The sequence below is a fragment of the Streptopelia decaocto genome (assembly GCF_964273445.1).
Source record: "Streptopelia decaocto genome assembly, chromosome: 3".
NCBI lineage: Eukaryota > Metazoa > Chordata > Aves > Columbiformes > Columbidae > Streptopelia > Streptopelia decaocto.
This window is the reverse complement of record NC_138656.1, coordinates 19,433,693-19,505,781: the sequence shown is the minus strand read 5'-3', so window position 1 is coordinate 19,505,781 and position 72,089 is coordinate 19,433,693. Positions and strand designations below refer to the sequence as shown.

The 72,089-nt window shown below is 40.6% G+C and overlaps 2 protein-coding genes and 2 long non-coding RNA genes across 9 annotated transcripts in view; all 4 read right to left on the bottom strand.

The window, feature by feature from the left end:
• Window positions 1–15,546: 15,546 nt before the first annotated feature.
• Window positions 15,547–35,289, bottom strand: LBR (lamin B receptor). The gene is made up of 14 exons (XM_082047941.1): window positions 35,132–35,289; window positions 30,301–30,481; window positions 28,631–28,819; window positions 26,890–26,973; window positions 26,048–26,225; window positions 25,267–25,463; window positions 24,443–24,497; window positions 21,200–21,394; window positions 19,788–19,891; window positions 19,268–19,393; window positions 19,004–19,172; window positions 17,663–17,743; window positions 17,445–17,567; window positions 15,547–16,074 (listed from the first exon to the last, which is right to left on the bottom strand). The coding sequence occupies exons 2-14, from the start codon at window positions 30,463–30,465 to the stop codon at window positions 15,914–15,916; spliced, it is 1,827 nt and encodes a 608-aa protein (XP_081904067.1). The 5' UTR covers window positions 30,466–30,481; window positions 35,132–35,289; the 3' UTR covers window positions 15,547–15,913.
• A 2,250-nt stretch (window positions 35,290–37,539) lies between these two features.
• LOC309437489 lies at window positions 37,540–44,889 on the bottom strand. The gene is made up of 3 exons (XR_014183563.1): window positions 44,457–44,889; window positions 38,856–44,193; window positions 37,540–38,494 (listed from the first exon to the last, which is right to left on the bottom strand). It is a non-coding gene; the product is annotated as an uncharacterized lncRNA (long non-coding RNA).
• Window positions 44,890–56,814: 11,925 nt separating this feature from the next.
• On the bottom strand, window positions 56,815–58,192 carry LOC309437758. Its single transcript, XR_014183614.1, has 3 exons — window positions 58,097–58,192; window positions 57,738–57,906; window positions 56,815–57,157 (listed from the first exon to the last, which is right to left on the bottom strand). It is a non-coding gene; the product is annotated as an uncharacterized lncRNA (long non-coding RNA).
• Window positions 58,193–67,622: 9,430 nt separating this feature from the next.
• ENAH (ENAH actin regulator) overlaps window positions 67,623–72,089 on the bottom strand; it is a 102,149-nt gene continuing 97,682 nt past the window's right edge. For all 6 annotated transcript variants that reach the window (XM_082049394.1, XM_082049395.1, XM_082049396.1 and 3 more), the window contains 2 exons: window positions 71,769–71,826; window positions 67,623–70,629 (listed from right to left, as the gene is read on the bottom strand). In XM_082049394.1, the coding sequence (XP_081905520.1) occupies window positions 70,592–70,629; window positions 71,769–71,826 (96 nt within the window). In that variant the 3' untranslated portion in view covers window positions 67,623–70,591. The remainder of the gene's footprint in view (window positions 70,630–71,768; window positions 71,827–72,089) is intronic.

Here is a 72,089-nt window from a genome sequence, read left to right as displayed (position 1 = left end):
GCAAACAAACGGCTGATCCTGCTGGTCACAGCCTGGCCCAGGTTGTTTTCATTCCAAGACTCATAGGTCGGTGAATTCAAGCGCCTCAGATATTCATATTTAGATCAACTTGAAAATCAGAATCTGTTTTCTCCTGCTTCTGACCTGGCTGTTGAATGTCTCCAGGGTTTACCATGGAGCTGCTATAATCCATGCTAGTATTATTAAGAAAACGTTTTTGGTTAAGTTGGTGATGTTTTATGGTAGGGTTTAAACCAGACCATGCTCTTCTGTGTCACCATTCACATCTTTCACTCTGACCTCTCTTAGAAATGAAAATACCTCTTAGACCTGAAAATATCAGGTTTCTATTATAATAAATCACTCAGAGTTTATTTTGCAGGGGTTTTTTAAGCCTTGTATCTCCAGATCTGGGATTTGGGGTTGAGACTATTTGATCTTTAAAGGTGCCTTCCAATCCAAACAATTCTGTGATTCTATGATTAGATTGAAGACTGTTCTGTTTTTCTCATGGTACATTTCTGAGAAGTTTGATTAGAGTTTTTTCCTGATCCAGTCCACCAATGGGACTTTGCTCTTATGGGAAATGCTGTTTACTTCTCAATAGGAAAGTCTTATATACCCCCAGCAAAATTTTCCCATTTTCATTACTCTTTCTGATAGCAATTATATTTGCTAGAGAGGGAAAAAAATCAAACCCCTGATAGCTAATTTTCTTTATACTTTTTTCTTTGAGGATGAAGTAACTCTCAGGACACTTCAAGCACCTTGTGTGTGTCTGTATTCCAAGCACATAACAAAATTAATTTGCCTGTGACTTCTTCCAAACCCATATGAATCCACTGGAGGAGCTTGCTGTCATATACTGAGCACTAGTTGTGCTTTATCTTTTTATACCAACAGGATAAAATCCTTTAAAGGCATTCCTTATCTTTTAGTGTCAGATGCTGAGAAGTCCTAAGATTTACATATTTCATTAAAGAGAATTTCTTCCTGACATAACTGACTTGTGCAAATGTGTTACAAGATCATTAAAAGTGAATCCCCTGCACCAGTTAGGACTCAATCAGTTACAGCTCAGGCAAAAATGAGATATTTTTTCTTCTTTTCATGGAGTATGCCTGCAGATGGAAACCGCGAAGCAGCCATTTGAACCTCCACTTAATTCTTAATTTGCAATATGCTGCCACTGAGCTTTAACAAGCCAAACCTGAACTCACAGAAGTCAGGACTACAGTTTTACCTGTTGCTTTGGTGCCTGTCTGGATGTTGGCTTATTCTCAACCTTAAAACACTCTGTCTCTCTTTTGTGATTTAAAATACTACATACACTTGGAACGAATCTCAGAAGTATAATTAAATGACCACGCAGAGTTTTTGTGAGATGTTCAGGAAAGTTCTATCACTTCTTGAGAACTCTCCCAGCAGCTGCAGCAACTTAAAATCGAGGCAGCTGTTCACCAGTTGTGCAAAGGTGCATCTCACAGTCGTGTCTGCTCATCCCCTGCCTGAAGATGACAAGTGGTACTTTCTTACCTGATCTCAGTGAGATCTCTTGTAGGATTGCTCAGCCAGCTCAGACTAGTTAAGGATCTGTTCTAAGGAAATTTGAATTCACTTCTTTTAGCCCGCGGAGGGAAACCCTTCTTTCTTACTTCACTTCTTATCATCCTTGCTTGGTGCTGCCTCTTTCAAAGTGGTAAAAGGCTCCTGTTGCTGATCTGCTCTTTTGGGTTAAGGTTATTCCCAATTTGCAGCCTAAATTTCTGCCCATAGTAAACTCAAAATTTCACCTTAGTCAGGAATTAATTTGCTGGTGGCTTTTCCTGGTTCTTACATAATACCATGACAGTTCCAGCATCTTTTAAATCCCTCAGTGTCAGATAAGCCCAAACCTACTACTTACAAAGCAAAAAGACTTTCCTCCTTGCTGCGTTTTTTCCACAGAAGAGATATTTGGATATGTGTGTGTATGTGAACAACACTTCTTCATGGGCATCCGGATACTGACAGCAATTGTTCTCGTCTTTGTCTCCATTTCTTTAAAAATGGATAAAAAGTTTTGTCTTCTGTTGTTTATTTTAGATTATAAAATCTTCTAGGCTTTGATGTTTTCATTATATGCATATTCTCCCAGCATGCTGACACCCTTAACTATTACAGTAATACAAACCCAGTGACAAATCTATATCTAGTCAGACTGACGAAAGACCAACTTCAATTTATTTTTCATGAAGATAAATCATGTTTCTGACCTGTGGTGACACTTGCCTGAGGTGGGAGGAAGCTTGAGGACGCTTCCTCGCAAAGCAGCTGGGAATCAGCCAGTTGAGCAAATGAGGTGTGGAGCACAGCGGCACTTATGGAGACGGGCAGATTGGGAGAATCAAGCAGATATAATATTTTAGCATCTATTTCACATGTTCTCTGCCAGCTGCTATTTTAGTCCATTAGTATTTAAAAGCTGATATTGTTGATGGGATTTTTTAATCCTATTTTCTTGTTTTCTCACTTATCATTTCACTTAGAAGCAGCTGTGAAAATTATGTATTTCAGTAATAGCGTACATAAGCACAACATATGACTAATTTGACTGAAGACATTTTAGGCAAATGCATTTATGGAGAAGCTTATGTATCCCTAATCTAATATTCTTTAACTTCTCAGTATTGAAAACCACTATTGTAATTCGGTAAGTCACGTTATCTATCATACCATTACCTTTTCAATGTTAATGGTGGGTTTTCATAATGTCATGAAGACACTCTTTGTTTCATTTAGTCTCATTTTGTAAATGGCATAAAATAATAGGTGCAATTAATAAAATAATACTATAATGGAATAGATTGCCTGCAATATTACCTTTATTATTTTTATAATTACATCTCTGAATTTAGACACACATTATCAGAAATATTAATTAAAAAAAACCACCCACCTGTACTTCTGTCAAAGGACCTGGGTAGTAATAAAATAAATATATAGTATAAATAAATATATAGTATTATAATATATTATAATTATATTATAATTATATATTATAATTATAATATATAATATGTAATAATGGCAATACAATAAAAAAAAATAAAAGGTAATATTCCCAGGCATTTTTAACAAAAATGTTCATCTGTTAAATTGATTTCTAAATTTTTAAAAGTACGTTAAAGATTTTTTATATGTATTTTGAAAATCTTAAGAATAATTATATAATGCATACACGAAGGATTACAGTTTGCTCTTACAAGCTAAGAGCTACATCTGAGGAGAAGTTTTTCTTTCCACCTCCTTAACTTCAAGCAAACAAAGCAACCGCAGAAAGCCTTGCAGGTTCCAGAAGTGCGCTCAAGGGAGCCTTGTGGACCTGGGACCACAGATACTGAATAGTTCTTGTGCAAATCCTGTGCTTCAGAAAAGCGGCCCCCACTCCCACACATTTGAACCCACAGGCAGGAGCACCGATTGACTTCCAAAGTAAGTGCAGCTGAACCCAAGTGTGGGCCCCAGGCCTCTGCGGACATACCCTGGATTTAAAGGCCGCAGGCTGGTGTGATTTGTCACATTACACAAAAAAGCAGCCCCAAGAGACTCAAATAATGGCTTCTCCAGAAAGAAATCCCCACCCCCACACTAGTGCTGCCACAAGGGTTTCAGAGCTGCCCCAGGCTGGCGCTGAGGTTGAGGAGCACATCTCCGGGTTGATGGCGTTTTTCTGGTCACACGGAGGGGACGGGGACAGGGGCTGCAGTGCACACAATCATTTCTAGATTTGCTCTTCCCAGCTGCATTTGAACGAAATTTGATAGATCAGAGCCCTCTGCCGGGCTTGTGCAAGAAATGGGAAACACCACCAAAATGCCTTTGTTTGAGCAGGAGAGGGCAGGCCTTCTCTATATAGAAAATAAAGACACTGTATGATTTTTTTTTTTTTTTTTGTTGACACTTTAACAGCATAAAGTATCTTCTTTCATTATTTTAAATCTTGTCCCAATACTGACTTTGAAGACACTGGGGAGAGAGCAACCCAGGGGAAAACAACGCTCTCAGACTTCACTGATCTGCAATGACTGGGAGTTTATACAGATTCAAACAGTGACTGGGAAACTCATAAAAGAAAAATGTACCAAGTGCTATTAAATACAGAGATAACTTATTTCATATAGGAAACCTCATAACTCTGAAGTTTTGGAGATAAACAAATACCCCTGCAGATGTACCATTCCAGCTGTAGCATCTGCTCTCCCTCACTGGTTATGGGGCTAAATGAATCTTTGGCCTGATCCAGTGGAGTTTGTTCTTTTTAATGGAGATCAAGACAAGCAAATCTAAAGAAATGAGAATGTAGGCAATTTTGATTACAGTTTTAATAATAATTTTGTGCTTTAATAATAACAAGTCATCAGAATTGATCAGAAATAATTAGTAATAACTACATCTGTACATAACCTTACCCTTTCTGGCACTACTGAAGATCTTCTGTTCCTTCACTTTATGACTGAAAAGAACAGAAAGAACTTGCAGGTTTGGCACTTTTGATTTCCAGATTAGCACTTTTCAGTTACATCTGTTTAGTCTAAAGGATCAAAAGCATTACCTGTAAGAAAATTAATTGGTGCCTTATTTGTTTATCAAATAAACATTCATTGCCTGATTTTCATAAATTAAGTGTCCCATTTAATTAAAGGAGAGATGACCAGCACTGCAGCATGGACTGCGCTTTAGGAACTTGCGAAAGGCACCTCACATTGTTTTTCTTAGGGTCAGTGTGATTGTGACGAACCTCTGAAGCTCTTTTGTGGTTGCTTGTTGGTTTGGGCTGTGAAGGGGACTGTGGTTTCATCACTAGGCCCAACTAAAGCTCAAGTTTACTTCTTGATTTAGCAAAAGGCATTTAAATGGGGCTGATGGTGCTCTGAAGCCCATCAAGGACTGGCATCATTTCTTGGCAGGCTCCTCCTCTGAGATTTTCAGATCCAAAAGCCAGAAGTATTAAGATATTTCTGTTGCCACTCTGGCTGTCGAGCCTGCTATGGCTGCTTCAAGCAGATGCAACTGTTGTGTGATTTATGGTCAAATTGTCTATCCCGAAATCTGTGGTTGGACTTCTGAGAGTTGTGACCACAGATGTGCCAAGACCAGCACTGACTGTGTCACTTCTCAGAGTCTGGATAATTAAAAATTAGCACACTTTACAGAGAAATCCTACAAATCAGCTCACTATAACAGCGCGAAGCTTATTAAAGGGAGTAGGATTGTAAGTGTTATTTAAAAATATTCTAAATCTGCATTATTTTTAGCCCATCTGCCTCTGTTTCTGCACACCTGTAAATTTCCTGTAACTCATGTAGGGATTCTGCATAGCACAGGTGGCATCAGTGAGGCTGTGATGGCAAAAAGTGTGGGGAAACTCAGGCTTTTCAGTACCTGGAACGGACAAAACGTGCAGGATTGGAGCCAAAACTTGTTCTTTGCAAGTAACTAGTTTAAAAAGAATCCAAGAGCTTTAAGAGGAGAAAGAAGAAATACATATGTAGGTTTCTTCCCATTAACTTCTTAGTCGCCAGAATTGCCTACCCTTTCCAACTTTTCTCCACACATCCACCAATTTCAGCTCTTTTTTCCTAGTTATTATATTTACCACAGATGTCAGGTGATTGCTTTCTCATAGAGAGAATGAAGTTTTCTTACTCTACCCCCATTCCCACAGTGTCCATGGAAGCTGCTGAACATGTGAGAGGGGCAGCAAAGATTTTTATGACAGCCAAGTACCCACATAGTTTTGGTAAGAAAAACAACCTCTTCTGAATTAGCCTAAAAGTAAAAAATATGTGATCTCTGTGAAAATGGTTTTTCGTTCATAATCCTCACTTGTTCTGATGGTTGCTTTAAGCTGTCTGACTATTAAGCACATCTTAAAAAAAGAACTAAGTCATTAGCCTCTTCATCCTAATAAGCTGAAATTTGTGTTCTAAAGGAAAATATTTTAATGCTAAATAATGTTAGAAGTTGATTAGGACTTTTTCATTCTATAGGTGTTACATTTCAAGCGGGGTGCCTCCTGACAAGCTCTTGCTTTTCTAAGCACTAAATGTTTCATGAAAACTAAAGCTGGAGAATCCAACCTTGGCTTCTCTCCTTTTTGCACAGTAGCAGGACAAGACCTTCCCTCTTCAGAACAGCTTTCTCTTTAAATCTACCAAATTGTTTCAGAGGTTTCTCAGCCCTGATGGTCTCAGGAATGGGAAGATGATTAATTAATGTCCTTTACTAGGAATCTTTTGGGGAGATTCAAGCTGCAGTCTGAATTTTGGAGAAGTGCTTGATTTGTGTGAGAAGGAGGAGCTGGGTGACAGCGTGAAGCTTACTCAACAACCTAATTGCTCTAATAGCAGACAAACTATTCTTTCAATTTTTCTGTATGTTGCATGTTAAGCAATAATTATTTAAAATGCTGAAATTTCTATTTGGTCATTTAGTAATTTTTCGAAAGAAAATGAGTCTCTGAAGTCAGTTTTCTCTGTTTCGTTTATGATTTTCAAAGTGCAAGTTTAATTCTGTTGTATTCAAAAAAGTACCTCAGCTTGGGCCACTTGATATTTGATATTATAGATGTGTTGGGATTTTTTCTTCACGAGAAGAACAAAGTGGTGATCTGCTGATCAACTTCCTCTATAGCTGAGGTAAATTACTGATATTCTTACAAATATGGAAAAACAATTGGTTAAGAATGATGCCCACACAAGATCTGTAGGTTAAACGGAGCTATCAGAGGAAACCTTCTTTAGCGTTTCATTTGTCTAATTCTTCCTTTAGGTGAGGTAAATAACGTTTGAACCATGGGTTTGCACAGTCAGAGTGCAGGATTTAAAAATGATCACCTAATTTTGTAATTTGTTCATAAACACTAATAAAAAGTGGTAAATTTAGCATATTCTTCAAAGTAACTAAAGAGCTGGTTTGAACTCCATGCTATTGTGCATAGCTGCTGTGAGAACTGCCTTGAAAAAGCTCCTGCATGTTGCGAAACCTGCCTTAGCCACCACTGATTCTTAATTAAAAATGAGGTGGTATAAATAAAGTGTATCTTTTATCTTTCCTTCCTTCTTCACAGCTCTATTTTCTCATTTACGGTTAGGAGAGAACACAGACCTAAAAGCACATGAAAATCTACAACTTAATTAAGAAGAGGTTTAAATGTTAAATTTGATTCTTCTTGGCCTGATTACATGCACAGGAAGCAGAAATTATTCCATGGAAATTGAGGTGGCTGTAGTAATGTAATAACAGAACCAGGAAAATACATTAGCCCATGGGACAGGAGCTTGTAATAAAAAATGTTTGTCATTAAAAAAAAAAAAAAAGAGACTAGAGATATTCTTGCTTCTTATTGTAAAATAACTCTGACTTTAAAAATACTTATGTTGCACAAAGCTGCTCTTCATCAAGGAAAACTTCACCTGCCCACATTTGGCACAAAATGAAATTTTATGTTTTCCAAAACTCATGATGAGAAGACTTTTGTTTTCCAACATCAATGCATATTATACCCAAAGCTTTATTATTAAATTCAATAATTCAGATTATTTTTTTCCTTAAAGGACACTATGGTAATTTGGCTTCATTTTCAACACTTTGTACCTGGAGGCAGAATTCAGCCATTTACATTAACCTTCTTGTCAGTAATGCTACAGTATTCCTTTAGCATAAAAGTGGCTAATGTAAATACTAACATAGCATGTTTTAGTGCATGTAACAATCTCACTTCAATTTAAGTCTAAAGTAATTTAGTAAAACCTCAACTAGTGGGTTAATTTTTTTCTTTCTTAAATTGCACTCTATTCCAAAATTTAACCACATGTGGCGAAACTCCCAAAAGCATGGAGGACAACAAAGAACTGCTTGACCAACACAACAAGGTGGGACTAAGTCACTCCTGGTCACCACCTGAAGTTCCTTGGGACCTTCTCAAGATGACTACAGATATCAGAAATGAAATCTCTGCGTAACAGGTGAGAAAACGGCACCATTTACCTGTTACACACTTCCCATGGTGCCCCCATAGTACCGCAGTAGGCAGGTTTGGTTTTTATAGAGAGTCTCTGCCCATGAAAGCTGCCTGCACAACTACAGCACCAGTGTGCAGGAGCGAGCTTGCGGTGGTTGCAACCCCATCACCGCTGGGCCACTTGAGCACCTGGATACCCAAACAGGGCATGATGGGGAGAAACAATTCCCATTATGCAAGTGCAGTGAGGTGAAGCACTGAGTCCCCTCTCCATGCTCCCAAAACTCCTGCCAAATGGGAACAGACCCTCTTCTGCTTGGGAAAGACAGTGATGATCAGTCGCTCCTGACAGCCCAACACACCCATAGCTCACCCACAGCTGGGTCATAGCCCAGACAGGATGGCACAGAGCTATAAAGAGTTCTGGACGTAGGTGAACTACCTCATCCCAAGCGTAGCTACAGTGGAAGAATACTGACTAATATCAACGATCTTGTGACCCTACAAACAGCGATCCTAAAACGAGCTCTCCTGAGTAACAGTGGCCGTGACTCAGCATCCCCCTCCGAGGGGGACATCCCTCAGAGACATCTCATGATGAACTGACACCGCAAAGCCACAGGTGAATTTCAATGAATCGCTCATTGAGGAATGATGATGCATTAAAGTGAGCAGTGCGTGTAACTCAAGAGGGAAATTTTATAAGTATACCTCCACATATATTCCACACGCATATACACAAAGATATAGATTAGTGTGTATGAATATACTGAAATATCCATGGATTAATGTGCGTATATGTGTGCTGATAGATCTGTACATAGGCTTTTAATCATATGCCACTGTGTGTGTCTATATGTAAGTGATTTAACTTTCTGTTTTGGAAGTACAGTGTGACCCTTGGCATCATCGAATCTGCAACCAAGTCACATAACCATAACAAATCCCATCGAATTGCTTTAAATCATTTTGACAATCAGCTGTTGATTAAGACTTACTAGAAAGCATACATTAAATTTGTGATCTACCTTAATAAATCCTAAATCACTGCTAAACCAAACCTGCGAAAAAATCCTTTCTGGAACAAGTCTAAAGTTTACTGCAGGTGACTATGGAATATAAACACCTCTGTGGCGACAAGTTCAATGTTTATTTGTTTCTTGAAGCACCCAATAATCCATCTTTTATTCAATCATTGCTTCACCTCTACGTTCAGGGTTATCCCAAAATGATATTAAAAACAGCCTAAGTGCATTTGTTAGGTAGGAATAGCTAAACGTGTAAATTACATCTCTCTATCATTTAATGAGGGCAGGGACACACGCAATTATTTATTATTATGACTTCCTGCAGGAGTATATGAAGGTCCTTGGTTACCTCTCTGGGCTGACGGAGAAGTTTTGCCAGTTTTCCACTGTCATGGAATCTCAGCTTCCACCCCACCTACAGATACTATTCAGTATTAAAGCCAGTCGAAACAGTGAGTTTAATCCAGGCTATTATTTCTAATAGTAAACTTAAAAGAACACAACTGCAATTAATTTTATTTACAGGGATTGTTTTCATAATGGTCTAATCAAACGTAGAAACAACACTTTTGGTTGCAGAAATGGAGGGTGAGTTACCTGTTCTTGGTCTTCAAATGGAACAAGAATCAAGAGTAGTTCAAAATATATTGTTGCTTTTATTATCTTTCCATATCTCTAGTGAAGAAGATTTGAACACTTGATAAGATGAAGATATCGCCCCTAAAGAAACAAGGATTTTTGCAGAACGTACTCAGGTACAATGTCCTTCTCGATTGTTTTCAGATTTGTATTTCCACGAACACAGGCTTAGTAGCTGGCAAGACTTTAAACTCCCATTTATTTTGGTGGGAATTGTGGATTTTCAGTCTGGCAAAGTTCTGATGCCCGAAGGGTATGATAAGCAGATAGAAACACACACAGAAATTGCCATATAATTCCAACATCTATCTTTTGTCTACCATATTGGTTTGCCTTCAAAGGAGTCTTGACAAGACTATAAAAACATAGGTAGAAAGGAGCATGAAATAGACCTGCTTTGGTTCTTTAAATCATTATTCTATTTGAAGAACGTTGCACAAGCACCATTTGTCTTGCCAGTAGAAAGGCTTTTCTATTAATAGTTACAGTGTGTTTTTTTTAAAGCTGCATTGCCAAATTTTGAATTTTAATGTAGCTTTGAGTTCAACTTTTTTCCTTTTTTCCCCCCTTTTTCTGCTCATTGATTTTTCACTTATATTCCTAAGGATCTACCAAGCATTACAGTATTTTTCACAGGGATTCACTTCATCTGATTTTAAGCTTTATTTCTGGCCTGCTGATAACATTTAAAAGTGGGAATGGAAGCCCTGCAAAGGTCCTGGGAAGCTGGTCCTAAGAAGAGCAGACAAGCTTATGTGTGCACTGCTCAAATCTCAGGAATATTGACAGGCTGGTGACACTAATATTTGGTTGTGTAGAGTGACTAAGGCACTGTGTATGTATATATATCTCAGTTTAAATGTCAGAGTGTGTTTCCACTGATGAATTGCTGTCAGTTATGTTTCTCACCTTTGGGATCTCCATAAAATATTTCCCCTGGATATCTGTAAAGACATTTTTCACGGCTGTTGTGTGGACTGACTGAAATCCTCTCGGCATCCGCATCTTCCACAAGAGCCATTTTACAAGGTAAATATAACTGGCTCAAATTTCCCCATTTTCAATTGAAAGTCAACGCCATTTACATTTCACCCAGGTCCCCAGGAGAGGCTTATGATCCAACAGCTGATCTTTAGGGCACCACTGCTGCACGTTCAGCTTTCCTTTCTTTGGCTGAGGAGGGAACAGAAGAATATGAAGACTCATTGAACCATTATCCTCTTAGTCCTTCACACAGAGGTCAAGCAGAGAAGCAAATGATCGCACTGAAAAAAAGGTAATTTTCCAACAGTAAGGCATGCTATTCATAACGTGAACATGCGGAGCCAACACTGTGAAGTAACAAGCAAATAGTAAATAACCTGCTCCACTAAGGGTATGTAATTTGACATGTAATGCTGTAAAAGATATATTAATAAAAAGGTTTTGCTGTACTCTGCCTGCCTGGGATCACAAATGGATCCTGTCACGTCCTATCCCCATTCAGATGGCAAAGAACAAACCACCTCAAGGTACAAAACAAAAATCACTTGAAACATTTGGCTGGATAGGCTTCTGAGGAGAAAGATGGATGGTATGTTGGCATGATGCGAATACGACAACCTACCAAAAAGAAAAAAAAAACAACAAACTGGAGCACCAATCCAAGTTTGGCAACTTCAGTCTTCTCTTCAAAAGGTTTCCCCACTCAAAAAAACAAACAACCCCAAAAAACAAAAAACACACCAAAAAAACCCCACAAAAAATCCCAACGAACCCACCACCACCAAAAAACAAACCAAAACCCAATGCTTAGCTTTTCTGAAATATTAAAAACATAAAAGCACTATCAAAGTGCTTTTTTTCTTCCAGTTTTAGGGAGCTTCCCCACCAGAAAAGTGTTGGAGTTTTTGGTTATATACAGACACACTGGAGAGGTTGTACACCCGCTCCCTGAAACAGCTTTCACTCCACAAGAGGTAAGGACTGTGCTTCTGATGAGGTTTGAATGAGAGGTTGTAAATGTAATTTAAGCAAACATTTTTATTACTTGTGGCAAGTAACTTTCTGTAGGTAAAATTATCACTACTGTTCCTTCAGTCATGTATCATTTCCACTGGAGTCTTGTTCACATTAGGTCAAAATCTTTCCAGTTCTGGAAAGATATTGAAGTGCTGGAGCGGGTCCATAGAAGAGCAACAAGACTGGTGAAGGGACTTGAACACAAGACCTATGGGGAGAGGCTGAGGGAGCTGGGGTTGTTTAGTCTGGAGAAGAGGAGGCTTAGAGGTGACCTCATCACTCTCTATAACTACCTGAAGGGAAGTTATAGCCAGGTGGGGATTGGTCTCTTCTCCCAGGCAGTCAGCAATAGGACAAGGGGGCATGGGCTTAAACTCTGCCAGGGTAAATTTAGGCTGGATATTAGAAAGAAATCCTTTACAGAGAGAGTGGTCAGGCATTGGAATGGCTGCCCAGGGAGGTGGTGGACTTGCCGTCCCTGGAGGTTTTTAAACTGAGATTGGACATGGCACTTAGTGCCATGATCTAGTAAACAGACTGGAGTTGGACCAAGGGTTGGACGTGATGATCTCTGAGGTCTTTTCCAACTCAGTTGATTCTGTGATTCTGCGAAAATGGCACAAGGTTTTTAGGCTGCATCCCACAATTACACAAAGCTGTTGTTTGCTTTTTGACTTCTAATAGAAGTTGTGGGGAAAAATACAGTATAATACAGACAAAATAAGCATTAGTTCTGTCTTTTTGCAGTTAAAACTAACAGAGCAGAGGAACAAAAGGAGGTAACGCATCAGCCTTGCCACTTGGCTGGGCTCCCTGAAGGCACAGGATCCTTTCACCTCCAGGCTTACTGACTCACGCTGTGACAGCAGCCAACCCACCACGCCAGCACAGACAGTGTCACAGAGTCACAAAAGCAGGTGCCCTGCTGTGCCAGCTCTGTGACTGACAGTTCTCAGACATTTCTAACAATGACTATTTCATCTCTCTGAAGCCATCATGTTTTCCAGTAATCACCTTTTCTAGCCCAGTAACACCAAAGTTACTACCCACGGAGGTTTTCTAGCCTGCTTTTCCTTCCCCTGCCATGCCACCTACTACTTAGCGCTTTGATTTTCTTCAGTCCAGGCAGATGAACTAAGTAGCTGATGTAGATGGCGCTGATTCAAAGAACAAATGCACTCTTGGGTTGATGGTGGATCTGTAAATTTCTGCATAATGAGGCAAAGAAATCAGAAGGAAAGGGAGAAGCAGAGATATCCTTTTAAATGGACGGACCTCCTTTCCTTAAAATTCCCCACACAGGCTGCGAGAAGCACCTTGTATGATCATGTGACACTCAACCCACAACCACTGAGACAAAAGAAACTTCAAACTTGCATCTTAATAAATCAATGTGAATTTTTTTCAGACACCACCACGAATTGGTCAAGAAAAAAAAAAGCACTTCCTAATTTTAAGCAGAAGCTTTATTTTAGTTTATAGGCTTGTTTGTATTAAAAACAATTACTTCAAAAATCAAATTCACAGAAAACTCAGCATGTAAATAAACTGAAGTTATCACTGGTCAAGATCTGTTTCTGAAAGACAAGGGCTCTGAATTACATTTTAACAAGCTTGCGTGGCAACAGACAAAACTGGGACAGCTGGAGCATCTCCGAGTTGATAGGCTGGGGAGTTAAAACTGTTCCCCCACCTCAGCATATCTGAAAACACCAGCTATGAACTGGTGCACTTAAACAATTCACCTATTTCCCATTTATCCATGGATCAACCACTGAAAAAAGCATCCCAGTTTAATCTGCTACATCATACAAGTGTGTGCTCTTGCACGTTGTTACAGGCACTGTTGTTTTCTTCGAGGAACAAAAGTACTTGTCTTAAAACAATTTCCTTACAACACCAACATACAGATTTTCAGAGGAAACTATCACAATCAAGCTACATTATATACACAAATGTACAATTAATCTTTCAAAAAATGCCTGTGTACAAAATAGAGGGTTCTTTTATTAAAAAAAAAAAAAAATCACATGCTAGATTTCAATTACATCAACATTTTTAAAGAATTGAATATAACTGATGAATAATGGCAACATTCTGATTTATTAGGAGCCTTCCTGCAAGCCAGGTATAAAGGCACCTGCACTATTTAAGATACTAAGAAGCTTTTTTGGACAATTTGTGCTATAAACCTCACGTATGAAATAGGTGAAAAGCTAGCAGTTGTGACAACAGAAGTTAGTTAATTAATGCAAGATTTTTTCAGTAAAGTATAAAATTATTCTACTTATGAAGTACATACTGCAAAGGCATCTGATTTACAGCCAGTTAGACAAAGAACACAACTAGTGACTGGAACACATACATTAGTTAAAAAGTCAAATATATACAAAAATATATTAGAAAGTGGTCGAGCTTAACCACAGGCTCATGTAAAAAATGTTGTTTTAAATAGCAATAGCAAAAAAATAGCTATTTTCTCTATCTGCAACAGTACAAAAGGCAAAACCTACATATGAGGTAGCAATGCCAAATTAAAAAAAACCCATGACTTTGGATTGAGGAGCATTTCCTACATTTTCATAGCATATCTGTCAATACAAATATTTTAATGAACACTTCAATTGTTTCAAGAATTAATACATTAATTTACAAAAATCTTTATTCAATTAACATTTTTTTAAAAAATTACTGGAAATGCTTTTAGTTACTGTTTTCTCCTGTTTCTAAAAAAAAAAAAAAAAAAGCTATCGCATAAAGGACATGGACCTGTTGGAACGAGTCCAGAGAAGGCCACCAAGATGATCAGAGGGCTGGAGCACCTCCCCTATTAAGACGGGCTGAGAGGTTGGGGTTGTTCAGCCTGGAGAGGGCTCTGGGGAGACCTTCTAGCAGCCTTCCAGTACCTAAAGGGGACCTACAAGAAAGCTGGAGAGACTTTTTCCAAGGGCATGTAGTGACAGGACAAGGGGCAGTGGCTTTAAACTGAAAGAGGGGAGATTTAGATTAGATATAAAGAAGCAATTCTTCCCCATGAGGGTGGTGAGGCACTGGCACAGGCTGCCCAGAGAAGCTGTGGATGCCCCATCCCTGGAAGTGTTCAAGGCCAGGCTGGATGGGGCTTTGAGGCAGAAGGTGTCCCTGCCCATGGCAGGGGGGTTGGAACTAGATGGTCTTTAAGGTCCCTTCCAACCCAAACCATTCTCCAATTCTATGACTTTCAAATCCAAACACTGTACAGCAAAAACGTGGAAGCTTTATTATACACACTTGGTAAATGCTATGGTACATCAAGCCATAATTTACAAAGATCAGAATAAGCCAACTGTGGACGTTTTATTATTTTCTGCCAAATACGCATACGCTGCATCTTTTGCTACCTCATGTTCAATACTCGATGCAGGACTACGGTTCACTACCACAGCTTTGCCCACAGCTGAAACAAGTGTTTGTATCATCTACCTTCAGGAGCCTGAGCCAGAAGTGTGGCTTCTCTCTAGGGTCAGGGGCACTGCCAGGCAGCAGCTTGGAGTCTCCCCTTGGTCTGGGCTTAAACTCTCTCAAGTATGTGGGGATGGGATGGGAGGGGACAGTCGTTCCCCTTCGCTTGTCCTCCCGATCCCATCCCTTTATCCCTCCTGCACCTGCAGGGTGAGTGGCCACCCGAGTCTCCCTGACCAAAAAAACCCCATATCCCATGAATGAGAAGCCAGGAGAGGGACAACCACCCAGATGAGCTGTGCCCACTCTAGGCCCTCACGAGGGTCAAATCCTCTGCTTCCAGCTCCACTGACCAAAAAGACCCTGCTGCTCCTTCAATCTGGGCAAATAAGTCAGACATCTGAAGTTAGATGGTACAAGTAACACAAAAAATGAACTGCACAGAACTTCTGCATTTATTGTATTAAGAAAATAATATACTTTACATCACAGTGCTTAATTAAATGCAATAAAAAATGTAAACTCAGGATTCTAGATAAAATTTCACTTGAAAAATTAGGGCTCCAAGACTTCTTAAAATTCACAATTTTTTAAAAATTGAAGCAACAGACAGTCAGTTCACATAATTCACATACTTAAGATTACTTGTAAATACCTGTTGATGCACTCCACTGTTTCGTCACTTTTTTTAAAAAAAGCCTAAATAGCAGATAGATCAAGTGCAATGGTAAGAGGTATATTTTTATTCGCAAAGAAACTAACTTTAGAAGTAATTTGCAAGTCAGGCATCTGGAGTGCTCTAGTAGATGTAAGGAAATATGCGGTATGGTACACGCTGGCAATACCTTTCCCATGCCAAGCCATACTTTTGCTTACAATGATGTTCATCACGAGCTTCTCTATGAACAAGCAAGCAGATGAAATATATCACGTAGAAATACGGTAAAATGTGATTAAAACCTGTAGAATAAAGGGAGACAGTCACTTTGGATACAGAAAAGAAAAATCCAGAAGTGTTAGGTATTAACAACATGTACTAAACAAGTAACATACTTGTTATGGACTGAAACACCTTGTACTTGTATTCTAAAGCATCGTGTACTCACCAGGACAGTGCAAAAACTGTGTAACTGTCTCAAAAATCTACCAACTACATGCTTAATGAATGCAAAGCTGGCAAACATTTTACATTCTTTAGCTACCAAAACCAGAGAAACAGTTAAACCTCTGCAGCACTGAGCTGCTCCACAGAGTTTTCTCTGGTTTGGCTGCAAGTGGCGGCTCTTGCTTTTCTCAGAGCACAACACAATTGATCCCCTTCTACCCCCATGCAGTTACAGCAACGCTTCCACTTCTGTCATTATGATGCTGAAAGAGGATTCCAGTCTCTCATTTTCATGGAGAGAAGCCTCTTCCAGGATACAGACTACAAGTGCATAGGCTAATCTAGTACTGTATACTTTCAATTAAAATCCAAAAGAAAATTAACCCCTGGAGAAACACTTGAAATCCAGCATCCTCTCTCAGCTGATGCCCCAGGCTAGGGCCTTAACCACTTGACGACAAAGTCCCACTCTACCAAATCTCTGTATGTCCCACCGTTTGCAAAAGTTACACTGTGCCTCAGCTCTGCCTCAGCAGAGCAGCTGGTCTGCTCATTTCTGTGCTTTTATGGAAGAGAAACTCCTTCAGGCAAGGGAGGAGCCCAAAGCCATTTCTGAAACTTGAATGACATGGGGCAGGACTACCACGATCCCATCTATTTTTTAAAACTCTCACTGCTCTAAGTTCCTGCAAATAATCATGACTATAAAACCACGCTGGTTCCTTACTTTCCTCCAAGTGCAAAGTTAATGAAAACTAGGAAGTATTCACTAAAAAAACTTTGAAACAATTCCATTCCTTTCTGTTTCATGACTTAAAAAAAAAAAAGTATTTTGCTTAATGTACATCCCTATATGTGGTAGCCCTTGTCCCCAAACAAATTACCACTTTTTGAGAACTTCCTTTGAAAACACTATAGCACAGCCACTAACCTAAAACAAAAAGGTAAGAAACAACTTCTTAGCAAGCAAGCCCTGTTGTTACTGGATGATGAAGTGTTAGAAAGAAGAGTCAAATCTATGATATGTCAAATTCATACTAAGATATAAAGGATAAGATACAATAGAAAACAGGTGCCACATTAAGCTTGTAACACAGAAATCTGCCATTCAATTAATTACAGATTTTATTGTCTCAGATAATTATCACTTTGTATTTCAAACCCAGGCAGATGCCAAAATAGACAAGCATTTTTGATAAAATCCACTTCAGTTTCAGGAACTTACCACAGGGTAGGGACCATGCTAGAGCCATGATGATGTCGCCAAGATAATTAGGGTGACGAACAAAACCCCACCAACCGGTGACAAGAAGCCCTTTTCCAGTTGCAGTGGGTATAAATTTGAGGTCTGTGAAAAGAGTATCGTAGTCAATACAAGAATTGAAATGTGTATTTAACAAACAAGACACTGTATAGCAATTAAATAAGAAAAAATGCACTTACAGGCCAATTTGGGATCTCCTGGATTCCTTCGGAAATTATTTTTCTGAGAATTTGCACTACGGAATATGTAATACCCAATACCTGAAAATAAATATTATTTAGTTTGCACTTTCAGTATTTTCCACTTTTGTTTCCATCAACAAAAGCACTCTCATGCTCTCTGCCAGTCTTACTACAAAGTATTTTCCTATGAGACAATAACTGATATCCTTCAGTTCTCAGAGCTCTAACAAAATAGCAATGCTATTGGAAATCTGCATTCCATATGATCTTACACTTAACTGAATAATTTTTAAGATTTTGGAGAAGCTTTATTTTCACATCTACTTTTACATTTTTATCTGACTTAGTTTATTAACATAACATTGAATTTGAAATGAATATGAAGTGATGTGCTGCAGTTTATAAGACTACAGCTCTGTTAGCAGCCCAGTATTTTGGTACCATGCCTACTTCATAAACTGACCAGCTACTTAAAAGTTCACAATATTAAAAGTACCAAACAATGAAGTATTATCTGGTTTTGAAATCCATTTCCCCCATCATTTTCACAAGGCAGCTTAAATTTGCTTTTTTCTGAGGTTGTATTGAAAAAAACATGATCATGACATAATTCCAATAATGATTTTTAAAAAGAAATCAAGAAAAAAAAAATCCTGAAAATGAAAAAAATATGATGTTTTTCTCAGGATTGCACATACTAAGTTGTATACCTTCATATTCTTTCCAAGTGTTCAAATTCTTCGTCATGTCTACAAAAACTTTTTCTTTTAGGTTTACTAAGATAAAAGGGACAAACTACAAGGCCATATTGGTGCAAATTTAGAGTTCCCTAAGGATACAAGATCCTTTCTCAAATCAATGGTCTAGATCAAAGGAGATGTTTTCCATTGACAAGAGTCTGTAACTATAGGCATCATGGGTGGAAATGCAAATTATTAAACAAAATCTCTTTTTTCCCCTAGTTTCAGTAAAGTATGGCTAACAAGCTATTGACTTGTTTTTTATGAGTCACTCACAATCACTCGGGCTGACTTTAAAAGACATCTGCTGCACTTCATGCAAAATGTTTCAAGTTGCTTCTGCAACTCCAGACAGCACCCAGCAAAAGATGCCTCTCAGCAGAACAACTACACGTCCAGACTCTCATTTATCCTTCATTCAATAAAATGAGAATTATATTTTGTATTGAACAGTAGCCAGACACACGCTTCCGCCAGCTCTCATAATACAGATAATTTGATCACTGCATCTTACCTGAAGCTTCACGTCACAACTCAAAGAAACAAAATCAGTACTACATTGTTAATACCAGTAACAATAACATTTTTTATAACTTACAGTTCAGAATAGTAATTGCAGCAGCAACAGGCCAAGAAATTGCAGTAGGATGACCAACTAAATAGAAGGCCTGCAGACTGTAGACAAACGGAACCCACACCAAATCACCGAATGCTAGCATGAATCCAAAGCCATCATGGGTAATATCCATTGTAGTCAAAACAGCTTCCTAGAAACAAGGAGAAAATAATTTAGAATTCACAAAGCCTCACTCACTTACCACTGTAATTAGAAATCCTACAGTTTAATACAATTGCCATTTACCTCATTCCAAAGAGCATCCACCACGTACAGAAGCTGAAAGCTGTTGACGAGTATCATGGACAGAGACGGCGTACTTTGATTGTGTATTTTCATCTCAGCCAAGAGCATCGCCAAGTTTATAACAACCTAGTTTAGAAAATACTTTATTACAAATTTTCCTTATAAAAGTAAGCGGTCTTTTCTATTACACTATAGAATATTTTTTAATACAGACATTCTTGACCAATGTTTCACTTAAAAAAAACCCCACCTGTCTCACAAGCCACAGTTTGCAACTAGCTACAAGCTATATAAACTGAATATATGAGTACTTAAAGAAAGATTTTCATTTCCTGTAAAGCAAAGGAGACAATGTAGAAATTTTCCTAAAGTTAATAAAAACAGTCACTAAAAATCTGGTAACAGGAAACTGTTTTATAAATACACATTGTATACTTAATACCAATTATACGTGTATATATAAAAAGAATCAATTTGTGCAAGATTTAAGCAAATAAAGCAACTAAGATTACTGACTCACCCAGCCCATTAATCCTGGACGCAACTCACAGAAGTATTTGAGGTCAAAACTGCCAATACGTGGGTTTAATTCATGTCCAGTAAAAAAATCATAAATAAAATACCCTGCAGATAAGACACAGCCTTTGTTAGCAATACTCTTCCTTTTATCTGCCACTATACTCCTCCCCACAAAGAAGTTCCTGCTTTCTACTAAAATTGTCTCATTATAAATAATTTTTAAGAGCCTTTAGATTGGCAAGAAAAATGTGGGAATATAGGCAAAAAACAAAGAAAACCCCATACGCTTTATATTTTAATAGGCCCAAATACTGTATTTATTAGGAGGACTAAACACTTTAGAAGTTACTGTAGCCTTATTTCTCCTTGATACTTGTTTCTTCTTTATTTTCAGCCTTATCCTGAAACCCAAATCACAGTTTCCATGAACATGATCTTATGGTATTAATTAATACTACTTTTCCTCCTACTCCATTGCTCATCTCTGAGAGCAAGAATTTCTTTAGCTGTGACAATTACCTGTCCATCATAAGAAATGGACAAGAAGGAAAACAGAGTACCTTGACTTCAAAATATCCTGCACTGAGTCAGCAAATAACAAGCACTTTGCATAACAGCTACAGAATGCTACCATACCACTTACAGAGACTATAACTACACTTTTCAAAGAAAAAGCTACTTCTGATCATTTATTATTTCCCTTCACATACATACTGCGCTGACAAAGGAACTGAGGATATTAGAATACTTCATTTTAATACACTAAATGTTCTGTCCATTAACTCCCTTTCTTAGTCGCCTTATGATCATTTTAAAAGCAGTTTGTTTAATGTTTAATGCTAACCAACTTTTCAATCTATCATTTATTCTACAAAAGCATATGCATATAGTCGATACTTTCTAGGTAGGTAGTCTAATGACTGCATTGAAATTTCTTCTGAAAACTCAATTTAGCCAACTAGATTTACAAGTGCACAGTAGAAGTTAACAAATAAAGTGATTTCAAGTTCTGTATCTAACTTCCCACTGCAAAAATATCTAGATTTTTCAGTTTTCCTTTCCAGGCACAGCTGTTTCAGGACAAGGCCCACCAGCAGGGACACTACAAAGCAAACTAGACAAGCCTCTTAGAAAAATGCTGAAAGGAAGGAACTGGCCCTCTCATTGCTATGGGACTAGACCCATAGAAATTTTTATTTAAGCTATTCAAGATAATCCCACTAAAATTTTAAGCATTTTACCATATCTGAGCATGAACAGAAAATTGCCATTTAACTTGCAACACAAATTTTACATTGATAGAAAGTAAAATACACTGTTATAATAAGCAGCCCGAAATCGAGCCTCTTATTAATGAAAATGAAACTGTAGCAAACAATTGGAAAGAAATTATTGAAAATATTTAGAACTCACCAGAATTTCCACCAGGTGCTAGTTCTTCCTGGGGTGCTTTCAGGGACCGAATATACAGATAAATGCTCAACACCATAGAAAAAGCTGCAGCTGACACTGCAAACTGCATGAAGTGATCATACAAATAATGAAGCTCAAATTGAAAGTATAATAAAGTTCCAATAACTGCAGCAGTCAAAACAAAGGCATAAAACCCTAAAGGATGTAGAAGAAAAACACATTAGTCAAAATAAAAATTTAAAAAAAAAAATCATTCTAGCAGAACCTACCCAGTCCAGCTTTTCTGCGTTCTCACTTCTTCTGAGATTTGTCTATATTGCAATAATGTCTAACATATTCTGTGCTCCTGAGCTTCAAACTTCTGGGCCACGGCAATATACCTAAAATGTTCTATCTATACCTTGAAATTTCCTGTGCTTCTGACTATTTCCAATGATAGAGACTCGACAGTTTCTCTGTGACACCCATGCCAGAGCTCAGTTACCCTCACAGTAAAAAAAAAAACACCAATGTGTTTACTGATGGTCAGATGGAACCTCCTGTATTTCAACTGGTGCCCACTGCCTCTTGTCCTGGCAGCAAGAAGATGGCTTCTTCCTGCCCTTCCTTTTTTTCTGCTCAATTTTTTATTTTATTTTTATTCTTTCCTTTTTAAACTATCCAAATCATGTAGCTTATTTCTTCCCTTTATCAGAATACAGAAAAATATTGCAGGACTATGCCTCTGCTAAAGCCAGAAGTCCAAAACCAAAAGTTTATGAGGTGGCCTCAGCATGACTCACGTCCACAGGACGTAATTCAATCTACTTCTACAATTTACAGCCCTATTCCGACTTTAACATGGTGCATCTTACCAGACTATGACAAAACCCCACTCAAGTTTTTAATGTAACATCAGGATTCCACTGCCACCAGACAGTGTCCTTAAACTGACTAATTAAACAAATAGGTAGTCTACAACACCTGCAAGGCAAAGTAGACTTTCCTATTTAAGCCTGAAAAAGCAGGGCTGCTGAAATTTGTTAAACCACAACCTAAACCTAGACAAGAAACTTGCCTTATTCATAGGAAGTGAAATCAGGTCTAAACAAAGACTCAGAAATGTTCTTTGCCAGGCAAGATTAAGAACATCTTAAATCAATTAAAACACACTTCTTATTAGTCTGTAAATCAGAGACATTCAAGACTTCTTTGTCTCTGTCTACTCTGCTGGAGGCTGTCCTGGGGAGCCCCGTACCCCTGAGACCCCAGATGAAGCCAGGTCAATGGAGGAGTTTGCTTTAGTTGATGAGGACCGGGTTAGGGAGCAATTAAATAGTCTGGACATTCATAAATCCATGGGTCCAGATGGGATGCATCCGCGGGTGCTGAGGGAGCTGGCTGAAGTCATTGCTGGACCGCTCTCCATCATCTTTGCCAAGTCTTGGGAAACGGGAGAGGTGCCCGAGGATTGGAGGAAAGCAAATGTCACTCCAGTCTTCAAAAAGGGCAAGAAGGAGGACCCGGGTAATTATAGACCGGTCAGCCTCACCTGTGTCCCTGGGAAAGTAATGGAACAGCTTGTCCTTGGTGCCATCTCAAGGCATATCAAGGATAAGAGGGTTATTAGGGGCAGTCAGCATGGCTTTACCAAGGGTAGGTCATGCTTGACCAACCTCATAGCCTTTTATGAGAATGTAACAAGGTGGATGGATGATGGCAGAGCGGTGGATGTGGTCTACCTTGACTTCAGTAAAGCCTTTGACACAGTCTCCCACAGCATCCTCACAGCTAAGTTGAGGAGGTGTGGTCTAGACAATAGAGTAGTGAGGTGGGTTGCAAACTGGCTTAGGGAGAGAAGCCAGAGAGTGGTAGTCAATGGTGCGGAGTCTAGTTGGAGGCCAGTATCTAGTGGAGTGCCTCAGGGGTCAGTGCTGGGGCCAATATTATTCAATATATTCATTAACGATTTGGACGAGGGAATTGAGTGTACTATCAGCAAGTTTGCTGATGACACTAAGCTGGGAGGAGTGGCTGACACGCCGGAGGGCTGTGCTGCCATCCAGCGGGACCTGGACAGGCTGGAGAGTTGGGCGGGGAATAACCTAATGAAATTTAACAAGGGCAAGTGTAGAGTCCTGCACCTGGGCAGGAACAACCCCAGGTTCCAGTATAGGTTGGGAGATTACATATTAGAGAGCAGTGTAGGGGAAAGGGACCTGGGGGTCCTGGTGGACAACAGGATGACCATGAGCCAGCACTGTGCCCTTGTGGCCAGGAAAGCCAATGGCATCCTGGGGTGTATTAGAAGGGGGGTGGTTAGTAGATCGAGAGAGGTCCTCCTTCCCCTCTACTCCACCCTGGTGAGACCACATCTGGAATATTGTGTCCAGTTCTGGGCCCCTCAGTTCAAGAAGGACAGGGAACTGCTGGAGAGGGTCCAGCGTAGGGCAACCAAGATGATTAAGGGAGTGGAGCACCTCCCTTATGAAGAAAGGCTGAGGGAGCTGGGTCTCTTTAGTTTGGAGAAGAGGACACTAAGGGGGGACCTTATTAATGTTTATAAATATATAAAGGGTGAGTGCCATGGGGATGGAGCCAGGCTCTTCTCGGTGGCAAACAATGATAGGACAAGGGGTAATGGGATCAAGCTGGAACACAAGAGGTTCCACTTAAATTTGAGAAGAAACTTCTTCTCAGTAAGGGTGACAGAGCACTGGAACAGGCTGCCCAGGGAAGTGGTGGAGTCTCCTCTGGAGACATTCAAAACCCGCCTGGACATGTTCCTGTGCGACCTCACCTAGGTGTTCCTGCTCCAGCAGGGGGATTGGACTAGATGATCTTTTGAGGTCCCTTCCAATCCCAAACATACTGTGATACTGTGACTATCTAGACACACGGGTTAAGATCTTTTCAGATCATTCCTGAACATCTCTTCCAGTGCAAAAGTCCATACTACATGACCATTACTAACACTGCTGATAGGCAACTGCCCATTTAGCAATGACACAAGGAATATGACAGAAGTCACCAGTCACAAGTGGATGCACACCAGGTGCTCTGTTTAGTGCTCTTGGGCAGTTAGTTCCTGAGCATTAACATTCTCCTCCCAAAAAAAGGCTCGTCCTCTTTTATAAAAGATTTAAACCAGAAACTTAGTTTGACCAGAGAGTGCATAGTTCATCATTCATGTCTTGTGGTACTGAGCACTGCAAATCAGATGGTAGCATCAATTTTCAGAATAAGCAACTACAACTTGCTTACCATTTATCCGGTAATGCAGTTTCCTTCCATTTGAAAGAGGCAGGCCTTCTACAACCTAGGAAGAATAAAATACTAGTGTTTCAACAAAGTACTTTCTGGGGGCACTGGCAGGGGAGGGAACTCAAGCACAGCTCTGCCACAAAGACGTTCAATCAAACTAACCAGCTGGACACATTCAAATCTGAAGATATGGATTGTTTTTGAAAGTATACTCTGGATATCAAAAGAGTAACAATTTCAAATAAAAACTGTTAAAAAAAAAAAAAAAAATCTTCCTAACCAGACTCAAGAAAACAGAACAGCTCCAATCATTGTAAACACATACAGCAAGAGAACAACATGACTCAATGACCTATTTATTCTAGTGTTCTTTGAGAATCTGTCAGTATCCTTCAGGTCATAAAAAGAGGAAAACTGAGCATTTGCCTGATACACATATGGCAATAATGGTTTATAGCTTCCCATAAGTAAAAATTAAATTCCAAAACACTGGATATCAATAGTATCAAGTAGTTTGTAGATTTACAAAGTCAGATACCTGAAATTCTTCTAGAATTCTATCAAGCAAATTTTATCCAAGCTTTGATTTGAACTCCTGTATAACGTCTTCTGCCTTTTCTACTGTAAGACTGCGAAATGACAGCCACCAAATTCTTAACAAACTGTGCTATTTTAAGTTTACAGAATCTGCAGCAGCTATATTCCAGCTTAATATGGAAAACTAATTCACTTTCAAATTCACTGCATTAGGAACATACCCCACATTCCAGCCTAATGCACATATTAATTATCCATAAGGGCTCAATTGCTACTGAACAACTTACCTTTCCAACTGGCAGTAAGTAAAACAGAGCTTGCAAGAAAAACCAGAGAAGAAAAACACCAAACACCCTGGCCTCCCAGAGACTTTCAAGTGGTGGGAGAGGAGGAGGGAAGTTCATCAGACTAGGGTCGTCTTGTTTGCACATCAACAGCAAGTAGAATACAGCAGCAGGCAGGAAAAATATCAGTGTGAATGTGCCTGTAAACAGACATCAGGCCATATTAGAAGATAAACATAGAAAATAAAAATAGTTTCAATCCCACTAATAAAGTTTAATATTAACTTCAGTAACAGAAGAGAGGTTGTCATTATCTATTCCTGAAGCAAGAGAGCAGAAATCCCTCAGTTGCATAACGGGATACAGAGACATTCTTCTCATTCCCATAAGGGGTGGTATAACCAAACGAAAAGGTAGCACCCATTGCGTGCCTTTAAAACTGTTCAAAAACTGTATAAGGAGTACTGTAGAGTTTGAAGCACATACGTTTGAAAATGTAAAAACTTTGTTCGATAATTCTTAAATTTTGTTTTGAAGTATTTAAATCATACAGTGCAAGGGAAGCCTCAAGACCTTCACTATATTTCACAAGAGAACCAAGTGTAGTAACGGTTCTTTGACTGCCAACACCAGTACAGACTACAGGAAGCACTGTCATATCACTCTGGATTCTGCAACCAGGGTTCAAAAACTGGAAAAACAGTTCTTGACGTGACAGTATGGTCAGTAAATACAAAAGATAAAAGTACTAATTTTCAACTATTACAACAATCTGCACACATACCAATTCTTCCACCAAACTCCAGGTCCTTTGTTTTTGATGATGCTTTCTCAATTGTTTTTATTGTCTCAAAAACCTTTTTCTCTGAATATACCTCTTCTTTTTTCTTTTCTTCTTTTCTTGGACGCAAACTGTACTGTTCAATCACACGCTCTATTTGCAGGTCTGGTTTCAACTTTTGCTGTTAATGAATAAAAGGAATTTACTAAAAAAATTCCCAGTGATTTTACTGTATTTTACTCAGTTTTTTCTTTAGGAGGACATTATTCACTATAAAACACCAATACACAATGTATTCTACTCCTATACAGTACTTAGGTTTACACATCCATATGAAGAGACTGCTAAACCCAGTTTCATTGTGATCACTTAGGACATGGATACATAACAGCAGCAGTTTCAGTACAAGTCATCCATTTGCACCTTCCTCCCTTCCTTTCTGCCATAACTTTGTGCATTAACTGACGACTGGGACTGATTTGGCTGAACAAAATAAAGAAATTAAAAAAAAAAAACAACAAACAAAACCACAAAAACAACACAAAAAAACACACCACACACTTTCTATGGACAAACACTCACTCTGTAAAAGCACGGGAATGAACACAACTGACTAGTGAGGGCTTCATGGAAAACAAACAAACAAATAAATAAACAAACAAGAAAAATGAATGCTATGCAGCTCTAATACTCTTCCCTTCTGACAACTTCATTTCCCTCTGTCCTGAACTTAGTTAGCTGAAATGTAACCTATTTGACCTCTGAGTTCTATCTTGCATTCTATTTCTCCCCAATTATTGTATTGCTGTTTTCTAGGGACTTCTGAGAAAGCTAAATGTTCATACCTCTGAGATTACACGGGATGTGTCATTTCTTTCCGTACTGTCAGGTTCACCATTGTACCTTCTGGTGTTATTCTCACTCGGTTTCTGATTAAAATTAAAAAAATAGTTTCAGCTTTCTGAAAGCAACAGCTGCATTAAGTGTAAGTATATAATAAATAATGAACACTAACTATCTAGTGGGTTTTTTTCAACTGCAACTGTTCTGGTTTTCTCCACAGGAAAACAAGTGAGTTCAATAACCAAAGTATGGACAGTTCCAGCTCACAAACAGGGGAAGAAAACTCATTTAAGAAAAGGAAAAGGTTACTAATTCTTTTTAATTAACAGTGAATCAAGTGAGAATACAGCTACCAATTATTTTTAACTCATCATTAGAAAGTGTTAAGTACAAAATACATGTCTACTTAGTAGTTCTATTAGGAAAGCATAGCAAATTTCAGTGACCCATATATGACATTGTTCTACAGGACCAAAAGTTTGGTTTTCCACTGAATATCTTTCTAAGAAATAAATTCTCTTACAAAAATTATTTTAATGAGTCTAGGTCGCAGAACTCTGGGAATACACAGCTCATCTCTTTTATTTCAACTTAAGCTTTGCTGAAAAGGACCATGTCCTTCCAGTCATACATCAATAAAGATATTTAAACTTTTTTGTCTGAAGTGAAGTATAGCCACTGGCTACAAACTAGTTAAAATTAGCATTCGGTGCACAGGCTATGCACAGGGTCACATATCTCAAAGCAGTTCACTACGGAACAAAAATCACCACTATTTCAGTGCCAAATAATGCTTTTAGTAGTAGCAATTTACTAAACTAAACCCATCTATTTGGTTTAGACTGGTCCTGTTTAGTTTAGTTGAAATCTAACTAAAACCTACTTATTTTCCATAGATCAACAGAAGGTATTTCTAATTTCAGGGACTGCGTCTCAGACAAGTATCACTTGAAACTACCTCAAGAGTACAAGAGGCAGAAGAAACGCTGTTTGTCTCTTAACAAAGAAGCATCACCTCTACTGTGCTTCAGTTCCAGAACACCACAACCATTTATAGTACTCCACAGAACTTTCGCAAGAAGGCGAAGAATAAACATCATCAATTTCAGCTAAAACCCAGATATTTGATAAACTTACAAATCCTTACAGAGTAATTTTTATAATGAAGACACTTATGCAATATTATCAAGCAGCAAGGCCATATATATATATATCCCACACTTGAATTCTGCAGCAATTCTCCCATAGAAGCTTAATGTTTTCCATTACTATTTTAATGAACTGTGTATGAAAACAAAATTCATTTTATTTCAAATTCTAATATCTATATGCTATGTATTGATCAATACATCTTATAAGTAGGCTAACTTCCTTGGCCCCATTTCACAAGTAGGAACACATGGCTAACAATGATTTCAATATTAAAATATTAAAGAACCTGTGTTTGATTGAATTCTGAGAGCTTCACAGTACCACCAAATTAATACAGAATTTAACAACATAGGTTTACATTTCAAGAATTTCCTCGCAGCTCTGCAAGCTATAAAGTGTATTTTCAAAGTAAAAAAAGGCAGTTCTGAGATACACTTTTGCAGCTAATTATGTTGTTTGGGGAACATGAACTACAGATTTCACAATAACAAACCCAGTACACATGAAACAAATCTTTAGCAAACAGCAAAAATTTGTTTTAAAAAAATCCAACAAACCCACACACAAAGAACAAAGAAGCAAAACTAATACCAGTAGATCTAAGCTGGTTTCCTGAATGACTTTCTTTTTGTCATCTCTGTGTTCTCTGCTTTGTGAAGAAGAACGACGTCTGCCTTTTCCTGGCCGACCAGGAGATCTAGATCGAGATCTGCTACTACTTCTTCTGGATGGAGAACTTGAAGAGGACTGGCTCTTCCTCTGCTTGAATGATGACTGTGACTAAAAGAAAGAGGAAGAAAGCAAAACATTATTTTAGACATTCCAAAGATCAATTTTAGAAACTTGCTTTTTTTGCGATGAGGACTCTGGCATATAGTTCTCAAGAATTCTCTTATTTCCTTTATTGATGCTGTCCAAAGATAGTGAAGAAAGAGCAGCTACAGCATACTCATTTTGCTGGTGATATCCAAATTATCCTGTCCCAAGTCTGACTGCTGACAATTCCTCTCGCAGCTACAGCAATCAGGACACATCAGGACACGGATGTGGGCTATCAATGTGAGCAGCAAGCTCTTAAGCCTTTGCCTAAGTCAACGAAATGATAGCCGCCTCTTAAGCCCTAAGAAACGGGTATCATTTCAACTACTTAGCTTTATTAATACATTTGGCCTAGCAATGATCTCTTTAAAGCAACATAGCTCAGATCAATTTCCAAGCCATCTAAATCATTAAATGAGATGAGATAACTGATTTCATAAACAGTTTTCCCCAAAAGTACTCAGTTTTATTTTTCTGTGAAGTCTACAATCCTCATTTTCCCATGTAAAATTTTCACCATACTTTTACAAGGCACAAATGCTTTATGACAAAGGAAAGTATTTTCTCAGCTTGAGTTTGCTAACATGCAAGCACAAAAGTCAGAAAGTCTTAAAGCAGTGAAAATGTTTGTCTAGCTTAAACATTATTTCCCAAATGAAAATGTCAATTACAGGGCATGTACACTGTTACCAAAGAGAGAAACTACAGTTCACACAGACATGTTAGCTTTGAAATCATGCAAAAAAATCAACTATATCAAACATTCAAGTAGCTTTTTGTCTCATGCATTATTACGTTTTAAACTGAACTGAAACCTGTATGCAGAGTTTTAAAGGCCTTTATTAGTAACAAAACCAAAATAATAAAGATACATAAAGAGGTATAACCCTTTTTAAAAAGTCCCTAATTGTCACAAATAGAACCAAATACCTTTGAAACCTTTGGGGACCTAAAATGGTACAAGCTAAGCACAGATGCTTTAACTATGTGCTTAAAGGGTACACGTTATTTATATTTACAGTGATCCTTAACCACATGCTTGCATCTGTTTTCAAACTTTTTTATTCAGAAGTGGAAAAAAGTCAAATTAGTATCAACCCTTTGATTACTAGCTTTATAAGCCACCTGAAAACAATTTTTCGTGAACAATCACGCTACAGAGTTCCTGAATAATCAGACTACTTTTTCCCCAAATGTATCACTGTTTTTTTCAGCATAAAGAAAACAATCACACTTCCTTGGACATATGGTCAGCATTCTGAACTTCTACTCGAGACACTACATAGGAAAAAAGCTATTATTTAGCACCGATTCCTTGAAGACACAGTTAATGAAAACATGCAAGGCAACTATCCAATTATAAGTTGTATTTTTATCTACATCACAAAATAAAGATAATCTTCCATTAGAAATAATGATAATTATATGAATTGTGTACTTACCCTTATATCACTTTCTTTCAATGCAAGTTCAGTCCCATCTTTGTACTTAACGGTATAAAGATGAGAAACATCATCATAATTAGTCACTTGTACTTCATAGTACAGGACACTGCCGGGCCAACGGCCCATCACCACCTCGCCATCAGCAAACCTCCGGCTTGGCATTTTCCAAAAGGAATCTCTATAGTAAAGACAAAAAAAAAAAAGAAATCAAAACATATGCCAGCCAAACATTAGCTTGAGTTTTCCCTACTCTATTTTCATATCATCCAGGATGGAACAGGGAACAGTAAACAACTCTTTACCTTAAATAGGCAAAATACTGCCTGATAAGAAAAAAAGCCATGATCTGTCTTCCAAATTAATAGTAGATAGAAGAAATAGTCTTCAAATAGAGCAAAGATTGAAGTTAGATGTTATGAAAAAGCATTCAAATGTATTAGTAGTACATCTAGACCAGTATTCAACTGTGATATACAATCCCCTTTGTCAGAGAATCAAAACCAGGCAAAGTATATATTTGACCAAAATTACATAATACAGTTTATCTTATCTAGATGGTATCTGAGCGTACTCTAACCCTCTCTTCTCATGGTTCTACAAAAATTACAACAGTGATGATTTCTAAATGTTAAAATAAAATGTCCCAAATCTGTTCAATGCACACAGCCACATTTCATACTTTCTTCAATTTATTATGTCAAACACTCAGAAGTCAGGAAATGTCTGAATTTAGGCTCCTGTCTGGGCTGCAGATTTTCTCTTTTCCAGCTATTTAGCACAAGGCATGCAATGCCTTTTGCAAGGCCTGTAGGAGAACAAAGTACAGCATCAGAGCAATCACATAATATCCTGAAAAACTAAATTCTATCCCCCTGACTACACCATCAGGTTTTTACCTGATATTAACAAAACATGGTTTAAGTGGCTACCACCACCCTTGGTCCACCATACCAGGGTGCTAAGAACTGCAACTTAGGGGAAGTTATGGTTTTAAATGCAAAGTCCCATACAACTCCTTGAAAAGTGCCTTGCATTATGTCATGATCTTCTGAAAATACATATCCATGGCAGAAGATACTTTTAACCTGAACTTCTGTGACTCAGGCCTCACCATATAAAGTGAGGGTATCTTTAAAGTATAAGGTAAAGTGCATACTAACTTATCTACTATCACTATGACGAGCATAGGAACTAGGGAAGGGGTGGGGGAGCAAACCAACCAGTAAATGCTTTTGTCTCAAAACATTTTAACCTGTTTGCTATAAATAAGATGTGAAACCACACAAAATGAAGTGAAAACAAATATTTAACTAGATACTCATTCATTACACATTAACTAACCTGTAGGGAAAGTTAGATTCTTTGGCAGAAAATACTGTTAACATGCAATCACAGGCCTTCATAACACATTGGGGGATGAGGCTACATGAGGTTTTTCAATCAACTTTCACTCTGGCATTTCCTGAAGTTGCTTGCTATTGTTAAATTTTACACTTGTATAGCTCTCCAAGTCAAAGAAGAAACAAAACACTCAAAAAATTCCTTCATGTGGATGTCACTGCTAATATTCCTAATTGCTTTGGAACAGAAACATCTGGCAATCTCCTTTGCTCTATAATATTTGATGGAGCAAAAAGAGTTACGTTTTATCATTTGGTTTCACTGATACTTGCCAGTTAGAAAAACTGTCAAAAGTTCTAGTCTATCCTTGTAGGCACATGCTCTTTCAGCTCATCTGTCTTCTACCTAGTGTTTCTTGTCCCGAGTCTCTTCATACTTTCTTGTTCTTTCCGAATTCCCACTCCTGTGACTGTTTTATCCCAGTCAGTTTAACCTCCTCAAATTCATGGCCTTGTTTCTTATGACTCCATTAAATAAAATTTCCATATTTTCATTTTAAATTCTCTCTCCTTACACCCCTTTACTTCCTTGAGGGTTTTGTGCCTTTTCTGCCCTTGTTCACCATCTTAGTTCCAGTTCCCCTTCGCCACCTCTGGGCTCAAGATCTGATCTCAACACTGTTGTCTGTCTCCTTGTCCAGTTTTCTCACACAAAAGACAGTTCTTAGGAGACCTATGTCTCCTACGTCCCCAGTCTCTCGCATAATTCCAGCTTTCTCCTCTTCTTCCATAAATAGTCTAAACACCGGTCCTCTACCAAGTCCAGTCATAGCTTTCACCAGATGTCATGACCTGATCTAAAGACTTCATTTCCTCTTTGCTGTTGTACTTCCTACACTCCAGGCAACTGTTTCTTCTCTTTACCTGAAACTCCTCAGGCATGATCTGTAAACTCAGAGCCTGACCAAGACAAAGCTGCTAGATCCTACGACAAAGTTATGAAAAACAGAACCATAGGAGTTTAAGTCCATTTTGAAGAAGGGAAACAATTTTTCACACAGTTGTTACTAAGGACATGTAAACCAATTTTACAATGTACAAGAAGCACTTCAGAATTAAGATATAATTTCATAGGGATAATAAAATTCAATTCTCTGCCAAACCCAGCATTTTTGTACAGAAACATGAGGACAGCCCAAATAAAACATAACCTGATGATTTAATTCTTTTTAATAGCAGAAAGACCTTCTCTCCTCCAACCTTGTTCTCAAAAGGAGCTGAAGTTAGTTTTAAGAAGCTGGAAAATGTGGTTGAAGGACCTTAAGTTAAATCAATGTTATGTAATTCAGCCTGATGTAGATATTCACAATATGAAATACATCTAAGCAAGTGGAAATATCATCCTGTGATTTAAAAGTAATGAGCAATCTTGTCAATGGAAAAACCTACTTGTTTTTCCATTTTTTCCTTAAATATTAAAGCTTAATAGTGAGAACAAACATTAAACACTAAAAAAAAGTAAATATTACTTCTTATCCTATCAGAAATTACCAGCTTGTTCTGCACCCCGTGCCTCTTGTGAGGGAAGTTTGCAATCCTCATTCCATATATCCCACTTCAAAAAGCTACACCTCTTAAAGGCAGCCTTCATCTGTCCAGATAACAAAAACCATTACTGGCATCAAGAAAAATACAGATAGGAAGTCTTTCACGAAAATACAGTTTGGAAGTTACATTTTTTATTTACTTTTCAAGCTCTCCATACACCTCTGCTAATTTTCAGGGTATCAGCTGGCATCAGCCTACTTACAATAGTCCTATACAAACTTTTAAATTCACATATCAAAGTGACCTCAAAAGAAAATTACTTCATACAAAGAACCCTACACTGTACAGATACCTGATTCTAAGTATGTCCACTTACTCCCAAGATGAAACTTGTGTTTTCTACAGCATTATGATTTTCCTTTATGAACCCAGACTCCAAGAGAATGGCTCAAAAGGATTTTGTATCCTACACCTACACCAAGCCAATTAACACACAAGTCTGTGGAGCTTAAAAGTTGGTCAAGAAGAAGAGTTACTGCTGACTCAACCAAGAGCCAAACAATTAAAGAGTAACATGACAGAGAAACATATTGCCCCATACACCCACTTCTGGTCTTTCTTAATGACCCTCTCACTAGATATGTGGAAAGATATTTTACTCCTGTCAATAAAATAAAAAGCTGTTGGCTTGTAGCCACTAGAAGATCATACCACATCATCAGAAGTTGAGTGCACAGTTTTAAGAACTAAGTAAAAAAAAAAACCAACAACCAAACAAACAAAAAAATCCCCAAAACAAACTAAAGTTTTCCCTCTTGGATGAGTAAAGTTCATACATATTCATTGATTCTACTTACTAATTCTGACATCGAACCACTAGTAGATAATTGTGTATGTCAGAGGAGGGAGCCAGTTGAACGCAAGAAAACAAAAAATGCAGGAAGATAAAGAAAACTTTGACAGTCAAGACTAACAAGACGCAGCTTTGTACATGCAAATTACTACTGAATTCACCAGAGACCAAGCTGTGCAGGACCTTTTCAGGATCACCACTACACACTCTACATTTCTAGCTCTTTACCACCAAGCTCTCTTTTCAAGTGTCTGGGTCTTGAAAACTATTTAGTCCTTTAAGTATGAAATACAGACATGTTTGTGTAATCTCTATGGACCTCCCAAACTGTCTGAATTTGGACACAGGCTGACGGGTCATATTCTGGTGGAAGCATCTACCATTGCTAAAGGTTGGCTCGACCAAACAGCCAAATTAACTTCACCATTATAAACGGGCACAAATAAACTTCAAGGTAAAATAAAAACCTATCACTCGTCAGACAAGGAAACGAGGCCCTTCCGTTTAAAAAGGCTTTTCAACACACGCACTGAAAGCGGAGGGAACAGGCCAGGAAGGTGAACTCCGCAGGCAAGGCCGCGAGAGGCGGCGTGGTGTTGACAGGAAGCGACCCGCATCCCGGGGGCGGGAGGAGGTCGGGCCCCTCGGCCCAGCTCCGCGGCTCCGCCCCGACCGCCCTCCCGGGCCGGGCCTGGCGCGGGGCCTGCGCCGTGGGGGCAGGGAGGGGCCGCACCGCCTCCCTGAGCCTCTCCCACGGCGCGCCCCCGCCACACCGGCTGGCCACGGCCTTTCGCCGGGCCGCGCCCGGCGTCGCTGCGGAAGCAGACGGCGGCGTGCCGAACAAAGCAGGGGAACCCAGCCCCGCCATCCTACCCGCGAGGGCCCAGGCAAGCGGTTCGGACAACGGAAAAAGGCGCCACTCGCCTGCCCACCGGGAGAGAGGCCTGAGCGGGGCCGCGGCCCGACGGCCGCGCATGGGGGCGGAGAGAGGCGGCGGCGATTGGCCGGAGCGCTTTCCCTCGGGAAGGCCGCGAGGGGGAGGGGTGTGTTCTGACCCGCGCCTGCCCCGGTGCCGCCATTCCCTTACCTGGCGCCCGCCCTCACCGGGCCGGGCAGGAGGCGCTTCCGCGGAGTGGCGGGAGCCGGGCCCGAGCGCCGCGCTCTCCGCTGAGGGAAACAACCGCCCTGAGCGACGGTTACGGCGCGCAACGGTCCGCCTCTGCACCCCGCCCCTTCCCGCCCGCCGACGGCGCCTATTGGCTGGGACGCGCCTTTTGAATCGTGGGTGGCCGCATCCTATTGGTTGTCGCGCGATGGCGCGGTCCTCCCGCCCGAGGCCTGCTGAGCGCCCGCCTCGGTGAGGGGACAAGCGGGGCGGCTGGGCCTCCTTCACGGCAACGGGGGGTTGATAACGGGTGCGAACGCGGAGGGGAGGAGAAATTCGGGGAGGGAGAAGGGGGGTGAAAGGCCGCTGTCGCCATAGCGGCGGCGGAGGCCGCCTCAGGCCGCCTGCGCCACACAGGCCCCGCCGCAGGGCGGTAAACAAAAACGGCGGTGTTTTGCATACGGCGCACTCGTGGTCTCGCCGCCCCAAACGCCGCCGAGACCACGAGTGCGCTTAAACTGACTGAACAACTGGCCGTGCCCGCGGCAGCTGTGCATTCAATGAGGCTGAAATGTGGTGAAAATAGGCTCTCCAAAAAAAAAAAAAAAAAAGGGGGGGGGGGCAGCACTATGTGTTTAACATTGTATTTTTGAGGCAACTTGTCTAGAAAAAGGCCATTCACGTTACTGGCAGGTTTTGAAATCAGGAAGGCTAAGCAATACTTAGTGGGCGGAAGAAAAATAGGTTGTGAAAAAGTTAACGAGTCATCATGGCAGTGAGTTTTAGTGTTAAATAAGTTTGGTGTTTTTTTTTCAAGTGTTTGGGTCATGAAAACTAATCAGTCCTTTAAGTATGGAATATGGACATATTTGTATAATGTTTATAGAATTCCCAAGCTGTCTGAATTTGGACACAGGCTGACAGGCCATATTCTGGCCTAACAAAGCTTCCTAAATCAAGGAAAAGTCACAAGACTACAGTTTTCCAATACAGAGGACTGGCAATACCATACAGACACAGCGAAAATCTCAGATTAAAAAATCAACCGAACCAACAATATCACCACAAAACCACTCGAACACCACAACCAAAACCGAACAGACATAAATAGGGCGTATGGTAACCATGGGCTTATGTTATCCAAGGTTTACTGTTACTTATTTGCTCGCAAATTTCTGAGTTTATTATTATTTTTAAAGTTTCTAGACATGTTAGAATTAAGAGTATGGCAAGCTTTTCATCTAAGTAAACAAATGCAGGAAATAGGCCTTCATATGTCAATTACTTTTAAAAAATATCTTTTACTATATATTCTGCCTAGTTTGGCCTTTACATTTTTGATTTTCCCAAACAATTCTTATGTTTTTATTTTGTAAAATCCCCCTATTTAAACAAAATAGGTCAGGTTGTCTTATGCATTCCTGATATTTTTACTACATGATGCAATAAGCAGCATCTAAGTGAGATTAAGTTTCTCAGTCAAACCGGGTCACGTTTAAGCATAGATTTAAATAAATGCAGTCAGAATAAATTTGTTCTTGTGTTAAGGCAAAGAGCTTTTGTCTGAAAGACATTTGATCACTTACTATATGAAAGAACTCAAGTGAAACTTTGTTTCTGGCTTCAGATAATGGATGTGTTTGGTTCTAAGATTTTTTCTTTACTGCTATTGCACAGTTTACAATTATAATACTAAGAACTGCTTTTGGTAGATGTATTAGTTACAGTGATGCTTGGAATGAGCCTGCTTCATTCTGCTGGCAAGAGAAGCCTACAATTAATATGCTTAAATATGAAGTTTTTCAGTTGTAATCTCATTTAGAGAATAAACGTGCCTTCAGAGTAATTGTTTGGCTTTGGGATTTTTTATCAAACCTGGATTGGAAAGCTATCGGGCCATTAAGATCTGTTTATTGCAATTCTGCCAGGGAACCTGTTGATAATTGGTGTATATTTGAGAGGTTATTTTGGAAATATTTATGGGAGCACCTCAGGCCAATTATTAAGTGGGGTGAATGTGAAATCCAGTCAGACCGTCACTATCTGTTTACTGCTGGTGGTTGGGTTTTCAGTGTCTGTATGAAGGACTCGGAAGCAGAGAAATTTGCCAATCTATGCATAAAGCATCTTGATCCTACAGCATAAAACTGTGAAAATAATTCCCCAGGCTTTCATTTTAACCATAAATATTAAGCGCTACAACATCTACCTGAGAACACTACAACAGCTGAAGATCCTTCAAAATTCAACCCTTGGTTCTCCGTTTGGTAAGAAGTGTTAAGGGGGCTCTGGTGCTGGAGCTGGTCCCACCCAGGCTGGCTGTCACCTTCTTCTGATTCCTGTCCCTGAAATTCTCTTCAGCTGGAAGTAGAAAGAGGGGCAGGGATTTGGGAAGAAGTCGTTCAAAAAGCACTGAGCGGGGGTGTTAACTGTGCCAACGCTCAGGAGAATGGTAGACAGCAACACTGATAACCAAAAATGGGATTATTTTACTCTCCTCCAGCAAAGGCCAAGAAAAATTGCATGTCAGTTATTCAAGTCTCCTCAGGACACACAGCAGTGAAAAATGCTTGAGTTTAAGAGAAAAATGTAAAATAGTTGGCTATGTAGAAATCTAATGTGAATAATATTATTTGTAGTCTGTAAAATCTGAGTGCTGTCAAAGTAGAAGTGGAGGTTGTGTGCAGGACTGAACTCTCAAATAGCTCTAATTAAGAGCCAGGAAGGGCCTGTGTAGGCTACGTTCACTCGCATGGGGTTATAGACTCCAGTGGTCCTGGGAAGTTCAGTTTTACTGAATGGCCTTGGTAGAACAGGATAGCTGTACAGAGGATTTCTCTCCAAATGATGAACCCCTCTAAGACTGGAGGCACTGAACGTAGTGTCCTAAGATACTAGCTTATTTTAATAAAATACCTTTTAAAAAATCTTGGCGTATTAACTGAAGTTAATAACCCAAGAATTACAGCTCAGAATTGGTCACCAGTTGAGTCCCCCATGTTGCTGTCAACCAGGTTGTAGCTGCCTGTGATATAATGAATTACTGGTATTACTGTGTGTACTGATATAAAGATAATACATCTGGAGACTCGTAACTGGATGCTTTCTGAATGCCATATGAAAACTCAGGTCTCTCAGTAGAGCCCTCAGATAAGTCAATGGAACTAAATCCAGGATACATCCAAACTTCTTTGATGATCTGTAAACACTTCCTGAAAAATGAAATTTTACTATAAACCCTTTGAACTTTATTTTTCATTGTTGCACAGTAATATTTGCATGCGCAATATCCATCTTGCACTTTTTTCACTTCCTCTTTTTCATTTTCCATGAAGATGTTAGTGGCTGACAAGTAAAATAAGTCCCATCTCAGAAGTGTTCTCATTCAATAGAGTTTAAAGACCAGAAAAGTAACAAAATGTCTACTGACCAGGCAACTACAGTTCTTGCATTCATTTTTACACTGTTTCTGTCCATCTGCTTATCTCTTTTAATGAAATAAGATGCTGATTTTTATTTTTAAAAATTATAAATTAAATAAAAAAGACTATTCTGATATCAGTACCTATCTTTCACAGAAAAAAAAAAATCTTCAGTTTATGCAGCAATAAGGGAAAAGTATATAAATATTTCCAATGTTGAGGAAATGCAACGTTAAGAAGCTGACCATTAACTCCCTAAATTTGTTTAGCTCTGAAATACTTACCACGTTTCTGGTCAAAGTTGATCTTTTCCAGTGCCACAGCCAGATCTAACAGCCTAGCTGTCTGGGCAACTCCCGTGTCTCTGTACCACACCTAGCCATCTCTGTGCTGAAGACAAGCATTATTCCTACTGTGGCGTTATTTTACCATTATTTTTTTTTTAATAGGTGCTGTAAAAAGGTTTCAAAATCCAGTTCTCCTATAAAGTTGCCAGCCCCAGAAGGTTGAGAAACGTTATAATAAATGGCTTTAGCAGAGCCTCCGGAGGTGGGTGGGTTAACCAGCTTCTCTTTCCTCTCCTGATTAGCCCTTGTCTTCTGTGGAAGAGCACACCCGTAACACTCACCATAAGGTGGGGTTTTTTTATAGTCTATACTCTATAGACCATAGTATATACATATGCACTATGAGCTTTCTCTCTCTCCCTCCTGTATTATACATGATCAAAACATCCTAGCCTGTCTAGTGGAAAGATCTGCACTGTCTGCATGAGGAGAAATCTCCCAGCTGGTGTCACAACACAGGCAGCCAAGCAGTTACCTGCTGTAGCCGAGCAGACCACGATGAACGTGGACGTTGTCTCTTTTAGATCACAGCTTGGGAGAAAAGACAGACTGAATTCTGCTCATTGACAAAAACACGTCTTGCTGCTTCTCAGACTGCTGTTGAAAAACTAAGGATGGGCCGCTTTTAGAAGATGAAAGAATGTGAATGCACTCGGGCACTTTGGGGATTGTTTTGATGAGTGTATGCCATTTTATTCATATTTTTTCAGTGATGGAGTGTTTCTTAAAAAAGGAACGGGAGATTCATGATAAGCCAGCGAATTTTATTGGACTAAATCAATTGAGGTTTTGTGTGCATGGATCTCAGTAAGGTAGGGGTTACACCCTTGACCACGGTCTCTCATTATATATTAATTTATGATACATCAAATTGGAACTTGAAACCCCCTAAAAGGAGCAGCCTACTAACAAACAGTAGAGCTTGGGCACTTGCATTCTGGGAATTTTTGCCAAGTGTTTATCTTTAGAAACAGCTTTAAAAAAATGCCAAAGGCTATCAACAGTGCTGTGCTCAGCAATAAGGAGAGGGATACAGATACATGCAAACTGACTGCAGTTCTCTAAACAGGAGAAGGAGAAAAAAACACATTGCAGCTTTGATCTCCACAACAGTGCAAGAAGCTTCCTTTCTGTATTGTGTGTGAATTTATAAATAAGGCTCATTATTGACGAAGGGAAGTTGCTGCAATTCTCCAAGTAATGGGTATTGAGATAAGAGTTTTGGCTGCTCTGTCTTCTGCTGGGCCACTTACCTTCCCATTTTTGCAGCATGGGTGTTAAATTACTCCAGCAGTAAGACCTTGAAACAGTCAATTTTCTGAAGGCTACACAGACTACAGTATTTCCAAATATGTGTAAGACAAGTCAGAGGTAAGTGCGTTCTAAGTGTTTAAGCAGAAAGTGGTTTTGGTTCTGGAGAAAGATAGAAAACTCTGTTACTTTAAAATACAGAGAAAAGCCACTCTCCCCTCCACGGCACCCCCGACTCATGAGCAGTTTCACAGAAGGCTTACGGCTTTTGAGCTGGTCTTTACTCTTTAGAAAGAGGTTACGGAGCAGCAAGCGACTTCAGCCAATGCTGCAGCCATCTGGGATCTCGCAGGATGGGAGGGACAGAGCGTCCCTTCCCCTGGTTCCTGTGTGACAGCCTGCCCGGGGTGAGGGGAGAGGCTTGGCCTTGGTTCCCACATACAGCACGTTAACAGTCTTACATCCCAAAATGCCCTGGTGAGACCACATCTGGAATATTGCGTCCAGTTCTGGGCCTCTCAGTTCAAGAAGGACAGGGAACTACTGGAGAGGGTCCAGCACAGAGCCGCAAAGATGATGAAGGGAGCGGAGCATCTCCCTTATGAGGAAAGGCTGAGGGAGCTGGGTCTCTTTAGTTTGGAGGAGACTGAGGGGTGACCTTATTAATGTTTATAAATATGTAAAGGGTGAGTGTCAGGAGGATGGAGCCAGGCTCTTCTCAGTGACAACCAGTGATAGGATAAGGGGCAATGGGTACAAACTGGAACACAGGAGGTTCCACTTAAATATGAGAAGAAACTTCTTTACAGTGAGGGTGCCAGAGCCTGGAACAGGCTGCCCAGGGAGGTTGTGGAGTCTTCTACTGTGGAGACATTCAAAAACCACCTGGACACCTTCCTGTGTAACCTCATCTGGGTGTTCCTGCTCCGGCAGGGAGATTGGACTGGATGATCTTTCCAGGTCCCTTCCAATCCCTGACATTCTGTGATTCCGTGTGAAAATCATGAAACCACTCATACCTGTGGAAAAAAAAAAAGCAAAAAATCAAACAAACAGACAACTCTTGGCAAATGCAAAACAGACAGAACCCGAAGGCTTTGAAGTGATAAGCGAAAAAAGTACACATGTATACACGTACATATATATGTATAAAGAGTAAACAAAAATGTCAGCTCTCCAGCCTTATTTTTGCAACCAGTTGATGATTTTTGTGCCCAAGGCTGGCAGAATGCACAACTCCCTGCGGCAGCTGAAACTCAGGTTGCGGAGGCTCTGCGGTACACGCTGGAGAGGGCCACACGCTGCTGGTCCGGGGTGACTGAGCGGTGGAGCAGCGGGTGCTGAGCCGGGCACAGATCAGCAGCCAGGCTGCAGATGGCCTAAGTCCAGGGGGAACACTGCACTCAAGGCCAGTGTTCAAAATTGTATTAGAAGTTCATTAAAAGGGAGAGCATTGTACTTCTGGGGGGAATATTTAAGGAAAATAGTTTGGTTAAATTTGGGCAGAGATATGTAGAATAAATGATTTTATTTAACATGGCACTCATATTTAGTTTCTTGTTTGTGGTGCTACTGCTATCCTCACACTTCTCATCTTCTTGTTCTATGGAAAAAAAAAAAAAAAATTAATTACTGAAACATGCAGGCCCAAACCAGCAGCAATAAATGAAGAAATCAGCTTGATGAATCTCTCAAAGATGAGCTCACATACCTTGGATCTCGGAGCTGGTGTTGCTGCATATCTACTCTCAATTAAGCTGACTTCTTCTCTCATTAAACCTGTTCAACTAGTCCTGTTTATTTTTTTTTTAAACAGAGTAATTTGAATGTTAATTAACTTTTTGAACTTCAACGGCTATATTTCTACCAACATGTTAAAATGTATACACGTCCTTAAGTTTTCCACTGTGTTTTATGGAGATAGAGGATTTAAACAGATGCTAGCAAGAAACAAACCGAAAAATGGAAGATTCATTCAGATGTGGCATTCTTTCTTTAGAAAAGCTTCTAAAAACATGCATCAAGTTACGCATTTTCAGAAGTCTTAGTAATAACTATCAGAGCAGAGCTCCAGTGTGTAGGTATGATCCCTCCTAGGCATTTTTCATTGCTTGACTTTTAAAATGCTTGTTACAAAACAGATCCACGGAAAGATAGTTTCATCCAAAGCATGTGAAGTAAATTAATTGGAGCCCTTTAAGGCAGAATTTGCCCATACAAGCCTACACCTCCCTCATTTTCACACATCTGTCTTACTTTCCTTCCCTACATTTTGAAGTCGATCTATATGCTGGCCATCGCTTTATATGTGGACCATTTATAACACAACAGCAAATTCATCTCCAGTTTCTCGGTGAAGCAGTGAGCAGCTCACAGCTGGAACAGAGCAGCTGAAAGGCTATATGTGAAAAGTCGCAGTGAGGCGGGACCTGCAGACAGATAAGCAGCAAAGAGAGCTGCATCCTTCAGAGTCTTCTCTTCGTCTCTCTCCTCATTTCTCTCCAGTTCTCCCATTTGCCAGGCAGGACAAGCTGAGCCCAAAACACGAATCATGGGAAGAAGAGACTAATGGCAGACTGTTTGTATAATTGAAGGAGAAAGGACAATTAGGATGGTTTTTAGCCTGGACCATACAGAAAACTGAATGTATAAGTAATTCTGGCACTAGGCAAACGGCCAGTTTTCAGACACTTCTTTCTTATGCTAAATTTTAAACATGCAATCATCCCTGTCTGTTAATGCAATAGTAATCTGCGCCCACTGTGGATACCACTGTAATTTTCAAGTTTCGGACAGCAGTCACAGGCATTGCCAAGCAATAAACAGGTCCGTTTTCTGAAACAAGTCACCCTAATACTAAAAAACAAAATAAAAAAAATTATTTCTGTTATGACCGATTCCCACTCAATGTTTACTTGTTCAGCACTACACACGTACACACAGAAGAAAACTATGCTTTGTTCTCAAAGAAAACTGGTGTTGCTGCAGACACCGGTGCTTTGGCTTGGAGTCCCGGTGGGGCAATTCGGGCAGCTCACAAATATTTTCCCCAGCCTGTGCAGAGCTCACCAGTCCCCGAGAGCTGTGGCGAGGTTTTTATGGTCAGAATTAGAGACCGTGCACACAACGCATCTGGCATCTTTGTGGGCAGGACTCTGGCTTAAGATTCACTGTTGTTAAATACAGTGTTAAATTTAAATTAAAAAAAAAATATGCAGGTACCTGATGTTGAGCTGCATGAAATTGTCCCCCCCTTCCAGGTAGGATGGTCTCACTGCCAGAGCGAGCTGTTACTGTTATGTTGCTGGCCAGAAATGCACCTTGGAGATAACCTGACCTGAAAGCACCCTCCTGTGCACAAAAACAAAGACGCTTCCTGCTCCTACGTGCTTTGCGTTTATGCCAAAAGGCAACATGACTCACTCTATTTACTTTTACAGCAGTGCTTTCCCTTCCAAATGACTCCGGCTGACCTGGTCTGGGTGGATCCCTCCTGCTACGATGGGTAGAGCTCTGGTGACGACCAAGCCCATGTGCTGGAAGACCCACAGATCTTAGCAGTGCGTAAATCCAGGCTGCGCTGGGCTCATTTTCCCGTTTTCTCACTTTGTTTCTCTAAGATGAAGCTGTGGTTGTGTCACTCGGAAGATATTCTTGTAAAGCACTGGTGTTACTCATCTGACACACACACAGAGTGCTGATGGAAGGACACGGCACGTGGCAGGAGGACCTTGCAGTGCAAAGGCGATTGGGGAACTGAGTCTGAAAAACACACCACAATCTGAAAAACACCCCATTCACTTTCTTACTTCTCTGTTCCTTTCCTCTCTGCTCTATATAAAAACATTACTCAGAGCATGTTTCCTCCAGTTGAGACCTTTGCGGACGTTGCACCAGCCTTATGGTGAAGCTGTGGTGGTGCAGGGCAGCGGGATGCAAAGCCATGTCCTGGACCAGCTGAGTTTGGGCTCCATGGAGGTGCAGCGTCCACCCCGTTTTCCCCTGCCACGTCGGCACTGGAACACTGTGGGAGAAAAAAATAACACGCAGGTGGAGTTGTGGAGCAGCTACTGATGGCCAAAACCTGGGGCTACTTTTGAAGGCTGAAGCAGACAAGGTTTCCAGTGCGGCTTGATGGAAACCAGGAGATCATCACTGCATCCTCAAGTCTTACTTCGAATCTAGGATTTAAAAGCATTTTCAAGTTTGCAGTAGATATATATATATATTTTTTTTTCTATGCAAGCAGAAGAGGATGAAAGAGCATCAGCTGATAGGATAATGTACCTTCCAAATGGTCAGGTGGCTCACATAGGCTTGGGTGGCAAAATCTTTCCTATTCAAGGTATTCAGAAGCACCTGCAACTGATGGTGGTTTGTAGACAGCTACTTAACCACCCTCGTTTGCAGTCCCACCTTCCTCTGCAACCCTCACTTTAAGAAGGTCTTATTCATTATTGCACAACATCTGGGGAGGCTTCTCATATTGCTTCAAAAGAAAAACCTCAGGGAACGGCCTTTTTCTAAATGCTTTCTTACTTACATATTTACATTTCAGTGACTGTGTAAGTCACCCAAACTGTAAATTCGCCAATTGTGCTACTGCTCTGCTGTTCACTTGTGACTGAGTTTTGCTTTCAAGCTCAAGATAAGATGATTTTCTCTTCCTGCACACACAGCTGCCAACCGCTTCTTGCGCCTTCTCAAGCGCAGCACGTTTCCTCCGCAGGGAGAGGGGAATTTCCGCTTTTCAAAGCACCGAGACCCTCCCACACCCCCAATCTATCCCTGGTCACTGTCTACATACTCACAGAACACAAAATTAAAAAAAAAAAAAGAGGTGAAATGCTAACTTTTTGGGCCTCTTCATATTTATTTGGTTGCTTTGTTCATTATCTGTAAGTGTTTGACCCTTTGTTTCCTCCCCGGAGCAGGCACAGGGAGGTCACATCAGTGCTCACCTGCAAAAGGGAGCCCAGCTTCTGGTTTGCTTCCGTCCTTAGTCCCCAGTTCTGAATAAATCAGCACCAGTGACTGCCACCGGCTTGCCTTTGCAAAATGAAAGCGCTGCTGTTCTTTAGACTCCTTACCCTCCTTCTTTTACCTTATTTTTATTAGCACGGTGGAGCTGGCACATGCGCTGTTCTGTTTTGGCTTTGCAACGCTGCATTTCGTGTGCATGCAAACAGAAGTGGTACCGCAGCTCCCAAAGGGCCAGGGAGGAACCGAGTTGTGTACCAGAGGGAAGTTTTCTTTGTGTTAATGGTTAACAAATGATGCTGAGCAAATCAGAGATTACACACTTACGAACATGTAAGAAACTGTGTTTAAAAAAAATTAAGAAATTTATAAATGCAACTTTATATAATTACATGGGCTACATATTGCACATAACTCACAATATATAATTAATAACTATACAATTATGGACAAGTATATAATTTATAATTATGGGATTTGTAATACATAAACTCATTTATTATATATGTGTAATACGAACACTTTGGAAATTTTATAATAAAACCTTTACTTTGTAAAGCCAGCTATGAGCTTCTCTGGGATTCTGGAGAGTACTTTTTAGTTGAATCTACACAACACAGTTAAAAGTCTCGTTTATAGCTTCGGCACAAACAATGTGTGAAAATGTTGCATATAAGCAAGCATTTCCAGAAGCAACATGCCTGGGCCTTATTGTTTTGCTCCTCAGACCGGAAAACTATTGTACCGCCAGCATCCTCAGCAGCTGCCCCGGCGAGAGCGATTCTGAGATACCGTCTTCCGGAGTCCTGATTCTCACAGTAGTTTTCTCTTAAGGTGCTGCAATTTACTCAGTTGGAGAACGTGCCACAGTGCAAGTGTCAAACAAAACACAACAATAAGAAGAAAGAAAAAAAAAAAAAGAAAATAAGAAAGAAAATAAAAATTAAACAAAAGGAAGGAAGAGAGAAAAAAGAAAGAAACCAGAAGGAGAGGGGAAAGGGGAGGGGAAAGGAGAGGGGAAAGGAAGGGAAGGGAAGGGGGAAGGGAAGGGGAAAGGGAAGAGGGAAGGGAAGGGGGAAGGGAAGAGGGGAAGGGAAGGGAAGGGAAGGGAAGGGAAGGGAAGGGAAGGGAAGGGAAGGGAAGGGAAGGGAAGGGAAGGGAAGGGAAGGGAAGGGAAGGGAAGGGAAGGGAAGGGAAGGGAAGGGAAGGGAAGGGAAGGGAAGGGAAGGGAAGGGAAGGGAAGGGAAGGGGAGGGGAGGGGAGGGGAGGGGAGGGGAGGGGAGGGGAGGGGAGGGGAGGGGAGGGGAGGGGAGGGGAGAGGAGAGGAGAGGAGAGGAGAGGAGAGGAGAGGAGAGGAGAGGAGAAGAGAAGAGAAGAGAAGAGAAGAGAAGAGAAGAGAAGAGAAGAGAAGAGAAGAGAAGAGAAGAGAAGAGAAGAGAAGAGAAGAGAAGAGAAGAGAAGAGAAGAGAAGAGAAGAGAAGAGAAGAGAAGAGAAGAGAAGAGAAGAGAAGAGAAGAGAAGAGAAGAGAAGAGAAGAGAAAGAGAAAAGGAAAGGAAAGGAAAAAGAAAAGAAAAGAAAAGAAAAGAAAAGAAAAGAAAAGAAAAGAAAAGAAAAGAAAAGAAAAGAAAAGAAAAGAAAAGAAAAGAAAAGAGAAGAAAGAAAAGAAAAAGAGGGAAAAGAGAAATGAAAAGAAAAGGGAAAGAAAAAAAGAAAGAAAATAAGAAAATTAGAAAGAAAAAGTAAAGGAAGAAAGAAAAAGAAGGAAGGAAAAAAGAATCAAGAAAGACAGACAAAGGAAGAGAAAAAGAAAAAATTAAGAAAAGCATTTCAGGCTTTTGATTTTTAAGCAAATTTTCTTCATTTTGTTACTTCTCCACACGTTTCTTCCCACCTCTCTTTATCCTATTGCAAAGTAGCCAGGCTTGCCTGCCATCACCACTGTTGGCAGAGGAGCAGAGCTGAGCTTTGCTGTTGGGCTCTGGGTCGGTGCAGCTTCACGTGGGGAGAAAAAGAAACCCGCTGCCATTTCTGCCACCTCCATGTCACGCTCAGGATATTCACACCACAAATGTACAGACTTGTTTCCTACACTTACAATATCAAGGGGCTTTGATTTTGGACCATCCATATGAGGCCTGGAAGCCCCACAAGTTAAAGTTGTTTTTGTTGTTTGTTTTTTGGGGTTTTTTTTATGCAACCTGTTACCTGTCAGTAGAAATACTCTTTTTTAGAGATGTTGTCAAAGAAACCACTGATGCCAAAACCATGGTGAGCTGCATCTTGTCTTCACCTTATGACCTCAGGGCTTGTTTTACTGCAGGATCATACAGATAGGGGGAAAAATTGGGACAAGGCAGACAGGAGGAATTCTACAGCAAATTATACATATTTTGCACAATATACAGCTAGTTTATTCACAACTGTGGTAACTTTACAGTCTAGTCTATACAATCTAATCTAGAATGTATTTGCTCGCTGTTACAGTGATACAGAACAAAATAATCTTTAAAAGTTAGGGGTAAAATTAACACATACACAGGTCATTAAGGAACAATCTTATTTTTGTTAATGAGAATAAGACCTTCACCTAACTTGCTGGCAGCTGGAGTTGTGCCTGTCGTGCTGGCAAAAAACAGAGGAGTATTGACCATCTCCCGTAGGACACCAGGGCTGTGGGCTACTCCACATCTCGCTGGTATTACTAAAATTTCACATTCCTTTGGAGTACATATTTCAACTGCTGTAGTTCATTACTGAGCTGGACACCAACAGCCCCCTCACCTGTCTACTTCATGTGCTTGCACTGAAGTCCTGCCTTGGTGGCTGGTTCCCCGTGGATATCAGCCACTATGGGCTGGGGGCTTGTTTGAGGGATGAGCAGCCCACAGGGAGTTCACAGCGTGAAAGAAAAAGGCATACTGAACTTATCCTGGTTTCTTCCTTTTCTTTCACTCAAAGTCGCTCCTCCCAGCCGTCCCCTTATGTTCTTCTCTGCTGAAACCCTCTGAAACGTGATGGAGGATGCAGAGAGTTCACATGCTTGCCTGTCCCATCTGCATGAGCACATCACCATGCTCCTTCCCAAAAGGACACCAAGCAGTGATGACCAAGTCCCCTCCACAGTTTTCAGCCAAACCAAACCCAAGGACTCTGCATGATCAGGTTGTTAACGGGGCTTTCATGAGACCAAGGGGGGTGGTTTGCAAGCCCTAACTGGTGGCTGGGGACTGGGGGAAGATGTCAGGATCCAGCTGGGCAGGTGTCTTCCCAGCATCTCAGCCAGCTCTTCCTCTTTTGTGCTTTCTGAGGCCCCTTTGAAAATCTTTCAGGGAGACAGAAGAAAGAAGAACAACTCTTATGCCACAGTTTACTTGTCCTGGTATCTTGACAACCCCAGGAATTGTTCTGACTTAAGAAATAAAGCCCAACAGGCTTTGATTCACTAGCTTGATAAATTATTTTTATCAAGTGCCTACACAAAGTTTCCTCTAAATTTTGTTTATTGAAATTGTAGCAGGAAATCGAGTCTGTTACAGCTTCAGTGGCCATCCCAGCTCTCCTTCTGAAGAGCTTTCGTTACTAATGCTTGCAGGAAAATGTCTGTCACTGGCTAAATCACACAGTTCAGTGCCTGCACAGTTTACCATTTATCTGAACCAGAACTAGATGGTTGCCTGATGTGCTCTTTGAAGCATCTACCCTGCATTTGAAGCATCTACCCCTGCATCTACTGCCCTCTCTCAATACATGTATTTCTTTTTCTTCTTTGAGGAAGCCATCTGAAAGGCACCTCAAGTGCAACCTGAGACAAACAGACATACAGGGGGACAATGCTGGGTAAACCTATTTTTCCACATTCTACCTGAAAATTAAGATATATTTGTTGTGCACATTTAACAAGATGATGACTGCAGCACTGTCTTGAGTTGAAAAGGCTGCCCTGTTCCAGTGTTGCTATTATTTCTCAGTGTTAAAGCAGCCTCACAGTTTGCTGTTATAAAATCTTTATCTGGGGGCAAGAGATGAGTGTTTTTGTGGTTTTATGTCCAACCCCAATGCTCTGCCATAGCCTGCAGGTCACACAAAGCAGCAGGTTGGCAGAGGGGTGTGCAAGTGAGCTACCCTTGTTCTTTGGCTCACTCCCAACATTAAAAAATCATCTGAAACAGTATTTTGCACATGTATGCACACAGCCAACCTGTAAACATTAGAGCTGGGAGAGTGGTTTTACTCCATTTACTGCCCTCTCGGACAGACTACCATGCAGCACTGTGAGAGTTCAAGGTAAATTATGGTTTTCTCAGCAAAAATCCTGAGTAGCGTGCTTCCACAGCAACCTCACGTAAGAAGAGCAGAAGATAACGCACTCAGAGGGCAAGAGATCATTTACTGGTACCGCTCCTGCATGTCAGAGCCCGAACTGTGAATGTGCGACTTCTGGCTTAAGTGCTGCAATTAAATCGGGGAAAGCAAACTATCAGCGTAGGTTCTGGCCTCTTCCACTAGGTGTGTATTAAACACATCATCATTAGCGTGCCAATTATCTGTGAGAAAAATGGCCTGTAAGGCCAGTCCCGGTCTTTTCCTAGAAGGAAAAAAAAATAAATGTGTTTTCCATGAACTTGCTCGACTTTGCCTATATCTCCCAGTATTCAACTTTTTTTGTTTTTTTTTCCTGTTTGCAGACTTCTAGTGGGTTCTTCAATAGAAGTACAAGCCACTGCTTCGCAGATGTAGGACTCTGAACAAAAGGCTTATGTTTCTTCATTCTCCTTTCTGTTTTTCTTGGAGTCACTGGCACATCACCCAAGGTTCATCAGCTGAGAATGGCATCATGATGCTATAGAATTATATGAGCCAGCGGCTGCCGAGGTGCAGCCCAGGACACGCTCCCCACCCCGGGCTCCTGGTGCACCCCTGAGCTCGCTGACAGAGCCAGAAGCCTGCAAGTGTCCCCCACTCCCTTGCCAGCAGTGGAGAACCCACATGGTGAACAAGGAAGGCTTTACTCAGAGTCCCCAGTTCCCCCCATACACCTTGGGTTGAGACGTACCTTTGCTAAGCAGCTTTCCTGGGCAGTCTCGTGAAAGAAAACAAGGTTGTGAGACAGCGAGATCAGGACAGAGGGAGAGCATGAGTGTACGTGTGTGTATGTGCGTGTGTGTTTGGGGACCCAGGGGTGTGTAATCTTTCTCAGGCGCATCTATGACCTTGTCCTGGCCTATTTAGATGTTGTTCATAAGCTCATGCCCTGCTTACTCAGTGAAACCAGGTCTGATTTACCAGAATCACAGAATTTTAGGGATTGGAATGGACCTCAAAAGATCATCTAGTTCAGTCTCCCCGCTGGAGCAGGAACACCCAGATGAGGTTACACAGGAAGGCGTCCAGGTGGGTTTTGAATGTCTCCAGAGAAGGAGACTCCACAACCCCCCTGGGCAGCCTGTTCCAGTGCTCTGGCAACCTCACAGTGAAGAAGTTTCTTCTCATATTTAAGTGGAACCTCCTGTGTTCCAGTTTGAACCCATCGCCCCTTGCCCTATCATTGGATGTCACCAAGAAGAGCCTGGCTCCATCCTCCTGACATTCACTCTTTATATACTTATAAACATTAATGAGGTCACCCCTCAGTCTCCTCCAAGCTAAAGAGCTCCAGCTCCCTCAGCCTTTCCTCATAAGGGAGATGCTCCACTCCCTTCATCATCTTTGTTGCCCTGCGCTGGACTCTCTCCAGCAGTTCCCTGTCCTTCTTGAACTGAGGGGCCCAGAACTGGACACAATATTCCAGATGTGGTCTCACCAGGGCAGAGTAGAGGGGGAGGAGAACCTCTCTGGACCTACTGACCACCCCCCTTCTAATACACCCCAGGATGCCATTGGCCTTCCTGGCCACAATGGCACAGTGCTGGCTCATGGTCATCCTGCTGTCCACCAGCACCCCCAGGTCCCTTTCCCCTGCGCTGCTCTCTAACAGGTTGTTCCTCAACTTATACTGGAACCTGGGAACAAGATATTGGTCTTAAACAGGCTGTGAAAGAGAAATCTTGAGGCTGAGGCTCTTCTCAGCCCAGCTGTTTCTCCCTCCCCACGCTTGTTCATGGGAAATAACCTACAGCGTAAGATCTTGATCTGACACAAATTTTTTGCGGTCTTTTCCTTGCCTGTTTTGTGACCTCTACCTGATGTTGTGTAGAGGCCTCCAAGTGCAAAGGCTGCTTTTGCTGTGCCACAGCACTGGTGTGTGATGAGCTGTATTACACTTCTGCAACATGAGTTTAATAAACCAAAATGCAAATATATTTCTGTACTGTTTAATGAGAGCAATTTCAAGCTGTGTTAATACAAAGTCCCAGTTTTTATCTGTGATGTCAGCATTGTGAGATTTACTATTTTCACATAGGTTAATTCACGCACAAAGATGCTGAGAATAGATTGAGTTTGTGCTTACTGGATTCACCATCAGCTTCCATGTAACGCGAAAAGCTGGGAAAGCTGCTTTAGCTGGTAAATTGGAGGAACTAATTGGATACACTCTTATCGGGTAACAGTGTCCAGTTCTGTGCATGACACTTTGAAGAAGCAGCTGAATTTTAATCTGGAGAGAGTTCATAAAACCAGGACCCCAAGGGAGTGGATCTCACCAGACGCTGCGGGTGATGCACAAATCAAAAGCTACAGTATAAACGCACAAGTACATGCTTTTTCTGAAAGCCCAGGAGATTCTGAGGGCGCTAATGGAGTAAGTTGCTGTGAACTCAATGCAAAAATCCCAGCCACCATTAATGTCCCCATGAAGCAGCCCTGAGACTGCTCTGACCTACATCGCTCTCACCAGCCCCACTCCAGCTGCAATTAAGCAGAGACGCGACCGCACAGCCCTCGGCTCTCGCAGCGCCAACAGCCGATGGATGCAGCATCATTAGCAGGTCTGGCAGCCCACAGAGAAATAATTACGTGCATTATGAAGCAGCGACAGCGATGACAGGCTCAGAAGGCGGTCCCATAATCAAATGAACATATAGATAAGAACAATAATAGTATACGGCAACTCAGAGGAAAACAACAAGCAGGTTATTGAAATATGCTTCAAGGACTAGAAAAATCAGCTCGGACAGGAGGGAATCAAACTGGCATTTCTTTTGACTCAAGTTCGACCTCAGCTATAATCTATACATTCATGGTTAGGGCCAATTCAGACTACCAACATATATCCCCCACCCATCACCACTTCAGCTAGATCACTTCAGACCTCAGCTATGAAATAGCATCCCAAAAACATTCCAAAGTGATTTTTTTCTTTAAACCATTTTATGTTGCTCAGTAAAAGATGTAGAAATCATTCTGATCAAGCCTTAGACCCAAAGGGCAGAATGATAATTTAAATCTTGATTTCCCCCCTCCCCCTAGTTGTCATGAGTCACTGGGTCTGTATGAATTATGGCACATTGAAATGTATACTTCATAAGAGATTTGAAAGCATTGTTAGTCTTGGGAAACATTTTAACATACTGGAAGATACATATGAAAAACCAAGTAACACCCTGTGCTGGTTTGACTGAAAATGGGTTAATTTTCTTCATGCAGTTAGAAACCTTTCTTTTTCATAGCTAGCACGGCCATTATTTGGACTTAGTTTGAGAACAAGCAGATAACACCCCAGAGTTAATGTTTTCAATTGCTCTGGTCTGAGAGCCAAGGACACTCTGAGAGTTCTGCCCACAGGTGTGAGGTATCAAGGAAGCGGGGCAGAAATGGGGCAGAGCTTGACTGACATTCAGACTGATCAATGAGAGCATTCCATCCCATTAGTGTCATGCTAATTATTTAAGGAGAGTTGGGACCTTACGGTTGGCTCCTCCAATCTCTCTGTCTCTCTTGCTCTCTGGGTCGTCCCTGCTCTTGCTATTGAGCTGGGGGAGTTTTGGTCCAGGACATTTAGTCCGGCTTTTGCTGTTTTGCAGAGGCCTTTGGCTTCCTGCCTTTTTCCTCTCTTTCCTATATCTGGGATCATCTTCGGGACCAGGTGTGGCTTGCTGGGACTGGCTGCTCAGCGTTTTCATGAGGAATTGCCTTGAGTATCATTTATTTCTATTTGAAATATATATTTACTAATAGTGTATTAGCATTTTGTTATATTGTTAAACTGTGTTTCTCTCAATCTAAGCTTCTCCCTTCTCTTTTGATTCTCTCATCTATGTGTGGGAGGGAAGGGGGTCAGTGAGCAGCTGTCGTGGTTGCATTGCTAGCTTGGGTTAAACCATGACACAGCCCTTTAACTTTACACCTGCAACCTCATCAGCTGCACTTGGTAGTAAGTTGCACAGGTTTTGATTTTGGGGTGAGATACAGCATTTTATGCTAAATCCTGATGCATGTCAGTTTTCAGCGTATCCATTCACAGTGGATACTTCTAGACAGAAATGCAGGAAACCAACATCAGCTCTTACAGTACTGATCTTAGGAAAAAATGAACAGAAAATAGCGGCGTCCCTGCAGACTTCCTGGGTGCAGGTATCCCTGGAGTCCTCTGGAGCTATGTGGACATTTACTGCTTTCTTACCCCCCTTCTCCAAAATAAGCAGCACACACTTCAATGTCACGTATTTGAATTCCTACAGTTCCAACAGCCAAGGCAGGATCTTCCCAGCAATGGGGCTTTTTCTACTCCTAAGTATTGAGCAATTTAATAAATTAAATTAAATTTTTAAAAATCTCTGGTTTGAGTTCAGTAAAGTTGGATAAAATTCAGCTCATTCCCTATCAGCATGTCTGGAAGCTCTAGATGGATTGCGGGAGCCTGGATGCAGGACAGGTGCACAGCTAACCCATGTATGGGCAACCGCTATACATCCAGGACTCCCGCGCCCATTCCGCACCTCGGTTGCTGTGCTGCATGAAGTCACAGCCTCTTCCACAGGACCCGGACTAAGAAGGAGGATTTTACTACTCAAAGCAGAAGAGATGGTGAACAAGAAAACAGCGATTCGGGTTCAGTGATTGTTCACGTAAAGCCCCCGTTTAAGATTGCAGGTGGAGCCAGACCCAACACGGAGACGAGCCCTTCCCAGGATAAAATGTGTTTGCTGGGGGCTCCTGAGCAGACTCCCGCTCTCAGGACGTGGTGCAAAGGCTTGCAGTACTGTTTCCAACTTCATTTGGCTCTTGCTTGTCCTTAGGACAAGCTGGTAGCATCTGAAAGGTGGGGAGGAAATGGCCAGCATTTTTTTTTCTTTTTTCTTTTCTCTTTTTTTTGGTGCTATGTCAGCTGAAAGCTTTTCACAGCGCACGGAACTGGCCATCCCAGCAGCTGTGCGGTTTCTGTGCGTCAGATCGTTTCCTGTGCACGGCCACAGCTCGCTAATTTCTCCACCTTAGTGCCGAAGTGCTCACCCTGAGCGCTTGTTTTATATCAAAAACAGATGGAGCTTCAGTAAGATGTCAGGAAGTGAACAGCAAGACAGTACAGCAGGATCATTTAGGTCAACGTTAAGGTCCTTTATGACTTTTGTTATTCTGTTCCAAAACAGATCCCATTGAAATATTCCCAAAGCATAATATACTGTGTCAGAACATCAGTCCTATTGAGTTGCCTCAATAAAAACTCCGGACGCTACTTCGGATCAAATGCCACTCTATTAAAATAGTCTGAGTGGTGCTGGGTTCATGCTCTTGCAGCTCTGAAAAATAACACAGGAAACAGTTTCACTTGTAAAGCACCAAGATCGAGCACAATAGGTTTCACAAAGCTTCCTCAGTTCTTTGCTGTATAATTTCTCTATTGTTTCCTGCTGTAGAGAACGTTACACATATGAATGGCTCTTGCAACTCCGCAAATAAAAGGTAAAGAGTATTTTTATTATGCCTTTGATTTGTACCCCAGCAGTACATTTACTTGCCAAATTATGATGCAGTAGAGCAGTACGCCCATCCGGCTAATTTAGTCTTTAATTTCTACAATTATCAAATATATGTGTTTAAAAAGCATGTACTATGTTCTTCCACTTGACATGTGAAATTCAGATGACCCTGGATCTTCTCTGGTGGGGAGCCTTGAAGGAGAATAAAGGAGAGGTTTGCTTGTTTAGTTTAAATCACTGAATATTTGTCTAAAAGTGACTTCTTTAAGCATTTAAAATTACCTGAGTCCCAATTGCTGAAATACAATTCCCTGAACTTGCATGGTATTCACAGTTTTCACAGCAACTAATTCAAGACTGATTTGCATTACATCCACTCTGTCTTGCATGCATCCACATCAATGACTTAAGTTAAGCTCTGAGAGACTGCAGACATATGGATGAGCACCAGGGAGATGCCAACACATGCAGCTGGAGATGTGCTCGGTATTCTTCAGGTACCTGTTTTGCCTGCATTGCTCCTTTCTGAGGATGTATTGCTTGCTTTGACAACGTCTCAGTGGAAAATACTGGAACTACCTGGCCTGACTAGGGCAACACATTCACATAGTTCAGCCATTTTTCATCTGTGCCAGACCTCAAAGAAAGGCGGCTTCTGCAGGGCTGAGATGTTTGATTCAGGGAAAGCAAATCCTTAAAATAAATAAGTAAATGAAAATCCGTGAGTTTATTCCATGACATTTAAAGTATAGAATTACACTTGTAAAGTGGATTACAGGGAAATTCCAGCGGGAAAAAAACGTGAGGAGTGCCATGTCCAATTTCTGGCTGAAACCAGGGTCAGCTGTAAGGTCAAGCCTGCTCACTCAGAGCTTTAAACGTCCTTGGTATGGCATTTTAAATAGGTCAATAAAACATTATTTAGTGCCTGCAGTAATGCCCAGCTATCCCACCTATTATCACAGAAAACGCTGCAGTTGTAAACCTTGCCAGCAGATGCCACTATAGTAAAGTTGTTATAAAATACATGGAAGTCGCAATGAAGACCTTTATTCCTTGGTATGTCTTAGTTCCTACTCAGCAGCTTCACAGAATTACTTAAATCAGAAGCTGGCCATTGGAATAAAATCCCCCAAATGCTGCACCACCACCATCCCTCCCATGGCACTGAGTTTTCTTGGGTTTAGCACAGAAAGACACCCCCAGCATTGCAAAGCTTGATGCAAGCAGAAAGGCTAGACATGTCAGGCACCAATCAGCACGTTTAATCCACCCTGGCAGATGCTGAGGTGGACAAGGAGGGGCACAACAGAAACTTCTAGAAACAGCCAGAGCTGGAGAACCCTGCCTGCGGTTTGTGCTGCCCGAATCCTCAGGGAGCTGCTGGTGCTCAGGCAGCCTGATGCATCTCAGCTCCTTCCATAAGGAGAGGACTAGAAAAGGGCTTGGGTTTCAGTTTTGGTTTTTTTGCTGTTGCATTTTGGAAGTTTGACTATAAACTGTTGCTTCTTGATACAAGAGACCTGGCTGGGCTCAGGCATCAGAAGGCAGCAATCAGTGGGCACCAGCAGCCTTGTCTGGGGAAGATCAGGCTCCACCTCAGCTGGAGTATTTTCTTGGTCGGGCCTCTGTCTTTCAGTCTCTGAACACCCTCACACTTTTCAGAGAAGGTCAGAGCAGCGCTATTGCCAGTAAACTGGCCAGACAATACACATCTGTCCTTTAAGAGGCTGTGGGGAAGCAGTGGAAGAACCCATCTGCTTTTCTTGGCCTACATCAGCTAGAGATGGTTCCTCCATGATAGCAGAAGCCCAGCTGCAGACCCACTCCTGCCTGCTGCCAGCTGGGCAGCCTGAGAAGCCTGATAAGGCTCAAAATGCCGTGCTGGAACTTGACAGCAGTGGCCTATGACTTATCCAAGGAGCAGCTTGGCGCATCAGCAAGGCAGAGACACCACACCCCAACCTCCCACAGCCACCTAGTCATCTTGTCTTTATTTATTTAAATGAAACTTATGGTTACAAAGGTGCCATAAAGGAGGCGGGAGGGAATTTATGTACGGTTGGTCATGTAGTATAAGAAAGGTTGAATGATATGGAGTGGTACCTTCAAATCACAGAACAATTTTGATGTATCACTGCTTCTGAGCGCTGTTGTGGTGGGCACAAGAAGGCAAGAAAACAAGTTTATAATGGCTTTACTCAGAAGGGGGAATAGGACCAAGGCAGACATTTAAACAAAAAACACGGCATCCACACAGTTCCCGGACATCCTATGAACTAAGGGATCCCATAGCTTCTGAAAGAGATGGAGAAGGTTGCTGGAGAAAAGCCCTCTCCTCCTTGGAGGAGAGACAGAGAAGTCTCCCCAGGGCTTTCAGGCTTCTCAGCAGGGAATTTCTCCACTCACAATGCCCTCAAGAAAGGAGGTGCATCCATGAGTCCACCCCTTGTTCAATGAGTCTCTCTTTCTCTGTGATCTCACTGATCCGAGGCTGGATGATAGAAACCTATCTACAATAGCACCCAAACCACCAGCTGCACTGGTGGGAAATGGAACAAATTCCTTGGGAGAAAAATAGCCAAAAGGAAGAGGCCCTTGGGCAACTATGGCCCCGATGGCCTCATATTGCCAAGCCACAGCCTGAGAAGAAGCCTTCATGCTCTGGAGATGGCCATTCTCTCCATTGCCTATTATCTAGGCTGAGCAGTTTAGAGTTGAAGGTCTAACTTGTGAAAATAGACACGGTGCCAATCACTCCTGAAGATGTAGGTTTCCTTTAGGGCTATCAGCACTATTCTCGGGAATTAATGCTCCTGATCTTCTCCTGTTCCCAAGAGGCAGGGATTTCTTCCAGCCACACATGGGACCACCACTCCTGAGGTGCTTCTCTGTTTCTCTGTGGACAGAGCAGACTTTCAGGGAGACTGCAGAGGGCATCTGTTCTGCAGCAAGGTGTGGAGGATGCACTAGCTCCCCAACACACACCACTGTGTATTAGCACCAACATTCCGCTAAACAAGTAATATTTCCAGGCTCCTATCAGCAACAACTCTAGCTTTACTAACTCCCCAGAGCCTTTTCCTTACCAGCCTCAAACTCCACCAGCCACGGGATGGTACCACCCGTATGTCTTGATTCTGAACACATTGGTGGGATTAGCAGCTCTCCACGAGGCAATTTTCTATGAACTTGGATTAACTGTATGCTTACAGTACACAAGCCTGTTGCCTCATGTCAGGAAATAACATAAACCGCAGAACCAAGGTTTCCTTCTCCCTTTTATTCTTGCAATTTCAGTGGGAGGTTTTTGGGTCAGCTCTTCGAAATACAGTGGTGTCACTGTTGGATTTTTTTTAGAAGGCTTTTTTTTTACTGGTTGAGTATTTGAAGGATGATTATTTTTTGCCTATCAGAAAATTCTACCTGAACATAACACCAAGGGCTGAGATCAAGAGCCACTCAGTCACTGCAGTAAAATAAAAGAGATAAAGGAATCCTTCAATATAATTACTTAGAAGAATACATGCACTTGAGTAAAAACATCACTAATTTGCACCAACTGCACAGGTGACAGAACTGAAGCAACAGATACAGACCTTTTCTCCTTTCTCCCCACAGACTACTGGTGTTTGATGGTACTCTACCATCATCACTTGACATTTTAACTCCTCCTTTTGTAACACAACCTAGTGTTTGTGCATGCTCAATATAAATTTTGGGCCACAGGCAATGCAGACTAAACACACCAACTATGTCTTACTGCCCAGAAACACAAAGTCTGCTCATCTGCAGCTCTTCCGCTCTTGCAAAAAGCGGAAGCCATTGTAATTGTGGGCTTAAGTTAAGTAAGAGTTAAGATTTATGGATGAAAAGCCCATCAAGAATTAAATTGCTTTGCTAGACTAATAAAATAGCAGATGATGACTTAATGAGAGGAATGACCACAGGTTTCTTGTGGTGTTCCCTATATAATTTGCCAGGAATATTTAACACATGAAAAACTTCTTTTAAAAAGTCAAATATTGCAGCCCTCAAATAAGAAAAGCTTCAGCTTTGCATGAGAACTAAAGAGACTTCTGTAATCCATTTCAGGATTTCACCCTGTGAAATAATTTTAAAACTTAGGTAACTTTAAACTTTAAATTATTTATTAAAATTATTTTAAATTAAGATATTTCTTAATAATCCAGGTCTTCATTGCATCTGAAGAAGATGATGATCTTACTGAAAAGGAGCAATGGAGAACATGGATCTTCATATCTTTATAAAGAAACTTTTCACAATGGAAAACCAATGTGCCTTCTTGATAATCTCTTTCCTCTTGAGTAAACTCAAATAATCTGTTCCCCTCCTCCCCAGTTCCACATAGGATGGAGTAGACACTATCCACACCACCTGTATACTCTGCTTTTAAATATCTCTCAATTATTTCACAGGGTCTTCTTGTATCTTCCAACAATACTACATCATGGGCTCCCATCAAGTGTGACATCCAGCTCACTCCCCCCGTTTTCCCCACGACATCCCACTCCCCACCTCCGCAGCACCAGGTCAACATAGAACAACCGCGTTTCTCCGTTTTTCTTGCACTCAAGTATTCTGCAGTTCATCTGCACCAAATGTCATATTTAGATTTTCGGCCATCTCTTCAACTTGTCAGACTTATTCTGAACCCTCAGTCATTTATTTCAAATGACTAAAAGCAGCAAGCCCAGGACAGATGTTCATCTGGAATCTACTTGACAACACATCCTCTTCCCTCTTCATTTGGGTAGGGACATAAATATTCCTTGTAAGTATCTTCCTCCTTTTTTCCACCAAACCAGTTTGAGCCATTACCATAACAGCAGTGAGCTCCAGACTACTCTTTCTCCTCCCTTGTGTGGTTGTGGGACACTCTCAGAGCATCATTGCACTTAAGATACGATCTCAATGTCTTCCTACTTACCAGCTAAGCAGACGACCTCATTCAAGGAAATTGGATGGGTTCGCTCTCTTCAAATCCACAACAGCTTTTTTCTTTTTAAACCAAATTACTTTTGATTATTTACAATCACATGTTTTAATAATTTCAGCATCTTTTGAGGATCAAAATGATGCATCCACAATTCCTCCACTCCTCCTTTTTCAACCCTCTTCTCATTGGTAATGCAGACTGTTACCAAAATCAGCTGGTACAGACAGAACAATTATTTATATTCAAACATCAAACCATGACTTCATGGAGCCTATCGAATGCAAATTGGAAGACGAAGATGCCTTAGAAAAGCCTCTTTCTGCCTGCAGTTTTACTGCTGATTACAGTGCAGTTGTTCTGCAAAAAAAAAAAAAAAACATTTACAAGAGCATTGTAAAGCATCAATGTGTTTTGCACCAATCATTCTATAACTTGTTCATTTTACAAGCTCAAGCATCTCTTCCAATTGTCAGTTCTAAAACCCAATCCTTCCTCTGGAAATCAGTTGTTTCTTTTCTTGGAATCCCACACTATCAACAGCAATCAACCTTTATTAGCAACAGCAATCCCACAGCTGGAAGTATCCCAGTTAACAATTCTGGGAGCAATGCAGAAAGCAGAGCATAGTTCAACATGATATCATTCGCTCTGCAGGATGATAAAAGCCAGTAGAGGCATTTGAACTGAAATGCAATATTGTATATTTACTTACATTTAGGAAAAGAAACTAAAATTATGAGCAGAGATGCAAGCACTCAAAGACTTTTTTTTCCTTATCCCTGTCTCGGTCCAGATTTGTCAGTGATACTTTTGTCTCTCTCCATCCCATGCAAACTGACATTTCATGCATCCCTTATAGCCTGAGATCTTGGAAAGATCTTTGTTTAGTCTTTTCATTTTAAACAACCTTGTGTGTTTAGGAATAGGGATCATACACAGGAACATCTTCTCCTAATTGCCCCATCGTATTTTTGCTAAAGCTGGCATAGTGTAAACACGCATACGCCCATTACAATTAATGCCTTTCTTCCCACAGACCTTATTTTTCCCCTTCATCGGCTCCAGCTATTTTACACGCTTCCCATGACACAGCACAGCATTAGGCATTGTTTCTGGAATGGAATCGCCCTGTGATTTACTCCAGCTGCTGCCTTTGCTGGGTGATTTCACAGCAAATTATGATTTGCTCATTAATATACAGCCCTGTGAGTAACACTCCAGTTTGAGCTTTCTTGGGGGATATTTCGTAAGCTTTTATTTTCAAATTGCATTCTTGATACCAGAGTAAATGCTTGCATGTTTGTACTATTGTGTCCTGAGGATTGTCAGGTATTTTTTTGGCTTGTTTAATGGCAAAGAGCATTATGAAAAGCAGTATCATTCACATCGCCTGCCTCCTCCCCCCTCCTCCGAAACTGCAGCCAGACTCTTTTTCCATTCATTACAGCATTGCTATTTTTGGATATAACTGAAGAAGATCCTGTTATAGTGGAACTCTGGCTCCAGTGAACCAACACAATAGTAGTATACGATTGCTAATAAAGCCCCAGGGAACTATGGTGGGGTGCACATCTTCTGGAACCTCAGCTTAATAACTAATTACTATAACCAAAGTTACCTCAGCAAAGATTTGCAAAGTAGGTCCCTATCTAGAGGCTCAAACCCACTCCTTGGCTGATAAGGCACATCAGAAAATTCCAATCTGTGACCTGAACTGAGCAAGACATCTCATCTGCTGCAGCCCCGGGAGCTCAATGACTGAAATATTAACTCTGGACCAAAGCACATTAAAGAAAAAAGAAAAAGAGATCCTGAAGGTCACATACATGATTGGTAGTGTAGAAGTGTCTCTAAACTGAGTCGAACACCCTTTCTTTGTACAAGCTTGTACCCTTTATGCCCCAAAACATACGGCTTAAATATACGGCACACAAAGGAAATACCACGCTACGGAAGAAGAGTAATTGAGGCACCAGCTGAAAAGAATGCAACTCCATAATCTGTATTGCAGCTTAATACCATTAAGTACCATAAGTGAGAGAAAGTTAAGAAATCAAATAGTCAAAAATCAAGGCAGAAAACTAAAATACACAACTGGTCCCTTAAAAGAGGCTCACCCTGCTCCAACAGCCTTATAACCTGAAAAACCTATATGTAAGATAGCTTCATGTGGGTTAGACAAGTGTTGCTCTCAAGAGCAGCCTCAGCACCCTCCCTTGTTTGTATCATGATGTTCTAAAAGGCTGTAGTACACACCACAGTCAAAACATTACCTGAGAGATCATCTCTGACTGTAAAGAAACAATCCCTGATCAAAATATAGGGAAAAGCTCTTCATTCTCCGTAGCGCAAAGGACAGAGTTGGAGGTGAGGACTGTTCATCGGCTGGCGTTCAGATGAACTGGTGGGTCCCCAAGCTAGGGGAAGGAGGTTCTAGATCAATTTAGTGTTCTAGATCAGCTTATGGATACCATTCTAGGTTGTATGGTGGTTCTAGATCCGATAAAATAGAATTTTAGTAACTGCTTTGCTCAGCAGCCTGGACTTCATTAAGTTCATTTCTGTAAATTGTTGTGGTATTGTCTTTGTATTTCTTCTGTATGTCAAAAGGCCAACAAAAACAGTCAAATCTTGAGCTCATAACTTTAGTAATATTTTGGTAGTTGAGCAATGAAGTTGCATAATTTGTGGCAATTTCTAGAGTATATTCTCCTATTTTGCACAGTGATCTAACTTGAAAATGACATAATTTATGTTATCTACAAGGCCTTGGCACTGCAAGGGAAAAAAAATCAAGATGGCTCAAAGACCTTCAACAGACAACACGCACCCTCCAACACAAGACTTGCAATGGCTCCATCACTCTGTGACACCAGCTCCAACTAGACCAGCTGATAGTGCCAGCCAGCTCCTTACTCGAAAAGGAGACATTACTTGTCAGTAATTGCTATTTATTCTTTCAGTATCTGTATCTCAGTTATTTAGCAAATCAATTTTAGTTTAGAAATACCACCAAATGCCCTTCGTTCTTTACTCACAGCATACTACAGGTGCTATTTTGTAGTCATGGTACAGTATGTGAAGTTACTAGGCCATTCACAACACGCAACACCATATGTAAAAGGCATGTCATTCTGGAGCATGTAGATGGTAAATAAGTAATTAAAAATAGTTTGAGCTATTCTATTGCACCTCCAATGTTATTAGAAGCATGATTCCCAGCCTCCAGTAAAGAAGCCATGTCCTGTAACTCACGTTATATTTTATTGCTTACACATTTTTCATAGATGCATAAAAAATGACGGGCGGTATTTACTAGAGTGTATAAATGCAAAACAATTACATCAGATATCTGGAAACATTTCAGACTAAGAAGATCAGCCTCTGTAATACAATGCATATTGACTTCAGAGAAGCCGAGAATACACAGGGCTTGAAGATGTGCAACATTTTTATTCACAATAGCTGAGAGCATATACAGAGAGTTATAGGGGGTCCGGTTAAAGCACAAAACCTATTGCCTTCAGAATAACGTAGAGGGTAATTATATAATGACTAATTTGCTTCTAGGATTTCCAGGCTGACTGGCTGACACTTAAAGGTATGATTTTTCCCCAGAAGGCCAGTGACTTCATGGCAATGATGTTGTCCTTCAGCAGATAAACAAAATGTAATTAATAATTTGTTATGCAATGGAGGCTGTGCTGGGTCTGTCTGCAGAGTGTAACCCAGGCTGTAACACAACGAGGCTCTGTGCTCAGGGAGCGGAGTTTCGGACCTGAAATCCTATTTATATTAGTCAAATATATAAAAGACACAACTTCAGTTATATATTTCACCTTATGTTTCTACACCGTTAATGAAAAAACAAATGCACGTAAGTGAAAAGTAATACAGCAAGAAAATACCATATTTTATGAAGCGCTCGTTCTGCTCCCCTTGATTATTGTTGATTGTTAAAATCATCACCTCTGGTTTCCCTCACACACAATGCCTGGCAACACATGAAACCCAGATGCTTCAACCAACGTTCATTATTTTGACCATGCTAAACATGCCACCATCTTCAAAGCCTTATACAATTCTATTCCTTCATTTTCAAGGAAGGCATTTGCACTTTGGGCTGTCAGAAAGCTCCTCTCGTTTGCCTACCACTACTGTAGGCTTGCACTTTCTTTACCTGTTTTCCCATTGTTGTACTACCCCATTCCCATCCCTCAGCTATCTCTGGAGATCCCTACCTTTGGGTGACGTTCAGATGCACTTTGTTACACCAGGTCAAGCAGCTCACATGAGGATTTTTCATTTCCATCAGCCTGTTCTGCTACAAGTGGTAACAGAGCCCAGCTGTTCAGCAGAACTCAAACACAACTGTTTGTTCCCAAATGAGAGCACAGAGCATCCCACAGACTCTTTGATAAAGTATTATAGCAAGTAGCAGCTCACCAAGTGTTACACAAGGGAAACAAGTGATGGAAATGTATTTGAAAAGCAATGCAAACTAACAGGTTGAGTAAAGAACTGAAAACTCGTGTTTTAGGGGTTGGGGTTCCATCGGAAAGTAATAAAAGGATTAGTCAAGACATAAATACAGAACCTGGATATTTTCAGCTTGCAAATTATCATTTTGTAACTTGTCTTCGAAGCGTGCTTTACTTTTTAAAAAACCTATGCAATTAATTTAGAGAGCACATAAAGCTGTCACCAGTATGCAGCCTGCATGTTCCCCTTTTGCGTAGTTTGAGATCTGTGGGGAATGTGAGTTTGTGAAGACTGTACAGGAATAATAAAAGCACAGTTTGGGCCAATTTTATCTCAAATACAAGCATTGTTCACTGACACAGATAAAGGTCTAAGCCACATAAACTTCTGTTTCTCACCTGGTGCAGCCACAAGGCTTCATGGCAGTGAGGGACTTCCCAAGATCAGTGCTCACGAGGCATTTGGGAGGGTGTCTGCAGTCCCCCTTCCTCAGGGCTACATTTCAGCTGCTGGGGCTGGTTCTGCAGCATCGCAGGACTTACTGAGCTGTGCAGGGTCAAACTGGTTTCACAATACAGTAACTGGGAAAAAATGTCAAGCAGCACATAACTTACCTTCAACACAGAGGTATTTTTTTTTTAGTATGTACTAAGTGTACAATGATGAGGAAGCAGCCTCTAGATTGCCAGCTATCTAGATTTGCAGATTCCAGCTGCATCCAAACTGGGTTCAAAATCTGTTGGTGAGTTTTCAAGCCTCTTGCAGCCCCTGCTCATTTCCAGATGCTTCCTCCCTGCCAGCCTGCACTGAACACTTCCAGACCTCCCTTGCACTTTTCTCCTCTTCTACCCACTCTGTTGCTACTGTTTAATGTTTTTCTCCGCCTGTGTCAGCAGCTTATGGACTGACTCCTAGGGGCTTTGCAAGACAACCAGGATACAGTTCAGCACACACACAGTGTAGTTAGCATAAATAACTTTATTGCAGAGTTGAAAGTTTTTCAGAGAGCAGGTAGGGACTTAAGTGGCTCCAGCTGGCTGGTGATAAAAAAATTAGTTAAAGATGGTAAACGTAGGATGATGATGGGAGATCACTTCCAACTCTACCATACTTGAGCAGCTGCAGAAGAGACCTGCACTTGCAAAGAGAAGTGAAAACGTCACACCAGTAACAGCTCCAGAACACAGAGGAGAGGGTGGACCACATAACTGAAAAGCAACAATGGCAAAATTAAACATTTCAACAGGGAAAACCATCTGCCTGCAGCTGAGAGCTGCAACAGCCAGAGCAGCACCGCGCTTCATCCCCAGCAGCTGCTCCATGTCTTTGCCACTGAACAGTTTTTCAAGGTAGGGCACCAGATAAAGAACACTCATTAAGATTAAGGACACCAAGCTCCATAAAATAAACTTTAGAAAAAACATTTATGTAATGACTAAGAATTCAACTGGGATCCCTTTGTAAAACGGAGGCAATTTTACAAAGCTCCTTGATGTCCAGTGTCACTGTTACGACCAACTCCCTGCACAATAAATGAAGGTGCCGATCACCAGGTACCACGCAGACAGTCGTGCTGTGGATTTAAGGTTTTGCTGAGCTTTCCCAACATCTAGAATTACAACTCGTCTTCCATACCCTGGACAATGATGCCAAGTTCTATTGACACATTTTTAAATTAAGATTGTAAGCCTAAATCAACTTGAATATAATTCCTGATATATCAATTTCAGTCTTAGGCCACCATCTCCAAGAAATGAAAGTAAATACTTAACTCCTGTCAGGCCTTCATGTGGGCAGACTTAAAGATATACTCTTTGGAATGGGTAAATATGTATTATGACAGCTGATTTCACAGATTTACTTCTCTCTCCATTAAGACTCTCCTAGATAGCATGTCACTAAGCATTAAATAATCCTCAACACTTCCATACCCAAAAATCACCCCGTAAGACAAACTATTTAAGTGAACTTTAGCCTGTTCTTCAAGTACTTTGCACTGGCCCCAGATCCAGTGAAATCACCAACTCCTTCCCTTTTCACCTGCTCTCCATCAAAAACCCCACAGCGGTAGCCTGCAGAGTCAGGAAAACTCACAGTACCTCAAAGAATTGTTAGTCTTGGGTACAAAGCCAGTTTTGGAACCTTTTTCTTGCACTCGATCAGCCCAGCCTTGTTCAGGTACCAAAAACAGAGGGAATATTCTCTTGATTTTGCAAGCTTTGTATAATGAGTCATAAAAGACATGCTGGGAAGAAACATTATAGCACTGGAACTGAGCCTGCCTAAACATTTTCAGAAGAGCCTATATAAACTGATGATAATCACCAGTTTGATGAACCGCAGACCACCTTCCTACTGTCATAGCACACAACTTTAAAAGAAAACAGATATTGTACATCTCTTGACACAAATGGACAGGTCTTGTAACATCGTTCAGAAATTTCAATCAGAAATTAACTTGTTGCCTAAACACTACCCCAGTAACAGCAGAGCATTTTAGAATCTAGTGATAATTTTATTTTAAGTACCCTTTATAACTCATTAAGGGTGGTGCCAAAATTGGGACCAATTGTTTGCCAAAGCAGGATTATCCCATTAGCTCTGTGAATGAAAAGAAAACCCAACCAAACATCAAAAAACAAGAGCAGAGAAGTACAGCTTTCAGGATGCTAACTCAAGGACATTCAAACAGCTACTCTCAATATTCTGCTATAAGACAAATTGAGCAAAACTGTCATTAGTGTACAGAAAGCTATATTAATCTTTCATGGTAGTTTTTCTTTACTACCAGTATTGAAAATAAGTCATGAACAAAAAAGCAGCAAAAGTCGGACTAACTGCAATTATTTTTACCCCCTTCTTTCCCCCTCCCTCCAAGTTCTCCGTCAATACAGAGACCAAAGTGATGCCGTGTGAGAATGTAAAGCAAATCTTACATTTAAAATGGATTTTATGTACAGCAGTTACCATTCATGAATGTTACACAGTCCCTGCAGTTACATTCTTTGTAAGGTAAGTCTTCATCTTTCTCTACTGAATCTTCTGACGGAGAAACAGAAAGGAGGGGTAGAATCAAGGAGTATGGAATGACCAGAGTCATTACAAATTTGGGGAATCTTAGTAAACCTTGGAGAGTCTTCTACAAAGTTCCAGAAATAACTGGTGGCAACATGTATATATTGCAATTTTATTTCATTCGCTCAAACAAAACGTTAGCATGTAAGAAATTTAAAATGACACAATATGATAAAAATAGCAGAGAATGAACTGAGAAACTAAAAAGAAGGTAAACCTAAATGCATGAAAAGTCAACATTCATTAGTGATCTTCTTCAGTCTTTGATTGACACTTGATGCTCGATAACTTCTTAAAACAATGAACTGGAAATCATTATGACTATCTGAAGAGATTTCAGCACCAGCACTAAGATTTTTACATTCAGTTGGTTTGCAGTTGACTTGGTAGCCACTTGCCTATAGTACAAGTTTATCACAGGTCAGATCACAGTGTTGAGGAAAGCGACGCCTTCCTGGCATTAGAAAGGATCCCTTAAACTGCCCCCGTTTAAGACATCCGTTGTACAAAAGCACAGAACCACCACAATATGGTTTTTAAAGAACTTAGTTACCAGTAAGCAAAGTAATCTTAGCTTCTGCAGTTCATTTTCAATACTGAAATCTCTGGAAACGGTGCAACTGTCAGCAGGACAGGAAATGTCTACAGTAATCTTTAATTCAATCCGATTTTCTGGAAAGAACCAATGCGGCAGTTTGGAATTACAGAAAGTATGGATGTAGAAGCAGCACAAAAGACGACATCTGTTCCTTTTTCTTTTAAACAGAAATCATGTTAATTGTAGACCAAGGCACAAAACGTTTAGTGCATAAGCCAGTTCCTTGCACAATTTAGTAGTTCATCCTTTAATTTTGGACCACTTATACCCATCCATGCTATTCCACTATGCTACTCCTGAACTCTCCTAGAAACAAATCAAACATGATTTCTGACAAGGGTAAACGTCCTTAATGCTCTAAAAGTCCATGTAAAACAAAAAGTTACATCGACAAAGATGAAAATGCCTCCTCTTGTTTTGAGAAAAACAGTACTTGACAAGCTTACTACAGATTTTTTTCTTTTTAAATGCCTTCAATAAATGCATGCAGAAAAATGCTTTTGTTTTTCCTTTTAAAAAATGCCTAATAAATGGAGTTAAGCAATATTTCCACCGTAGTCTTCTCTTAGAATTTGAACCTATAGAAATGGGATACGTTTGAATTGGACAAAAATTTCCCACTGAAGCCTTTCCAAAGCTGTAAGTGCTGCTTTGCTTTGGTGTTCAGCACTTAAGACAGTTTGTTATTGAAAGCATTTGTCCTACAAATTGAGCTGCATATGCTTTTAAGCTGAAACATTAATATCTCCAAAAGTTGGACGTAAACTTTTATGTTGGATCAGCACAGATCCCAAAGCAAACATGGCACTGTTACGGCTCAGAAAAATTGACAGTGCAAAGCAAAAGGGAAGATTTTGACCCATATTCTTTGTCCAACGCGCTACAGATCCAATTAATAAAATATCTATTCCACTGAATGGTAGCACATGAAAAAAAAAAAAATTACAAGCATAAAATCTGGAAACCCTGGGAAGCAAAAAGCTATCATCTCCCCTAAAAATGATTCTCAAATTGTTGACCAAACCCAAAGGCATAACATCGCTGCTTTTCAGGGTTTGAGTTGTGTGGAGCTGTGGATTTTCTTGTTGGTTTTGGGGTTTTTGGAAGGAGGGTGGCAGATTAATTAAATGGAAGAGAAGGGGACATTTACTGCAATCTGATATTCCGTCGTTCTAAGGTAACTGAACATGAAACAATCAAAAAAGGAGTCTCAGAAAAGAGCGAAGCAGAGGGTCATGGTAAAAAGGTAAAGGACAACGCACTTACACAGGTGCATCCTCAGTAATTCAGATGCCTACACGTTTGTTCTCTCACTGAGAAATGAGTTAGATTCACATGGGAGTTTCATAACCATCACAGAAGTATTACTGAATTTCAAATAGAAAACTGAAAAAAAGATACAAAAGGATCAAGTACCTGGTTCCATTAACATGGTTACTGATAAAAGTCACATTTTCCTCATTATTACACATGCATGTAAGATGAAGAAAAAGTGTAGAAAGTAATAAAAATGTGTCACCTTCCCCCTCCCTCATCCCACATCTTTCTGGGCATAAATTAAGCCTTACAAATGAAAAGGCTACTCTGTGACATGCAATTTTTCTTTTAATTAAAAAGCTGGCTGTGTTGTGTTACATTACAAAAATGTCCACATGCATAAATCTAAAAAAAGCCCCAAAATCTACTGTAAATCTACAACATACTAATGATTTACATTTGACTGCTGATTCGCATTATGTAGAAGTCTTAGATTTGGTAAAGCATCGTAACAATGTAGGAAGGCATCTACATCTTTAAACTCTGGACTTGTATTTGCTTTTTAAATTTTCCTATAAAATTGCATGAAGGCTAAATAGAGAGGCTTCCTATCATAAAATTCCAAATCTTGATATGTCATCACTGTCTAGGCCATTCACTTACAAATATTGCCCTTTAAAAGCACGCGTTTCTAATTATTCCATGTTCTGTGAACTGCACTTCTACACATCTGATCTTTTAAATTATTCATGGAAATATCAGATATGATAGGAAGACAAACCTGAGATACATTTGAAGTACAACAGTATAACTTGCTAACTCCTTCATTAACAAAGAAAACCTCTCTGAAAAGCCTTCCCAAGCTTTTCCCTGTTTTTTGTTTTAACAACAAATTCTGAAACATGTGCAATTTTATCTTGACATGAGTAGACTTCAAAGCACTGTGATCTCGTCTGATAGGTGTAGGAATTTCTGCATAATCATTACAGTAACTTTAAGAGTCTTTTCCACCCTGCTGTAAAGGTCAGAAAAAAGCTGCAAACTAGGAGGGGAATAGCATATCACCAGAGTGATGTGTCTGAAGCTTTTCAGAATAGGTTGTTTCTCCCTCCTTCCAAGCGTCTGTCTGTCTCCGTTTTCTTCTAACAGCTCACAAAACGTAGTCAGTTTTATACCAAGTTAAAGAGTCACATCGGCTTAGTACTAGTCTTTCTATGCAGTATTCGACTTGCTGAGTTCCTGCCTGATAGCTAAAGAAAAAAAGAAAGAAAAATTAAAATTCAATAGTCAAAGTCAAGGCAGAAAGACAGAATGTATAACTGGCCCCTTACAGAAGGCTCACCCTGTTCCAACACTCATATCATGAATAGCCTATACATGAGATAGCTTCACGTGGCTTCAGACAAGTGCCATTCTCAACCAGGAAATACCCTTTTTCTGCCTGTAACATTTTTGTGACCATCTTATTTTTCAGTTCTGCATCGCCAGCAAGTCTACAACTTTACCCGATGACAATCACTACCACTGGTATTATCAAGGAGCATGTGTGTCAGCTCATTTATTTTAATTTTTTGTTTGTTTGTTTTAAGAGCAGCCTCAGGGCCCTCCCTTGTTTGCATCGTACTGTTCGACAAGGCTGCAGCACACAGTGCAGTCAAAATATATGGAAAAGCACTGCACTCTCTGTAGCCCAAAAGCAGACAGCTTTTCTACTGCCCCACTTGATGACATTTGATATTTTACCAGCAGTAATATCAGTTTGAGTTCCCCTTTCCCCCCCTTTCACTAGCCTGTCACTTTCCACAAAGCCAAGAAAACATCCACCAAGGTACTAAAACACACAGTTTATCTACTTCTTGACTGGTGGACCTTTAAAATTGTTCTTTCTCAATAATTTCCCTTAATTACAGAAGACTACTTAGGAAAATATCTTCTATTAAAATAAAAATGAAAATAATGAGAATTCTTTTCTTTGACTCTTACCTTACAGACCAAAACGGAAAAGCTAGAAGCATATTCCTAGTCTGAATATGACCAGTTTTGAAATACACACCTCAGAAGCTCAGGATTATTTAAAAATAATCCATCTAGCACCACATGACACAAGGATAACTGCAAATCATGCAAATACAGATTCCGCAAATCACTTGTAAAAGATACTACTTGGTGTCAATGTGCGATGAAAACAAAAAACACAGGAAGGAAAACATACAAGCAGATCAGTCAAAGAGATGTGGCACAAATGACAGTATGCCATCAGACTAACAACAAATCTACTTCTACCAACATATCAATCTCAGGCTAGAAGCACATTGTATTTACGGCATTGTGCACCTGCAGCTCCATAATCTTAACACTGACCAGCAGCAGCAAACAGGTTGATACCTACCATCAATGAGTTCTTCCTTTAATTTCGTTAACTCCTTCCTCATTTCATCTAAAATGTCCTACGGTGTCAGAGCATAAATAACAGATTAGTTTTGCAACACGAACAGATTAGTTTTGCCACCTGTAATTTTCTGCAGAGAGAAATTTTTGCAACCTTTAATCAAACGTTAACCCTTCTGAAATGCATAACTCAGCCCTTATCTTCCAAGTTAATCCTGCATCCCTAAAACAATCTTACTGGAGGTACAATGAAGAAAACAAAAACGTTCCATAGGAGACAGGAGTCCTACAAATCGATTCCTATAGAACTTACGAGAGGACA

Bases quoted from the DNA above. Each gene is read 5' to 3' on its own strand.
- LBR (XM_082047941.1), bottom strand. From the start codon at position 30,465: ATGCCAAGCCGGAGGTTTGCTGATGGCGAGGTGGTGATGGGCCGTTGG. The intron at 25,464-26,047 runs GTATGTGTGCAG...GTCTGTTTACAG, and splicing joins GGAGTTTGGTGGAAGAATTG to GCACATTCACACTGATATTT. The intron at 19,394-19,787 runs GTGAGTCAGTAA...TTTCTAAACTAG, and splicing joins GTCCAGGATTAATGGGCTGG to GTTGTTATAAACTTGGCGAT.